This window comes from Anomaloglossus baeobatrachus, chromosome 4 (genome assembly GCF_048569485.1).
Source record: "Anomaloglossus baeobatrachus isolate aAnoBae1 chromosome 4, aAnoBae1.hap1, whole genome shotgun sequence".
Lineage (NCBI taxonomy): Eukaryota > Metazoa > Chordata > Amphibia > Anura > Aromobatidae > Anomaloglossus > Anomaloglossus baeobatrachus.
Genome location: NC_134356.1, coordinates 478579618 through 478651706, shown reverse-complemented (window position 1 = coordinate 478651706; position 72089 = coordinate 478579618). Strand labels below are relative to the sequence as shown.

The window sequence follows — 72089 nt, the reverse complement described above, 5'->3', positions numbered from 1 at the left end:
AAACGGTCCCACACGGGGACAACGGTGCTGGCTCCGGCCGGTTGCAAATCACTTTTTGACAATCAGGTAAAGTACTCGGTATCATCATTTTTCATCATTTCTGCAAACTTTTCAAACTAAAACACAACAACTCACACAGAGGTGGTCCCAACGGGGACTGGACAACGGTGCTCCGCTGCCCTACTCCAGGCCTTCAACTCCATCCGAGGGAGGGGGTGCCGGACTCACTCGGCTTTCCTGGCTGCCCCTCAGTTTCACATCCAGGGCAAACCACCCCCTCTCTCCACAGTGTCGGGTATACTGGACGATGTCTCCCGGCATTAGGTTGCGGCCGGGATGCTCCTCAGGCAGGTGGGCATTCACATCCCGCCGGGCTACAAACACTTCGGCCTCCAGGCCCGGCTCGTAGATGAACCCGTAGCCCCGGCGGACATCAAACCGCCTCACCTGCCCCTCGTACAGCGGTCCCCGGGCACGGAATGTCGCTTGCCGGAGGTTTTCTTTTTCTTTAATAGCTCGGGCCACCAGCTCGGCCTTCTTTCGTTCCCTCTCAGCGATCTCCAGGCCCAGCGGTAACGGCTCCCTATCCCAATACGGCTCTGCTGCGAGCGCCGGCGCACGGGTCGGGCCCCACGGGACATTCTGGACGTTGCCCACTGTCAGAAATCTGGGCGGCGTGTCCCACGGTGTCTTGGCCTTGGGCGCCGCCTTACAGCAACAACCCGGCGCTACCTCAGCCGAGGTGTGGGGGATGGGCATAGGGGCTTTCCGCTGCTGGGCCTTCGGATCGGAGCGGGTCATCGGCTCCGGCTCGGGGGATTGTTCAGGGGATGCCTCCGGTTCAGCCTTCGGGACCTTCCACGGCAACACCTCCGGTCGACTACGGGCTTCGGCTACAGGTCGGTCTGCCTGGGCGGGGACGCTGGGTATTGCTACCGGTTGCGGTGGTAGCAGGCCTAGTGGCGGGGTCACGGCCTCCGAGACGGGTGGCGAGGGAGGCAACGGGGGGAGAGGGTTTGGACCGGGCCCCGCAGCCACGATGACCGGCCCTTCCAGGGCATCGGGACGTGGGTCACTCACCCTCCCTTTCTCTGCTTCCTCCTCGCGTCTCCGCACGGTGGTTATAACGTCCGCCATGTCGGTCTCCCACTCCTCCATGAGGAGCTGCATCCTGACCTGCAGCCGTTGGTAGAGCTGCGCGGTCCGGATTTCCACCCACGCCGCGGTTCCAGGCGCGGGGGCTACGGTGTCGTGGGACAACATCCACATGGTGGCTTCTTCTTCCAGGAACGGTATGTCTGCAGAGTCCTGGCGTCCCTGCTTTTATAGCTGCAGCTACATGCAGCCAGCCGGCATCGCGTCCCCCTTAGCTCTTTCCGGCCCCTCCTCTCTCGGGGCAGGGTTTTGGCCTTCGCGCCTCTACTACTCGAGAAGACGCTCGAGCAGGAACTTTTCGCGCCAAAGATGGCGGCTTCTGAAATTTTCCAGCCGGATACCTCCGGCGGTAACAAGGCGCACCTCTACCAAACGGCAGAGCGGTAAGATCCTGTTCGTGATGCCAAGTTGTCGCGGGCGGGGAGGAGGGTGTCAGCACACTACGCTCACCCCTTCTGCTCGGGTCCGGCGGTTGCCGCTCAGTGGTGGCTCGAGCTGTGGGCCGGATCCCGGGGGTTTCTCGAGCGGCACTCCTCGCCCATGAGTGAAAGGGGGGTTGTTGGGTGTGGGGATAGTTTATTGTCCGTGACGCCACCCACGGTTGTGGTGATTTCACCACCGCTGCTCAATATGGGGATCCCGGGGATGGTGATGCGGAGCAGCCAGGTGTTGTGTTGCCCCTCCGTGGGTAGGGGTTGGTGATCCCGGGGCCCGGTGATGAGATGGGAGATGCAGGGCCTGGTGGGCGCAGGGACGCGGGGGCAGCGCTGTGCCTTGCGGCACTGTGGTACTCACTCAGCCTGAGACGTTGACACAGTTTTACGGTAAACCACACGGCTGGAAAGACGGTTCCCACGGACGGCTGCACTTGCTCTCCCAGTAGGTAACGGTGATGTCCCTCTGACCTACACCTGATGTTTCTAAGTGGGTATCGATGGGTCCCCACCGGTAACCCGCTCCCCAGCTTCAAGCTGGACCGGAGGAGCTCTACTTTGCCCGCAGACGCTGGCCCTGAGGAACTGGTGCCTTGGCGGTGGCGGTGTTCCTCCTTAATGGTTGGACTGTTGCCTTCAATCGGGACTTGGTTGTTGGGGGATCTACGTCCCCTTCACTGATGGATTCGGCAAATTATGACGACTCCTAGCCTTGCCGGGGTCCGAGAGGCCCCTGCCCTGGTGCTGACTGTCCTTTGCACGCTGCTCCAGACCGCCGGGTCACTACCCGTCCGCAGTCCTTCCAGGAACTCCCGAACAGTCACCCCTCTGGACAGTCACCGTCGTTGCTGACCTTGCTGACCCTGTCCTGCACACAGCTGGACTACTTCAGGCTTTCTTTCTGTCACCACTCTTGCTTTCCTCCTTTACCACTTTACTTCCTTCACTTCTACTGGTTTACTCCTCACTCAGCCCTGCCTGGGCTAAACTCCGTTGTTTACTCCTTCATGTCCCTCACTGGACTCTCTGGTTTCTCCCGCCTCCAGAGCTGTGTCCTCCTCGGTGGGCGGAGCCAACTGCCTGGCCCACCCCCTGGTGTGAGCATCAGCCTCTGGAGGAAGGCAACAAGGATTTTAGTTTAGCTTTGGTGTTCCTAGCTGGGATGTAGGGTGTGGTGGTGTAATGACCTGTGACCCCTGGCTTGCCCAGGGCGTCACATCACCGCTCGACTTATAGTGTCAGCTGATTCGGTCAGGTGACTGCATCAGCTGATCATCGCCAGGTCTGAGAGAGAGAGAGAAAAAGAAGAGAGAGAGAAAAGAGAAGAGAGAGAGAGAAGAGGAGAGAAGAGAGAGAGGGAGAGAAGAGGAGAGAATAGGAGAGAAGAGGAGAGAGAGAAGAGAGAGAGAGAAGAGAGAGGAGAGAGAGAAAAGAGAGAAGACAGAAGAGGAGAGAAGAGAAGAGAGAGAGGGAGAGAGAGAAGAGGAGAAAAGAGCAAGAAGAGAGAGATGAGAGAAGAGAGAGGGTAGAGAAGAGGAGAGAAGAGGAGAGAGAGAAGAGAAGAGAGAGAGAAGAGAGAGAAGAGAGAGAGAGAAGAGAAAGAGGAGAGAAGAGAGAGAGAAGAGGAGAGAAGAGGAAAGAGAGAGAGTAGAGAGAGAAGAGAGAGAGGAGAGAGAGAGAAGAGAGAAAAGAGAGAGTGGAGAGAAGAGGAGAGAAGAGGAGAGAGTAGAGAGAGAGAGAAGAGAGAGAGGAGAGAAGAGGAGAGAGAGGAGAGAAGAGAGAGGAGAGAGAGAGACTGACTGACTGAGACTGACTGACTGACTGAGACTGAGACTGACTGACTGACTGAGACTGACTGACTGACTGAGACTGACTGACTGACTGCCTGAGACTGACTGACTGACTGAGAGAAAGAGATAGAGCATTGCAGCCTCATTCCATGAACTGCTCCGATTTTAGAGGTGCGGCTCACAGCTGATGTCCGGTTCCTCCCCTCATAATTAAATTAAATTAGAATTATAAATAAATAATTCTAATTTAAAATTAAAAATAAATTAAAATTTTTACCAGGACGGCTGGGGGGCTAAGTCGTGAACTAATGCTTCTGAGTCGAGCGCTCTAACCATTGAGCTACTGTCTCTAATGAAAAACATGGAACAATAGAGAAGGGGTTTTATGCCGCGCTGTTCATCAGGAAGGAGGACAAAGAGATGGTCAATGTTCCTTTATTGTAGCTTGTTGTCTACGCGTTTCAGGAGCTCTGCTCCCTTCATCAGGACATACAGTACAAAAAAAACATATCTCTAGATAGATAGAGATATGTTTTTTTTGTTCTGTATGTCCTGATGAAGGGAGCAGAGCTCCTGAAACGCGTAGACAACAAGCTACAATAAAGGAACATTGACCATCTCTTTGTCTTCCTTCCTGATGAACAGCGCGGCATAAAACCCCTTCTCTATTGTTCTCTGTTAGCAACCACGGGGGCTGCAGCAGACTTCATCTCTACAAAATAAGCTTTTATAGTAGTTGTGACTGTCACAACTACTGAACGTGAGTGCATTCCCTTTAATTTTTTCCCGGATATATACCGGGTAAGACCCTATTGCGCTTTTTCTTTCCACAGTTTATTTCGCTTAATGAAAAACATGGGCAGATTTGGTAATCTTGACTTCTGCATTGCAGACTGAAGTCTCAGATTACAGCACAATTTTCTTCATGTGCTACATGGAGAGGACACAGAACGCTCCCTGTCATCTTCATGTAGCAGAGCTAGCAGAGCTGACAGTGTCGTGTGGATTACTTCAGACCTGGACTGTTGTTTTGGGATTAATAAAATAGTGAAACAGGATTTTTTTTTGTCTTTTATTCCAAATAAAGGATTTTTCGTTGTGTGTGTTTATTTACTTTCACTTACAGTTTATTCATGGAAGGTGTCTCGGGGAGACGCCTGGCATGATTAAACTCATTATTACCCCGATTACCACCGCACCAGGGCAATTCGGGATGAGCAGGGTGGAGTCCCGGGACTGTCGAATCTAATGGATGCGACAATTCCGGGTGGCTGCTGGGTGATATTGTTAGGGTGGTGGGCTCCCCATAATGTGGTGCTCTCCATCCTGACAATACCAGCCTCCAGCCATGTGGCTTTATCCTGGCTGGTATCAAATATGGGGGAACCGCATTTTTTTTATCATTATTTATTTATTTTACTGCACGATATAGACCCGCCCGCTGGCAGCTGTGATTGGTTGCAGTGACACAGCTGTCACTCATCATGGGGGCGTGTCTGACTCCAACCAATCATGGGTGCCAGTGGGCGGGGAAAGCACAGAATACCTGATTGAATAATGAAGCTGCAGCCATTTTCTAAAGAGGAAAAGACGCCGCAGATTTGTGATAGCCGTGCAGCGAGACGCCCGTGATCGGTGAGTAGGAAAAGAGAGAGGGATTGTGCTGGGGACACAGGACACATGCAGATAGCAACGTGTGCACATAGCCTTACTGTGAAAAGCAACGTTTATGGTGATCGAACCGTTCTCGTACCTAACTCGAACGGTCGAGCTTTTAGCAAAAAGCTCAAGTTTGAGCTCGAGCTCGAACACCCCCCAAAATCACTCAAACATGAAATTGGCAAACCTCGAACATCGAATATCGCTCAACTCTAATCATGACCGAATACCCAACTACATTGTCTGAAATGCAACCCGAAACTTGTAAGGATTCTCCACCATGCTTACATTCCTACACTCACTCATTATTATACTGTCCTCCAGGAAAACAAACTGCTTTCTGTTACATTCAAATATTTAATGTTTCCAAAGCACTGCTGCCATTTTTTACACCCCAGTTTCTGTTTTTTTTAGCATTGTTCAGTCACTTAGCCTTATTTTTTGTTAAGAGTTTGATTTTTGGCTGCAATTCTTCCACGAAGACCACTTCTGGACAGTTTTCATCAAACAGTAAATATAGCTGGGTCCCACTCTTTGCTACAAATTCTGAGATGAGCACACTTTGGAACATCTTTTCCATTTCAAGGGAAAGTAAGCATGATGTATCTTTTATCTGCTGCACGGTTTTCTTAGCCAACCATTATTTTTATGGTCATCAATGTTGTCTTTTTTGGTGTTCTCAATGATGGGAAATATAGGTAGATACTTTTATGCAATGCCATCAGTGAGGCGTCTGATTAACTCCAAATTTATTCTGCAACAGTACAATGACACAACACATAGCACCAATGTCATTAACCCTAGAACGCATACCTGGGGCCTCGCAGGCCTGCTAGGTTACTTGTTTTCTATGGTTGATTTCTATGGTTGCGCATTCTAACTATCTGTAGCTTAAAGAACAAGGAGTCCTGGAGGGGATTGTATAAACCTCAATAAAGCAATTAAATCAGCATTTTCAAGTCTGTCTATGATTACATGAAGAAACAAGATGTGCTTATGCCTACATCCACAGAAGATCTATGGTTAGCTCTCCAAGATGTTTGGAACAACATTCCAGTTGAGTTCCTTCAAAACTTTGTGCAAGTGTACCTAAAGGTCACGTCTCACTAAGCGACATCGCTAGCGACATCGCTGATGAGCCACGGTTTTTGTGACGCAACAGCGATCTTGCTAGCGATGTCGCGGTGTGTGACATCCAGCAATGACCTGGCCCCTGCTGTGAGGTTGCCAGTCGTTGCTGAATGTCCTGGATCATTTTTTGGTCGTTGCTCTCCCGCTGTGAAGCACACATCGCTGTGTTTGACAGCGAGAGAGCAACAATCTGAATGTGCAGGGAGCAGGGAGCCGGCTTCTGCGGGCGCTGGTAACCAAGGTACACATCGGGTAACCAAGCAAAGGCTTTGCTTGGTTACCCGATATTTACCTTGGTTACCAGCGTCCGCAGCTTCTAGAAGCTGGCTCCCTGCTCCCTGCACACGTAGCCAAGGTACATATCGGGTAACTATAAGTGTGCCGCCCCCATGCCAGCAGCCTGCCGTTGCTCGGACCCAGACCTATCGGTGGGTGGCTCGAGGGTCTCCGGACCCGGGGGTCCCGCGGACACTCCGAATGAAAAGGGTGGGGGATGGTGGATGTAGGACGTATATGTATGGGCTGAGCCGTATTAAGTTTGTGACGCCACCCATGGTGTGTGGTGATGTTGGACACCACCGCTGCAGTTACGGGGCACCCGGGGGAGATGTTATGCAGCAAGTTGTTAAACCCTCCGTGCGCAGGGATGGTGGCCCCGGGACCCGTTGGGGTTTGGTGCAGGGAGATGGGCGACCACAGGGTGCTGGTGTACTCACTATTAAGGAAACACACGAGTCTCTGGTAAACCAAGGTGATGGTGGTCAGTGCCCACAGCTGGCTGCGTTCGGGTTCCCCCACCCGGCTGGTGGTCTCTGTCTTTCTCCTGCACCTTTTTAGAATGGTGGACTGCCTGTGCTTGCAACTTCAGGAGTCCGCTCCCGGCTGGATGTGGCCTAAGGAGCCCTTGCCTGCAGACGCTGGCCCATGGGATCTCTGAGCCTTGGCGGTGGCCTTTTATCCCCCTCGGTGGGCTGTTGTCTTCTAATGGGGACTTCGGGTGGGAGAGGACCTCTAGTCCTGCCCTCAATCGGTTAATTAACTGGTTCCAGTCGCTTCTGGTCCCGGCTTCAGGGTCCGAGTACCCCCCTGTGTGCTCCGGTTTCCGAGTTGGCTCCCCAGGTCGATACCGGCGGGCTAAAACCTTGTCCCGGTCCACCTCGGTTCCACCGAGCCGTCTTGTCGGCTCCTGCAGACAGAGACCACCGTCTGCCTTCTAGCCAATGGCACCAGGGTTCCTACCCTGGCGCCATTCAATTTGGGGGTATTCGCCTCTGCTGGAGCTGGGCACAGCTCCAGCCCAAACTCCTCTCCAACTTGAACTCTAAGCTTCTCTCTTTTACTTTCCCGCCCCCGGCTGTCTAGACTCCTCGGTGGGCGTCTTCCAACTGCCTAGTTCTGCCCCCTGGTGTCTCTATTTAGCCATGAGGGGGGGGGGGTGACTAGGGTTTAAAGGTCGGCTGCTGTTACCTGTGAGAGAACAGTGTTGTGCAGGGGCCTATTTGTGACTACCTGGCCTGGCCAGGGCATCACATAAGCAAAGTGCTTTGCTTAGTAACCTGATGTGTACTATGGTTACCAAGCACAGGGTCGTTACACGGGTTGCTGGTGTCTGGTGGCTGATCTCTGATCGCTGTGGAGATCTGCCTGTTTGACAGCTCACCAGCGACCATGTAGCGATGCTCCAGCGATCCCTGCCAGGTCAGATCGCTGGTGGGATCGCTGGAGCGTCGCTTAGTGTGACGGTACCTTAAGAGAAATGAGGCTGTTTTTAAAGCAAAGATGGTCACACCAAATACTGATGTGATTTCGATTTTTCTTTTATTCTTTCACTTTGCATAAAAATTAAGCATTGGTCTCATTGGTCTAGTGGTAGGCTTCTCACTTTGGGTGCGAGAGGTCGTGGGTTCGGATTCCGGTCAGAGCCCATGGACTCTGTATGGCTGCGGCCAATGGTTTGTTCCAATTATCAAAGATGGTTACCTTTTTACTTGCCTTCATTATCTAGTGGTATGATTGTCGCTTAGGGTGCAAGAGATCATGGGTTTGAATCCTGGCCAGAGCTCATGGCCTCTGACATGCTGTTGGGCTGTGACCAATAGTTTTTGTTGGAAGAAGGTTGAACTAGAAGAACGTAGGTCTTTTTTCAACCTATGTAACTATGTAACTATGTAAGCATTAACAATTCTATTTTTGAAGGCATTCTTACATTGAAGCATTTTTTCCACAATTGCCTAAAACTTTTGCGTAGATCTAAAATATAATAGATCCCTATGCATGAAATTTTATGAAGTCAAAGAGTCTCTGATCACAGTTGTGTGTTGCTTTTATGCATCACCTTCTAGCCGCAATCAAAATTATTCTTCTATTGCTAATTAGGTTTATTCGCAAAATTTGAAAACTTTCAGCTATTTGCAGTAAACCAAAGAAGAACAATGTAATTACATACAGCTCAACACAACTAAATGTTTGTTTCTCCAAATTCAACACAAAATGCTAACTTCAATGACTACTGCAGAATAATTCAAACTCTTCATAACAAGCATCTTTAATATTAAGTAGTGCACCTTTGGGTGTTTTGCCCTGCTGCTAATGTGGTACATAGTAAAACCATCAAAAGCTGATGTCTTTCTAAGGAACATTAGCCCAGTTCTCATGGAAATTAGCCTCCTGTTCACTAATATTGTTGGATTTTCATGCTGCAACCATCTAAATCAAATCCTACCAGAGATTTTTTTTTAGTTTAGATCAGTTTACTAGGAAGGTTTAAGGTTCCAGCTTTTCCATGGATCTTGTTGTGTCTGCTTGCCTTTGATGGAGTGTGTTGCCTCGTCTTGCCCTTGAACTTCCTGTCTGCCCTGTTTATAAGTCCCGATCCTGGATCTACTCCTTGCCTGAGTATTTTGTGCTAGCTGGCTCCTCAGAAACCCTTTCCTTGCTTCTGGACTCCCTGCTGTAGCTTGTAGTTCTGTGCTCTGCTCATTTACTGCTCAGCTGCCTGCAGTCTATGGTGAATGACCCTTATCCAGACTGTGGCTCCCTCCCTGCAAAACATCTGGGAGACTTACATTGGTCTGTAAGAACTTTATTCTCTGCATAGTCATCAGTGTTCTAAATCCAGGACTCAATCTGCATGGGCTGTGTGCTGGACTTATGCTTTACTAAGTCAGCCATAAGTACACTGTGAAAATTTGTTTGCTACGCACCTCTATAAACTCTGGACATTCATGTATTTGTGCTAGTAGCACTCCTGCATTTAATCTCTGGACATTCACATTTAAGTGCAGGTCACACCTATTATAATTTCTGGACATTCAAGTTTTAGCGCTGCTCACACAACCATTATCATTTCTGTACATTCACATAGTACTGAAGTACTTGCATTTAATGTTGGTAGTTGCCTTGTTATTTCTCTACTTATACTGTGTGTTTATTATTTGCCAATACAGAGTATTTACCCATCCCTTGTGTCTGTTTTTTATATTTTACAATATCAGATTCCTGAGTGTCTACATGAGGCCAGTCGAGAGTCTACCAGGACTTCTTTTCAATCCAACCTTTCGTGGACTTGGTTTCAAAAGAAAGCTTCTTCACACAATGCATAATGCTTTTGAAAGGATTTCCTGATACTTGATTTAGTCTGTTTTGCCCTTCATATGCTAGATGAAGTAAAACAATCTCCAAGCGTTACCAAACAATCACCATGGTTCACTGTAGGCAGAGTATTTTTTTCAGCATATGCTTCATTCTTCTTCCTCCAGACATAGGCCCAGAAAGTTCTAGATTTGTTTCATTGCCCTATAGATCAGGATCAATAAAAAAAAAAAATCACATGTTAATTTATATGGTTTTGAGCATTTGAACAGACGTTTCTTGTGCTTTGAATCACCAGAGGAGTACTTTTTGTAATTCGGATATTGTGACTCGCATTGCTTAAAGGGTTAGTCCACTGCTTTGACAATCCCTTTTCATTACCCATGTTTGGTCCCATTAGAATAAAAAGCTTATACTGACATCTCATGCTGGTATAGTTTCGGCACCTGTGTTTTCAGGGCTCAAGCCCCGCACACAATTACTGCTAGTATCTCTCCCCATTTTTTAACATATAAGTAATTAGCAGGAAGTGAACAACTAGCCACAACTCTCACTTCCTTTTGATTACTTATATGTCCAAAGGCAGGGAGAGAGAAGCCAATGGTGCTTGGCCAAGAGAAGCTTGTGTGACATCATAACCTCACGTGAGCCCTAGGAATGCGAGTGCCAGCATCACTGGAACTATGCCAGCATAGGGAGGTTAACAGGTGGCTCAGGAATTGGTGTAGGAAAGAGGGTTTTGGGTTCCTGGAGAATTGGGCCGACTTTTCAGTTGGCTACAGATTCTATGCTAGGGATGGGCTGCATCTTAATGGGGAAGGTGCAGCTCTGCTGGGGCAGAAAATGGCTAGAAGGTTGGAGGAGTGTTTAAACTAGGAATGGGGGGCGAGGGTATTCACTTTATAGAAGGGGAATGTAGTGCAGATAGTGACCAGGGCACAAGTAATGAAATTGGGGGTGGTACAGGGGGAAGGGATAGGACAGTTAATACAGTAAGCAGGAATACAGGTACAGAGTCATACGTAACGTGCATGTACACTAATGCCCGAAGCCTCACAAATAAGGTGGAGGAATTAGAATTAATATTGTTGGAAGAAAATTATGATATAGTGGGGATATCAGAGACATGGCTGGATGAGAGCTATGACTGGGCTGTTAATTTACAGGGTTATAGCCTATTCAGGAATGACCGTACAAATAAGCGAGGGGGAGGTGTGTGTCTATATGTAAAATCATCCTTAAAACCCATCCTGCGTGACAACATATGTGAGGGTACTGAGAATGTAGAGTCCCTATGGGTGGAGATAAGGGGGGGCAGAATGAATAATAAAATACTGATAGGGGTGTGTTATAAGACGCCGAATATTATGGAAGAGGTAGAGAATCTCCTCATAAAGCAAATTGATAAAGCAGCGAGTCTCGGAGAGGTAATTATTATGGGGGACTTTAACTATCCTGATATAAATTGGGGAACAGAAACTTGCAGTTCCAGCAAAGGAAATAGATTTTTGATAACAATGAAAGATAATTACCTTTCACAAATGGTACAGGACCCCACAAGAGGGGGAGCACTACTAGACCTTGTACTAACCAATAGGCCAGACCGCATATCAAATATAGAAGTTGGGGGTTACTTGGGGAATAGTGATCACAAAATAATAAGTTTTCATGTATTCTTTAGTAAGATGTCTAGTAGAGGGGCTACAAGGACACAAAACTTCAGGAAAGCAAATTTTAAACGGTTGAGAGATGATCTTAGTGCAATAAACTGGAATGATGTACTAAGTAATAAAAGTACACAAAGCAAATGGGAGACTTTTATGAGCATCCTGAATAGGGCTTGTGCAGAAAATATACCCTATGGGAACAAACATGCTAGAAATAGGAGGAAACCCCTATGGCTAAATAGAGCTGTAAGGGAAGCAATAAAAGAAAAACAGAAAGCCTTAAAAGAATTAAAGAGGGTAGGTAGTGATGAGGCATTATATAATTATAGAAAATTAAATAAAATATGTAAAAAGCAAATTAAGTTAGCTAAGTTTGAGACAGAGAGACTCATTGCGAGAGAAAGTAAAAATAATCCTAAAATATTCTTTAACTACATAAACAGTAAAAAACTGAAAAGCGATAGTGTTGGCCCCCTTAAAAATAGTCTTGGTGAAATGGTGGAAGGGGATGAGGGTAAAGCCAACCTGCTGAATGACTTTTTTTCTACGGTTTTTATACAAGAAAATGCCATGGCAGATGACATGACCAGTGATACCATAAATTCACCCTTGAATATTACCTGCTTAACCCAGCAGGAAGTACGCCGCCGCCTCAAAATCACTAAGGTTGACAAATCTCCGGGCCCGGATGGCATACACCCCAGAGTACTACAGGAATTGAGTTCTGTGATAGATAGACCATTATTTTTAATCTTCTCAGATTCCTTAATAACAGGGTCGGTACCGCAGGACTGGCGCATAGCAAATGTGGTGCCAATATTCAAAAAGGGGACAAAAACTGAGCCGGGAAATTATAGGCCGGTAAGTTTAACCTCTACGGTTGGTAAAATCCTTGAGGGGTTCTTGAGAGATGCTATACTGGAGTATCTCAAGAAAAATAACCTTATGACAGAGTATCAACATGGGTTTATGAGGGATCGATCCTGTCAAACTAATTTGATCAGCTTCTATGAAGAGGTAAGTTCAAGTCTGGACCAGGGAAATGCAGTGGATGTTGTGTATATGGACTTTTCAAAAGCTTTTGATACGGTGCCACACAAAAGGTTGGTACATAAAATGAGAATAATGGGGATAGGGGAAAATATGTGTAACTGGGTTAAAAACTGGCTCAGTGATAGGAAACAAAGGGTGGTTATTAATGGTACGTACTCGGACTGGGTCTCAGTTCATAGTGGGGTACCACAGGGGTCAGTATTGGGCCCGCTTCTTTTCAACATATTTATAAATGACCTTGTTGGGGGCATGCGGAGTAGAATTTCAATATTTGCAGATGATACTAAACTCTGCAGGGTAATCAATACAGAGGAGGATAATTTTATATTACAGGGAGATTTATGTAAATTGGAGGATTGGGCTGAGAAGTGGCAATTGAAGTTTAATGTAGATAAATGTAAGGTCATGCACTTGGGTAGAGGAAATAACATTTATGATTATGTACTTAATTGTAGAACACTGGGTAAAACAGACACAGAAAAAGACTTGGGTGTATGGGTGGATGGTAAACTTCACTTTAGTGGACAGTGTCAGGCAACTGCTGCCAGGGCTAATAAAATAATGGGATGTATTAAAAGAGGTATAAGTGTTCATGAAAGAAATATAGTTCTACCTCTGTACAAGTCACTAGTGCGACCGCACTTAGAATACTGTGTACAATTCTGGTCACCGATATATAAGAAGGACATAGCTGAACTGGAGAGGGTGCAGAGAAGAGCGACCAAGATTATTAGAGGAATGGGTGGGCTGCAATACGAAGACAGGTTATTAAACTTGGGGTTATTTAGTTTGGAAAAACGAAGGCTTAGGGGGGATCTAATCACAATGTATAAATATATGAGGGGACAGTACAGAGACCTTTCCAAAGATCTTTTTACACCTAGGCCTGCGACTGGAACACGGGGGCATCCGCTACGTCTTGAGGAAAGAAGGTTTAATCATAATCACAGACGAGGATTCTTTACTGTAAGAGCAGTGAGACTATGGAACTCTCTGCCGCATGATGTTGTAATGAGTGATTCACTACTAACATTTAAGCAGAGCCTGGATGCCTTTCTTGAAAAATTTAATATTACCAGTTATGTATATTAGATTTTATGACAGGGTATTGATCCAGGGAACTAGTCTGATTGCCGGATGTGGAGTCAGGAAGGAATTTTTTTCCCCATTGTAACTTGTTTGCCACATTGGGTTTTTTTTTGCCTTCCTCTGGATCAACATGTTAGGCTACGGGTTGAACTAGATGGACTTAGAGTCTCCCTTCAACCTTAAAACTATGATACTATGATACTATGATACTATGATAGGAGGTAAGTATATGCTTTTTTATTGTAATGGGGCCAAACATGGAGAATGAGAAGGGGATTGTCCTAGTACTAGGTAACCACTCTAATATACACTTTAGCATGCAAACTAAAGCCTTTCTACAACGAAATCTTGTTGCATGTCTTTTGCAGTCACTCAATGATTTTTGACCACCTGCCACCTTAAGGATCTGGCGGGAGCTGATATTAGCTTCCTTTTTCTGCCACTGCGAGGTAGTATAACTAGTGTTAATTTATCTTTGAATTCATAAAGTATGTTTCTAGTTGTATCTCTTGAAGCAGTCAATGACTTTTCTGTTTTATTCTTTTTCTTGTTTGTACAAGGTAATAGTTCTTCATTTAACTTTTTGGACCACTCTGGAAAATCCAAGATTATTATTAAACTGGATAACATTGCTTGAAGACTGGGCTAAGATTCCTCAGCAAGACTGACAACATCTGATGTATGGCTTTGCATCTTCAAAAAAAAGAGTTTGAACTTTGATTGCAACTGTATTAACCCCTTCCCGACATTGGATGTACCCCGTATGTCCTAATGGTCAGTGCGTTCCTGACCAAGGGGTACCATGGGATACGTCCTGGTGACTGTGCGGGCACAAGAGCTGTGCACAGTGCGATCACTGCCTGGACTTGTCTTTCCCAACAGCCAAGCCCCAGCTCTCGCAGCCAGAGATAGTGCCTGCACTCTCCCTGGCTCTTTATCCCAGTATATGCCGCAATCCATATTGATCCCAGCATTTAGGGGTCTGGGACAGGGATTGCACTACCTCTCCCATCTGATCGGTGCCATGTGATGTGATCAAGAGGGCCGGATCATTGTCATGGTGGCCTCTGCATCTTGGTGGCCTCTGGGTCATCAAGGTATGGAAAACTTATGGGATAATTCCAGGAACATGATCTCAGATGCTTCTGTCAATGCTGCACTGGTGCATTGCAATACATTATAGCTGCTTTCAGGGCAATAAAAAGTAATGTCCCATATAGGGACTAAGTAAAAAGTTTTAAAAAAAATGTAAAAACAAAAAAGATCAGAAAATAAAGAACACGAAATGAAAAAAAGTATACCAATTAATATGGATACATTTATGTAAAAAAAAAGTACACATATGCGGTATTGCTGCATCTGTAACAACCCAATCTATAAAACTGTCACACCAGTTAACCCCTTCAGTGAACATGGTAAAGTGAATAAATAAAAAATGTAGCAAAAACTGTTTTTTCATCATATAGCTGACAAAATATGTGGAATAAAATGTGATCAAAAAGTCATCTAAAAATATAACTGAAAGACAGAAAGACAGATGTGGGCTGGTATTCACAGGCTGTGGAGGCCTCCCCAATCTAAAAATAGCAGCCCACAGCTGCCTCAGAATTGGTGCTGTGCCAAACCTGGCACTTACCTGGCTCATCCCTATTGCCCTGGAGCGGTGGAAAACTGGGTAATATAAGAAGTTAATGACAACTATTATTTATCAAAAAATCACAGCTGCCACAAATCCTTGGACTAGTAATGCGTAGGATTCTATGAAATGCTCAGATGCAGATTTAGTGCAGAAATTTCTGCAACCAAATACTCAATCTGCTCACATATACTAATCTGGTAATCCGGGATTGAGTTCAATAAATTCCCCTGAGGTCACATCTAGGGTACCATGGAACCAGTCAGCTGTAACCTCAGGTTAACTCAGCTCATGTGAACTCTGTAAACTCACCTCAGATGAACTCATTGAACTCAATGCTGGATTACCAGATTAGGCTATGTGTGCATGTTGAGTATTTGGTTGCAGAAATTTCTGCACCAGATCTGCATGTCCTGGCAAAAAAACCACGTAAAACATGCATCAGGTATCAAAATACATTTTTTTCAATTATTTATTTATTTTTCCACTCCACCTCGGGGACCCAGACAGCTAGTGTGAGGGCAACCAATCACAGATGTCATCACAGAGGGTGGGGATGTAGTCTGACTGCAACCAACCACATATGCTGGCAGAGCGGGTGGGTCGTAGAAGCAATGAATATTTATGAGATTTCATAAATGGACCCAGAAACAGTGTGTCAGCCACACAGAAACTCAGTACATATAACTGTCCTGATTTAATCCCCATTTTGTTTGCTTACGTTTGCAGCCCCCTAGCCCTTACTACCCCCATTTTTTAAGCACTAAAGTATGGGTACCCCTAGACTTATATGGGGTTTGGGGGTCCAGGCTCAACTTCGGGTCAAGGCTGGATTTTTTTTTATAAGTCTGGCTGCACTTGCTATACCCAAACATCTGCAGGTTCGCCCATCTCTAATTATATCATAAAGTGACATTGGTCAGAATTTTAAAAAATTGGCCCTGTCATGATAATGAAAATTTGGCTTGGGGATAAAGGGGTTTAATATATTGGTTACAGGGTAGAATATTTCTATAAATGGTATCTAAGAGGCATGACAAATTATATTTTTATTTGGAATTCATACAGAATATGACTGAAATATCAAACTCTGTAGATATCTATAAGTATATGCATCTGTATGTTTGGTCCTATAGATTTTAATGTGCCCCATATTAAAGCTCTGTAAACTTGGAGGATTCATGAAGTGTCTAAGCTATACAATTAATGATAACTAAGTGTACAATTAAAACTCTCCAATATACCGTACACAAAGAAGCAACGCCTTCCACACGTAAATAAAAGCAAAGATATAATCGCTATAATAGCAACTTCCAGCATGTGATCAAATTATACCTTTTAATCAGAACATTCTTATTTATATGACATATCATATTTTCTAAATGCCCATTATAAAAATTATATAGAAAGAATTTTAGCATAAGGTGTGCTTTTTTTAATTAACGTACTTTAATCCAGCCAATGGCAGTTCAGGAAATCAAGCTTCCTGTCAATATAAGAATCAGCCCATTCAGTGGAGTCGATGCAAGCAGTTTACACATTCCCACGTGGGTTAATAGTTAAATGGGAACCCAAAATCTGCAGAAGAGGATGTCTGAAGCTGACGCCACCAATTGCAGCAGGAGGAGCAGCAAGTACAGCACTTTAGACATGAAGGAAAACAGGGGCTGTCTAGAAAAAATTGCTCTAAGGAACAGCCTAGCAAAGGAAACCCTCTCTGAATTTTTCGGAACATGTCTGTTAGTAGTAAGTGTCAGCTGCTTTCCTGTTTCTTTATGTGTAGCTCTGCTGATGTGTGCATTTCTGTGAATTGAATCATTTTTTCTCTCTTCTATAAAAAACAGCGTAATGCCGGTACTAGTACTCCATCTGCACAGAGTAACATTATATTTATATATAACTCTTCTTACAGCAATAACTCCCCAGGGTCTTCTAAATGGGAACTTTTCTAAGTCTTCCTATTTGTGAAATCTTTTTACATTTCTGCTATGTTTAAAATGTTTTTGTACAGACAATTGGACGGGCAATATGCTTTTAACTACACTATAAATGGTGATGATGCATAAATAAACATAATACCAAATAGAACACATTTTTCCTATGCAATTGTACGCTCTAGATAATCATGTGATGTAATTTTATGTAAAAGCTCTGGTGAATACTATACAATTAACTAGTTGGATATTAATAATGCATAGCCTCACATTTGGTAAATTGGAGTAATTTACAGTGTATATATATATACAGTATGTATATAAAATAGTATATACATACATATATCTCACACACAAAGTAAGAATGCTTCCAAAAATAGTTCTCTTAATAGTTTATTTTTAACAATTCGCAAAATACAAAGTGAGTGTTGAAATATAAAATCAAATCAAATTTTTGTTGTGACCACCTTTTTTTCATCAAAACTGCATCAAACCACTAATTCTAGTTACATTTCAACACAGTTTTTGAAACTAATTGGCAGTGACAATTTTTCAAATATCTTGGAGAACTAACCACCGATCTTCTGTAAAAGAGCCCTTGCTCAAATCCTTCTGTTTCTTTATGTAGTCCCAGACAGACTTAAGGATGTTAAGATCAGGGCTCTGTGATGACCATAACATCAGTTTCAGGACTTATTGTCATTCTTTATGTTGAAGATAGTTCTTACTGATATTGTTTGTATGTTTGGGTTGTTATTCTGAGGCAGAATATATTTGGAGCCAATCAGAATCCTCCCTCATGGTATTGCATGATAGTTAAGTAACTACCTGCATTTTTATCTCTGAGAACATAGTTACTCTTGACATCCTCTACCTAAATAGTTGAAATATAGCCTCAAATTTCAAGTACCCTCCACCATGCCTCACTGGTGCCCGCAGACACTCAATATCTTACCACTCTCTAGCCCTTCAGCCTGCAATCTGCCTTCTGTTACAGACAGTATTTCACATTTTGACAATCCAGAGCTCCTACTGCCATGAAAGTAAGAATATGCCCTCTCCTTTTGTAAACATGCCAAGTGGCTCATATGAATGAGATGCTCTGACTGTGTAAACACAGGCCCTTTCATTCTGTTGATCAGCCGCTTTCCCACTCTATGGCGCCTTGATGGCCTATCTATACAAAGACCCTTTCCGTCTGCTGATCACCTGGCTTCCCAATCTCATAGTGAAAACATTGATAGTCCATTTTTCAGATAGACAAAAAAAAAATAGTCCCGAATGACCCCTTACATAGGTACGCAACATATGTAGAATCGTTAGTAAATTGATCCAGTAAACAGCTGACAGCACAGTATAGCCCTGATAAGAGCTTATGTATTAGGACTTTTATGGATAAGGACTATTATGCATAAGGACTTATGTATTGCTTAGAAAAGCAAACATATAAGGACATTTTCACTTGTGGCACATATGTAATAGATTTTTCATGTGTGTAAAATTTTCCAATAAAATACATTATACTCACAGCAAAAAAGAGGGCAACCAGTCCAGTTAGCCCAGGCCAACACATTTAATGCACCAACAAGATACGGCCGGGCATAGTGGAGTCTCTGTCCCTTGTGTGCTGCAGTGAGTAGTGTCCGGGTAACCCGCCTAACCTAATAGTAAGGGAGTGATAATAGGTTGCTGGCTGGATACCATGCGCATACGAGTGTGAACAGTGCCCTATGCGCGCCACTAGTGTGCAATTTACCTTGCACCTGTGAAGTGTCCATCATGTTGAGAGGTTTGTCTGCATCCTGTTGGTGCATTAGATGTGTTGGCCTGGGCTAACTGGACTGGTTGCCCTCTTTTTTGCTGTGAGTATATTAAATTTTTGGAGGAGTTTTTATCTCCTCTTTCTGTTGCTATTTTTTGATATTTATTAGTGTAGGGACCCACAAGCATGAGGATCCGTGATGAGGATTGTGGGCTTATGTACATTGGCCAATTTACTAACTAATACCCCATATATATTTGAAATATATTTTTTGCACCTTTTTTTAACACGGGGTGCAGCCAGGCCTCTTAATACGGCCGTGCATAGTGGAGTCTCTGTCCCTTGTGTGCTGCAGTAAGTAGTGTCCGGGTAACCCGCCTAACCTAATAGTAAGGGCGTGATAATAGGTTGCTGGCTGGATACCATGCGCATACGAGTGTGAACAGTGCCCTATGCGCAATTTACCTTGCACCTGTGAAGTGTCCATCATGTTGAGAGGTTTGTCTGCATCCTGTTGGTGCATTAGATGTGTTGGCCTGGGCTAACTGGACTGGTTGCCCTCTTTTTTGCTGTGAGTATATTAAATTTTTGGAGGAGTTTTTATCTCCTCTTTCTGTTGCTATTTTTTAATAAAATACATTATCATACACGATTTAGACAACCTTATACACATGCAATGAAACCATTATGCACTAATTCCATCAATACTTTTGTTACATGCGAAATTGGAGGCAATTCCACTTTACAATTCATTTTTTATCCGGTTTAATCACAAATTTTCAAAGTGATTTATAGTTTGTAAAATCTTCTTATCAAAGCTCTGTGGAAATATGGGGAAATATTTGGGAGTGGGAAGCCTTTAAGTTTTGAGAATTAAAGATATAAATATTTATAAATTCCTTTAGCGTAATGACAAAAGGAATGTGAATTTATTTAGTTACTATATATTAAAATAACTTTTAAAAGTGTCCCCTGTCCAAATATACCTGCATCCAAGGGGACGTTACCGTAATGATTAATAAGTATGGATTTCTGTTCTGTCCTGGCAGGACCATTATTTGCCTTGAATCCTTGTTATCAGCACTATGTATTTGTTGACTTGAACGCTGCATATTTCTGCTGCAGACATTTTTTTTCAATCATGTGAATATTCTATTTTGCAACTTCCTTTTTTACAATTTTATTTCTGCCAAATCAGTATTTACATAAGGACATAGCACAGCTCAAAGGGTGGGATGCAGCAATCTGCATGTGACAGTAACCTATATAGATGTAAACCTCATAATATAGCTTTAATATTTGCTTTATGAAGAATTATGTGTTTTCAATTATTCTAGATAAAAAATTATTTAACTGTTTTCTGGAATTTAGAATCCCCCAAAGGACTTATGCATTGCTGTACAAAAGAACATGTTGTTCAGAAAGATGTTGAAATGTTCCCGAAATAACTATCCTCATGTGGAAAATAAGATGTGTCAAATAAGTTAATTTACTTTTACTAAGTTTATATCATTACTCTAACTTTTCAGATATGTGCAGAAAAAAGCAGACCAATAACTTTTGTCCAAACAGTGGGTCCAACCCATGAACTTTTGGTACTTTTGTCCCGGGCTTGTTTGCAAATTAGTAGCCACAGTTCACCCACCTTTGAAATAGGGTGCACTGAACTCTGTATAATGCCAACAGGATTTTGCATCCCAGAGCCTTGATTTTTAGCTGTTCCTTGTGCTTGTCAAAGAGTTTCAAGGAACTGTGTTTATAAACCTGGCTATTTCCTATAAAAGATGTTTATTTACCCCAAATCTCAGCATGATAAATACTATATTTCCCTTCCAGATACTAGATGAGATGCTAGCCACTACTTACGGATAGTGTAGACGGAAGGGTATTCAGACAAGTCAGGGTCAGGAAATTGGAGGACACGATAGGACAGAGGAAGTAGGCAGAAACACAACCAAGTCACAGGCCGAGGGTCAGAATTTCAGGAGAGTAGATTCAGGGAGCAGACACAGACATGGTCAAGTAATGGTCCAAGCTCAGAAATCAGAAGGTAATGACAAGAACAGGGAGTTGGCAGAGAGGAGTCAATTAACGGTTCGGCTTCAGAAAACTTAGATCAGAACACAAGCCAAGAGCACAACTGCAGAACCAGAGAGTACAACTGGCGAGGTTCTGAGAGAGCATGCTCAGTAATGAAACAGAGCAATTACCATTAACATGGAACACCTGAGTAAAAGCACCTCCCAGAACCTGCATGGAATCCTGTGCTGTCAAACAACCTGTAAGCTGGTGCTAAAAGAAAGACAGCAGAGCATCTCCAAATGCAACATGCTCTGCACAAAGGAAACATGTCACTGCCAGCTATGTAGTTCAAGAAGGTGCAGCAAAACATCTCATGTGTGCAAGATGCCCTGCACAGAGGGATCGTGACACTACGTGTTATGAAGTGTTGTTGTATCAGTGGTACATGCCATGAGTTTATAAATACAGGGGTTCCAACCTCTGAGACTTCTACCAATCCTAAAAATATATTGGCTACCATGCCAGTGATGAACTATGTCTACATCTAAAGGCACTCAAACCTATTAGAAAGCTGTTGGTCGAACAATTGTTAGCGTTCCTCCATACATATGAATTTTCAGCATGTTTTCAAAAGGGAGTGTGCAGAAAGACATTGCCTAACCACTCTCATGAATGGGTTGAAATTTAATATTGAAATTACCCAACTTGGGTCTCCTTTGACAGTCTATTAGAGAATAGTTCGGAGGCTCCATACACATTGAACTGTTGACCAATATGACCTACATTATACTGCTGGTTTGGCCAACTTTAGTCTACAGTGTATGAGGTCTCTAAATTTTCACTCCATAGACCAAGTGTTTAGATGCCCCATATTCCCTTTTATATGGCAAGGCTGCTGCTGGGCAGGAAAAAAAATAGATATTGGAACACATCACTAAGGTGGGCTTTGCACACTACGACATCGCAGGTGCGATGTCGGTGGGGTCAAATTGAAAATGACGTACTTCCGGCATCGCATGCGACATTGTAGTGTGTAAAGGCTCGATGATATGATTAACGAGCGCAAAAGCGTCGTAATCGTATCATCGGTGCAGCGTCGGCGTAATCCATAATTACGCTGACGCGACGGTCCGATGTTGTTCCTCACTCCTGCGGCAGCACACATCGCTGTGTGTGAAGTCGCAGGAGCGAGGAACATCTCCTACCGGCGTCACCGCGGCTTCCGTAGGATTTGCAGAAGGAAGGAGGTGGGTGGGATGTTTACATCCCGCTCATCTCCACCCCTCCGCTCCTATTGGCTGCCTGCCGTGTGACGTCGCAGTGACGCCGCACAACCCGCCCCCTTAATAAGGAGGCGGGTCGCCGGCCAGAGCGACGGTCGCAGGACAGGTGAGTCCATGTGAAGCTGCCGTAGTGATAATGTTCACTACGGCAGCTATCACAAGGATATCGCTGCTGCGACGGGGGCGGGGACTATCGCGTGCGACATCGCAGCATCGGCTTGCGATGTCGCAACGTGCAAAGCCCGCCTAAGTCATTCTAAGGATTGGTGTCCATGACGTCAGAACCTCATCAATAAGCGCTGGTGTATCAACACTTAAATAGATGGCAATGCTCTTTTGGTATAGACAACCTGGCATCTGTTGCTTGGAGTTAGTTTCTATTGTTTTATTGGACAGATGTTTGCAGAGTAATGTTGTAATAATATATTTTCCCTGTCTGCACATCACTTGTATATTAAAATGTATCCTTAACTCCTATTGTTTCAGGTTTTCATTGTAGGCTGGAGTCATAAATCATCAGAATATATAGAATTATTACTGTTAATAAATGATTAACTTTTATAATAACTTAATTGGCTGGACAATCCATGTTCAGTGACCATTATACCGAAAGACGAGCAGATAACTGAGTAGTGATCAGTTGATATCTGGTGAGAAGAGGCCACTAAATATTAGATTCCTGCAGAGATAATGAGACATTACACCACAGAGTTCATTACAATGAATATATAATGCACAAATGAGCTAATTTAGAGGGAGACAGAAGTAGAGGACCCCTTAATTATTTCTTAATACTTTAACACTATCCAGGCAGCTCTCATGGCAAAAACCTTTTTTACTCAAAAGCAGACTTTACTTAACAATAGAAAACAGTCTAGATCAATGCTACAGGCTGCCACGTTATCTGGATAATGAGACCAGAAATCTCTTTTGTGAAATCATTTTAAAATAAAGGTATTTTCTTATAATGACCACTTATTATCTATCCACAATCTATGACCACAGCGAGGAAGATCTACAACGGAGTGGAGGTCGAGCATGTGCTCTGCCATTCCAGTTGATACTTAAAGGGTTTTTCCAAAGAACAAAGTTCACTTTAATCAATGGATCTTGGAATAATAATAATTTCCACAATTGGATGTGTTAAAAAAAATGTTATATATATAATATAAATATATATGAGATAATCTTCTATGTGTCCCCGATATGTAATGGCTGTGTCTGACCGTACAGGAACATGATCTGATCATACCACATCTCCGGGAAAGGAAATAAAAAAGTATATAAACATTACAGCACGGGATCAGAATCAGAAATAATTATTTCTTTGAGGTAAAACATTTTTTAAAAAAACAAGCAGAGAATTGTTTGATCTCACAAAAAGAATCAGTTGTGATCCCTCGCTGTCCTGCCTGTATACTCTTTTATTTCTTTCCCGGCCCAGGAGCTGTGGTATGATCAGACCATGTTCCTGTATGGTCAGACACGGCCATTACACAGCACATAGCAGGGACACCTATATAAGATTATCTCAGCACAGGAAGACATTTAATGTGGAACTTATTATTATTACAATATCTATTAATTAAAATTAATTTTAAAATTAATTTTGTTTGTGGGAAGACAGCTTTAAGGGACAGAAGGAACTTTGCACTGTAATTCCATTGACTTTGAATTAAGCAATATCTCGCATGCTAAACTAGACTTCTAATTCCAGTTTTCACTCCCGTTTTACAGTGAGAAATAAAGTGAAAGCTTGAGAATCATTTTCTATTAATTTATGGTATCCCAAGATATTTTTTTTCTATCCACAGGAAAAGCCTCTTAATTTGATTTTCTTCCAATCAGCTACACAGAGGCTGATTGGTGATTGCTTAATGGCCTGTGTAGACAAGCCAACCTCACTTCCCATCCACACAAAACAATCAGTAATAGATTGCTTCATGCCTCTAGACAGTCATTGTTCTCGGCAGCATATATTCTGGTTACATGGACAATGTGCTGCCAAGAACAAAGATTTTTAAGCAAGCATAAAAACCATTTCACCCAATGAATAAGCAACTTTGTTCATTCATAAGGCGAATGGCAACCAGTTTACATTGGCTTGTTAATGTAATCAAGCATTCTTAGAAACACTTGTTTCTGACAATCAGTGTAAATGCAGCCTTGGGCTATGTGCCCACTCTGCGGAAAATTTGCGGAATTTGCCACAATTTTTTCCTGGAAATTCCACGGATTTTTCAAAAATCTGCAGTACAGCGGGTCCCCAGCAATTTCTATGGCATTTTGGAACTGCTGTGCCCATGCTGCGTTTTTTTCCACAGAGGAAATAATGCGGATTTCCCTGCGGAAAAATGTGAATTATTCCAGCGGATTTGTCCGCATGATCCCATACTTACCTGCCTTGATAGAAGACACCGGAGTAGAGGAGCGTGGTGGAGCCAGGAGCAGGAAGCAGGAGGTGGACAGGGCCTGCACAAGCTCTGGTCATGTGACAGCCGGAGCTAGTTCAGGCCCGCCCACCTTCTCCGGCAATGTGCAGACAGACACAGCCGGAAAGGGAAGTGCTGCGTGATGGAGGTAAGTATTAACTCCCCAATCACTGCAACACTTGTTCTGCATTGAGGATGCAGTGCCAAAGCCATGGTACTGTATCCTCAATGCAGAATGACCGCAGCATATCTGCAGGACATTCCGCAGTAAAACCGCAGCATTAAAACAGACAAAGTTGTGCTGTGGATTTCTGGGAGCTCCTGCGGAATGTCCTGCGGATATATCCGCAGGACACTTTCCCCGTGGGCACATAGCCTTAGTATTCTGATATTTTTTTATGTAGATTTGGGATTTATATGATAGATATTGATGCAAAATATTTTAGATGTTGGCAGAATTTCTATCGGATTCAATCCCAATTGCTTTATTTTTATATCATTATTATGTTATAATAGTATAAAGATTTATTTTGATCTGTAATTCTTTGTTGTTTTTGTTTCATATAGACCTTCACGTGTTGTAGTATTGCTACATCTGTTCTCAACTATGGATCATCTGGAGGCACCTTGGGTACGGCTATTGGCTGTTCATTGGCAGTTACTATGGCAGTCTACGCGACTGGTGGAGTGTCAGGTAACTAAATGTATGATTTTCACACTTTTTAGAATCTAAAAAAAATATATATATACTATTTCATGACCTTAAATGCTTGCTGTGCTAAGAGCATGAGGGTTAGAGCTCAGATGTTGGCATCATTATTAAGTCAAGAATCTTCACTTTCAAATTATTCCAGGTACAATATTTGGGATAGGGACGAGGACAGTATAAAGAGGTTTCATTTTTTTTGTCTGTATTTATGTAAGAAAAGGGAAAAGCTGCTGGTGACATCAGAAAGAAAGATTATACTGTCAGGGTCATTTCTCACCCTTCATAATTGTGCCAGCTCCTTAGTGTTCTGACCAACCATTTAAAAGGCACACATAGAGTATTTACATTTTTCCCCAAGGTACCCCAACACACACACTATGATGCTCCCCACCCAGTATAAAACTTTCACAGTAACCCCAACACACAGCATGATGCACCCACCGTGACGCTCCCATATAGTCCACCTCAAAAATATATTGCCAAGAAATCTTCACACACAGTATGATACCTCACAGCCACCTGAAAGTATAATGGCCTCCATAGCTGCTAACCATGCATTATGATGTTAACAACAATTTAATCTCCAAACAGTATGGTCCACCTACAGCTCCTCACACAGTATGATCTCTCCACAGCTCTTAACATACTGTAGTATGATCTTGTAACAGCCCCCTTACAAAGTATAATACCACTGTATACACCACACAGTATTTTGGCTCCCACAATATGATTGCCACCAGAGCGCTATCCTCACTGTGTGATGGACCCGACAGTCCCCCTCCTCCTTAAACATGCACATTATGATAGCCTCCACAATTAATTAAAAGACTAAATTTGCCTAGCTCCATTCCCTCAATGTATTGCTCTGATCTTTTTTGATTGTGCTTGTAGAGGCGAGCACGGGGTTAGTGGATCCACTGGACCAAAGGTACCGATCATTGACCTGGAGGAGTGAACGTGATCGGCTACTGAATCTACTGAATCTTCCCCTTACCACTGGAGGGGTTTATATACACACATGCTGATAGGTAGCCAACAAAGCGTAACCCCAGGGAATCAACGGTACCTCGGCAGCTGGCGCCACGGATACAGTCTTTGGTTGTAGAAGCAGCAGCAGCTGGTGTCGTGGATTTGGCCAAGATGGATGACTGCAGTAGCAGCTGCCAATGTGGATACTTGTAGCTGCGGCAGTAGATATCATAGGAGGCGGCAGCGGATATTGTGGAAGTAGGCATGGATAGCTGCAGCAGCAGTAGCAGACTTGTCATGAACTGAAACACAGATAGGAATCAGAAGCAGCACATAGCACCATAACAGCAGTGGAAGAACACAAAAGAGACCTGAGAACTAGCAATGTATAGAACTCGTTGCCCAGGCACCGCCCTTAATGGGAAGGTGCCTTAAATAGCAAATGCCTCTCAGTCAAGCTGAGAGGCACTTCCGCATCAGGGCAAAATTGCCCTTTAAGCCTTTTATGACCAAGGACATACAGGTATGTCTTAAATCATGAAGGTGTAATCATCGCTGACTACTGCAGTGAGCTGGTGGTGACCCCTGCACATGTTTGCTGATTTCAACAGCAGACATGTACGGCTATCAAGTGACAGTGCAATTTTCTGGTACGTAGTTTAACGTAGTTCCTGTTAAAGCCAACAGAGCAGTGGCTCTAACAGGAATGCAGCATTTCTGCTGATCAGAGCTACATAGTGTAAAACACACTTACGCACAATAAAAAACTAGTTTATTTGAACTCTACATGCAAGGCTTATCTCTATCACGTTTTGCGCAGGCATATGACAACTTTTGTGGGACTCCTAAAGTTACCGTCACACTAAGCAACATCGCTAGCAACATCGCTGCTGAGGCACGACTTTTGTGACGTAACAGCGATGTTGCTAGCGATGTTGCTGTGTGTGACATCCAGCAACAATCTGGCCCCTGCTGTGAGGTCGCTGGTTGTTGCTGAATGTGTGTGTGACAGCGAGAGGGCAACAACTGAATGTGCAGTGAGCAGGGAGCCGGCTTCTGCGGACGCTGGTAGCCAATGTAAATATCGGGTAACCAAGGAGCCCTTTCCTTGGTTACCTGATATTTACCTTCGTTACCAGCGTCCACAGCTCTCACGCGGCGAATGTCGGCTCCCTGCACACATAACCAGGCTACACATCGGGTAATTAACCCGATGTGTACTCTGGCTAGGAGTGCAGGGAGCCAGCGCTAAGCGGTGTGCGCTTGTAACCAAGGTAAATATTGGGTTGGTTACCCGATATTTACCTTAGTTACCAAGCGCAGCATCGCTTCCATGCGTCGCTGCTGGCTGGGGGCTGGTCACTGGTTGCTGGTGAGATCTGCCTGTGTGACAGCTCACCAGCAACCCGTGTAGCGACGCTCCAGCTATCCCTGCCAGGTCAGGTTGCTGGTGGGATCGCTGGAGCGTCGCTTAGTGTGACAGCACCTTTAGCCTTCCATCTGATCTTCTTTAGCAGAGACTGGCACAATGGCTATCACCCTTTCAGTGATGTAGCCTAAGATAGCACACTAAACATATATATGTGATTGTCTCTCCCTACACGTCGTAGGCACTATGAGGCAATGTAACTGCTACCCACTTCAGTTACTTTCTAGGACTGACCTCCTGGTAGCAAAAATACAAATATATGCCCATTGGCATGCGAAACAGCAATGTAGTTCAATAGTTACATAACTAAAGGCACATTGACCCAACATACAGGGGATATAAAAATTTACATACTCCTATTGAAAGGCCAGGTTTTTTTCATGTGAAAAAAAATCATTATCAAGAAGAATCATTTCAGAACTTTTTTCTACCTTTAAAGTCATCCATAATCTGTACAACAGCATTGCGAAACAAACTGAAATATATTTTGAGTAGAAAAATAAAAGAACAAACCTAAAATAATTTTGCAGACGTGGGAAATCCTGAAAATTGAGGATATGATAAAGTTCATTACACAGCTGCCATCATTTACAATGATTCTGATTAACTCCATGTAACATTTAGCTGCTCTAGGAGGATTTTCCTGACATTTTCTAAGCTGGATTTTATGGTAAAAGTCATGGAGCCCAATACATGAAGACCAGCTTTATGCATGCTTGTTTTGATGAGGACTAGAGTCAGAATCTCCTTTATGTGTCTCTTTATGAATCAGGAGCCCCGGACGAGTGGCATGCTAGAGTAACATTTACGAAGGGCTGCTGATAAGTCTTTGGCTTTACCCAGAAAGAAACGAGATAGGATGATGAAACTTTACATTTATTCCATATACTCTCTACTGATGTCAACATACTTCTTACATCGGTATTCCAAGTTCTGTAAGCCTAGCAAAAAGAAGGATTTCGGAGGGCCTTAAACCAGGCATCCGTAGCAGCCATGGCTTCACAAATGGTGTGAAATTTAGTAACCTTGAGGTGTTGCTACAGGTTTTGAAACAGATGATAGTCTTAGGGAGTTAGATCTGGTGAATAAGGTGGGTGATCAACCAGCTGGAAGCCCAGCCCTGCCAGTTTTGCTGTGGTCGCTTGTGCAGTGGGAGGCGTTGTCTTGCAGGAACAAGATTCCTTTGGACAGCTTGCCGCACCTTTTTGGCCTTCAGAGCTGCCTTCAATTGGTCGAAAAGTTCAAGTTCAATGTAATACCTTGCATTGTTGGTGGAACCCTTTTGAAGGTAGTCCATTAGCAGCATGCCCTCCTTATCCCAGTACACAGACGGCATCACTTTAGTGGCTGATTTTTGCACCCTGAACTTCTTTGGATGCCTCCACTCTGTCGACTGCTCCTTGTTTTCAGGGTCATACAAATAAATCAATGTCTCATCCATAGTGACTAGTCAATCTAGAAAGTTCTTATCAGTCCGGAAACGCTGACAAATGGACCAGGAAGTTTTCATTCGCATGCTTCTCTGATCTGTTGTCAAATATTTGGGGACCCACTTTGCAGATGGCTTCCTCATGTCCAAATGTTCATGGATAATGACACAAACATGTTCACGGGAAATCCCGATGATGTCTGCTATTGCTTTATCTGAAATTCGTCGATTCTCCAGTATGAGGTTGTGCACAGCATCGATGATCTCCAGAACAACAACCACTCTCGGTCGTCCAGGACGATCCTCATCATTGGTGCTGAAGAGGCCTGTTTTAAATTTGTCAACCCAGTTTTTAACTGTGGAATATGAAGGGCATTGATCCCCCAATGTCTGCTGACATGTCACCATGAATATCCTTTGCAGACTTTCCTTGCAGAAGCAAGAATTTTATCACTCCTCTGCTTAGAGTTGCTGTGAATATCACATTAGACTTTGACATTTTGTTTTCCCACGTGCGTAGAACACTGTTGCCATAGGCAACAATCACAAAATTTTGAAAACATATATTAGACACATAAGGCTTTCATGTGATGTAACATTCATTACCATAGAAACAAAAAAAATCACAACGCCAAAGACTGATCAGCAGCCCCTTGTATTACGAATTTAACGAGCAGCAGTTGCAACATTCCCGTCTTGCCTCAGCTCTGCCCACTTTGAAGGGATTTGGCGAAAATGGTATGAGAACACCATAAATTCTTTCATTTTAGTGCATCCTCAAGTTACACCACAACTCTTTTGACTTTTCAAAGCATTTTACAGCAGTATACAAGCAATTGTGTGCATGACATTTCTGAAAAAATATAGCTTTTGCTGGTGCTCTAAAAAGAAGCTTTTAATTTGCATAAAAAAGCAGCAACGAAAGTTGCAAAAAGCAAAATGTGAATATAGTGTTACATAAGGAAATGTTAAATCCAGTGCTCGCAATGAGTCCTGTAACATATTGTTAGCATGAAATTTAATAGATGGGAATGGTTGAATTGTTGTCATCTATTTCAAAAGCGAGCTCTTCCTTGCCACTTTTTATTAGCAATTTCATTTTGTGGGTTTTTTTTGCGTCATATTTTCTTATTTACTTTAATTTCTCATCTTGCCAAAGTCCTGCACAAAAAAGCAGCAAAAAGCTGTAACAGATTTCAAAAAAAGGAATATTTTTTCTATAAAAAAAAGCTGTGTGTAAAGCATCCCAATCCTGCATTGCATGTTTCTATGGCACTGCTGGAACAGATCTTTGAAACATTGAGTCTATTGTAACGGGAAAAGACGACTGATTCATTTTGGTGACATTTATTATAGTTCAATGGCTCATCTACTAGAATGTAAATTTTCATGTGCAGATATTTCATGTATCATATAGGTGACAGAGTAATGCAAGTCAAGTATACACTAACCTCAGCAGCTGGTGTTCAATAATAAAGATCAAAGATCAATAGCGGTCACAAAATCTAATTGTATTTGTGAATGGAGATGGTCTCATTTTAAAGCCCCTGTATCACTTAGATGCATATAAATTGGATTTGCAATAATGTGAAAGCACTTGCTTATACAACAGGCAGTTAAGCAGCAGTAATTCACACTTTGAAAGACAATCTTACCATAAATCTATGGCAATAAAATGAAAAATACAACCTGAAAGGCTGGTTGTTTCAATGATTGCTTAATACTGTTGATGTGTGGATATAAACATAGACATGTCATTAACGCCTCTGCCATAGGCATATGGAAATGAATAAATGTGTGTTTTGCCCACATATATTGCTAAAACTTGGGGTATGTTTACATTGGCAACATGGCTTCATCATGGCTTCTATACATACTTAAAACAATAAATTTGTGCTCGATCCCCACTTTGAGATTATTTTTATTTATTATTATTATTGTGCTGTTTATTCCAAGGATATACATAAAAAACCCAAGTACAATAATCATAAACAATACAAGAACAGACTGGTACAGGAGGAGAGAGGACCCTGCCTATGAGGCCTCACAGTCTACAGGAAATGGGTGAGGGTACAGTATGTGAGGGCACAGCTTGTTGCACAGTGGTGTACTGGTCTGAGGGTTATGGCAGGTTGTAGGCTTGTCAGAAGAGGTGAGTCTTCAGGTTCCGTTTGAAGCTTTCCACGGTAGGGGAGAGTCTGATATGTTGGAATAGAGAGTTCCAGAGTATGAGGGAGGCATAGGAGACATCTTATATGCGCTTGTGCAAAGAGGAGATAAGAGGGGAGTAGAGAAGGCGAACTTGTGAAGATCTGAGGTTGCGTGCAGGTAGGTACCTGGAGACTAGGTCACAAATGTATAGAGTGGACAGGTAGGGGCTGACTTTGTATGTCATGGATAGTGTTTTGAACTAAAGTCTTTGGGCAATGGGAAGCCAGTGAAGGGATTGGCAGAGTGGTGAGGCCAGGGAATAGCAAGGAAAGAGGTGGATTAATCGGAATGCAGAGTTTAGGATAGATTGGATGGGTGAAAGAGTGTTAAAAGGAAGGCTACAGAACAGGAGGTTGCAGTAGTCAAGGCGGGAGATGATGAGGGCATTCACTAGTGTTTTTCCTAATTCTTGGGTAAGGAATGCACAAATCCAGGAGATATTTTTGAGTTGTAGTCGGTAGGATGTGAAGAGGGCTTGGATGTGTGGCTTGAAGAATAGAGCAGAGTCGAGGGTTATGTCAAGGCAACGAGCTTTTGAGACTGAGAAGAGTGAGTAGCCATCAACTTTGATGGATAGGCTTGTAGGGGATGTTGAGAGAGGGGTGAGGAAAGATACTGAATTCCATTTTGTCTATGTTAAGCTTTAGAAATCAAGCAGAGCAGAAGGATGAAATAACAGACAGACATTGTTGGATTTTGGTAACAAGGAAGAGAAGGTAGGTAAAAACTAAGCACTCAACTCACCAGAATTATCAAAGAATGTGAATTGTAGGATTTTGGTCAGTAGGGAGGTGATGTCAGGTCCAGAGAGGCAGACCTGCATATCATTAGCGTAGACGTGATACTGAAAGCTGTGGGACTCTATGAGCTATCCCAGGCTGAAGGTATAGATGGAAAATAGGAGGGGTCCAAGAACAGAACCTTGGGGGACAACGACAGGGGTGAGATGAAGTGGTGTGAGAGTGGGAGACGCTGAATGTCCGGAATGTTAGGTATGAAGAGATTCAAGATAGGGCCTAGTTTGTGATGCCCAGAGATGATAGAATCTGTAATAGGATGGAATATTCCACTGTGTCGAAGGCAGAGGACAGGTCCTAGAGGAGGAGGACAGAGTATTGTTGCTTGGCTTTGGCAGTTTCTAGGTTATTGGTGACTTTAGTTAGGGCAGTTTCAATAGAATGATGTGGTCAGAAGCCAGATTGTAACCAGTCAAAAAGGGAGCAGGAAGAGAGGTGGAAGGACAGTTTAAGATGGGCATGCTGTTCCAATAGTTTAGTGGCATAGGGGCGATAGCTTGAAGTTATATGGGGCAATAGCTTGACACAGATGATGGGTCAAGGGAGGGCTTTTTGAGGATGGGTGTTATTGAGGCCTTAGCGACTCATGACGTACTGGGTACGTGATGGATCGTGTGAGGTTAACCCCTTCAGCCCCGGGCACTTTCCGTTTTTGCGTTTTTGTTTTTTGCTCTCCTTCTTCCGAGAGGCGTAACTTTTTTATTTTTCCATCAATATTGCCATATGAGGGCTTGTTTTTTGAGGGACGAGTTGTACTTTTAAATGAAACCATGAGTTTTACCATATAGTGTACTGGAAAACGGCAAAAAAATTCCAAGTGCGGAAAAATTGCAAAAAAAGTGTGATCATACAATAGTTTTTGGGATATTTTATTCACTGTGTTCACTTTATGGTAAAACTGAGGTATCTATGTGATGCTTCAGGTCGGTGCTAGTTTGTAGACACCAAACATGTATAGGTTTACTTGTATATAAGGGGTTAAAAAAAATTCACAAGTTTGTCCAAAAAACGTGGCGCACGTTTTGCGCCATTTTCCAAAACCCGTAGCGTTCTCATTTTTCAGGATCTGAGGCTCAGTGATGGCTTATTTTTTGCGTCCCGACCTGACATTTTTAACGGTACAATTTTTGCGCAGATGCTACGTTTTGATCGCCTGTTATTGCATTTTGCGCAAAATTTGCAGCGACCAAAAAACGTAATTTTGGCGTTTGGAATTTTTTTGCTGCTACGCCGTTTACTGATCAGATTCATTGATTTTATATTTTGATAGATCGGGCATTTCTGAACGTGGCGATACCAAATATGTGTATATTTTTTTATTTTTTTAACCCTTTAATTTTCAATGGGGTGAAAGGGGGGTGATTTGAACTTTTAGGTTTTTTTATTTTTTTAAATTTTTTAAAACTTTTTTTTTTTACTATTTTTTTTTATTTTACTAGTCCCCTAGGGGGCTATAGCAATCAGTAATCCGATCGCTTTGCACTATCTGCAGATCTCAGCTACAGAGCTGAGAACTGCAGATTTGCTGCTTCACTTTCAATGCCGGCTGTATTCCGGCATTGAGAGGAAGTGAGTCATGTTAGCTACAGGCGTCATCACATGACCCTGTGCTACCATGGCAACTGCCGAAAGTCACGTGATCATGTCACGTGACTTCCGGTGGGGGCGGGGTAAGTCACTGTCATGGCGGCGCCCATATACATATCGCTGCCAGATTTTGGCAGCGAAATGTAAGGGGTTAATGGCCGCAGGTGGAAGCGATTCCACCCGCAGCTAGCAGGCACACATGTCAGCTGTTGATAACAGCTGATATGTGCGCGGATCGCGGCCGCCTGCCGGCGGCAGGGGGCGGGGCTTACCGGCACACGATCCATGACTTACCCAGTACGTCATGGGTCGTTAAGGGGTTAATACCCAACCCCTGCTGTGGGCAGGCCGCGGCGATCCGTACACATATCAGCTGATTTCAACAGCTGACATGTTTGCCTGCTAGTCACCTTCGCGCCGCCATTATGACTTACCCCGCCTCCATCGGAAGTCATGTGACAAGATCACGTGACTTCTGGTGGTTGCCATGGTAGCACAGGGTCATGTGATGACGCCTGTAGCTAACATGAGTCACTTTCTCTCAATGCCGGAATAGTGGCGGCACTGAAAGTAAAGAAGCATATCTGCAGATCTCAGCTCTGTAGCTATGAACTAGACATATGGAAGAGCGATCAGACTGCTGATCCATATAGCCCCCTAAGGGACCTAGTAAAATAGTAAAAAAAGTAAAAAAAAAAGTTTTAAAAAAATTAAAAAAATCTAAAAGTTCAAATCACCCCCCTTTTGCCCCATTGAAAATTAAAGGGTTAAAAAAATAAAAAATATACACGTTTAGTATTGCCGCGATCAGAATTGCCTGATCTATCAAAATATAAAATCAATTAATTTGATCGGTAAACGGCGTAGCACCAAAAAAATTATGTTTTTTTGGTCGCTGCAAATTTTGCACAAGATGCAATAACAGGCGATCAAAACATAGCATCTGCGCAAAAATGGTACAGTTAAAAACGTCAACTCGAGATGCAAAAAAATAAGTCATCACAGAGCCATAGATCCAGAAAAATGAGAACGCTACGGGTTTTGGAATATGGTGCAAAACGTGCACCACTTTTTTTGGACAAAATTGTGAATTTTTTTAACTCCTTAGGTACAAGTAAACCTATACATGTTTGGTGTCTCCAAACTCGCACCAACCTGAGACATCACAGTGACACATCAGTTTTATCATATATTGAACATGATGAATAAAATATCCCAAAAACTATTGTGCGATCATGCTTTTTTGCAGGTTTTCAACACTTGAAATTTTTTATTTTTTTGCTGTTTTCCAGTACACTATATGGTAAAACGTATTGTTTTGTTTAAAACTACAACTCGTCCCACAAAAAACAAGCCCTTATATGGCAAGATTGACAAAAAATAAAACATTCACAGCTCTCAGAAGAAAAAGAGGAAAAAAAACCCCCTAAAAATGCAAAATGTTCGGGGGCTTAAGGGGTTAAAGCATGAAGGGAATACATCACTTGTCAGTGATAGATTGAAGAGATGAGTTAGGGTTGAAAAGAAGACTGCGGTGAGGTTCGGAATGAGATGGGATGAGAGCGAGTCAACTGCACAGGTGGTGAGATGTGATCTTGAGAGCGGAGTGGAAAGATTATCTTTTGTCATGGTGGAGAAGCTGGATTTAGAGTAAAAGGGCTGAGTAGTTATGAGGAGGGGCTGTGGGGATTGTGGGCCAAAGCTTGCTCTGATGTTATCAATCTTCTGCTTGAAGAAAAAGGCAAATTCTTCAGCTGAGATGAGAGGAAAGGAAGTTGGTCCTGGAGGATGGAGGAGAGAGTTGAAAGTGTTGAATAGCTGTTTAGGGTTGTGGGATAGAGAGGATATGAGAGATGAGAAGTAGGTTTGTTTTGCAGCAGTGAGTGAGGTCTTAAAATTGGTGAGGGACTATTTGTATCCAATGAAGTGCTCGGTAGCGTGACACCTCTTCCATCTGCACTCAGCAATCTTGGAAGTCCATCTCAGTTCTTTAGTCTGGCGTGTGTGCCAAAGTTGCCTGTTGATCATGCAAGTTTTGGTATGCGTGAGGAGGCAGCCGATTCGAGAGCTGCACAGGTTGTGGTATTATATAAAGTGGCAGCAGCATATGCATTGTGTAAGGAACCTACATCTGAGAGAGGGAGGAGGAACTGAGAAAGTGAGTGTATATCAAGGTGTTTGAGATTTCTGTGAGGGTGTGAAAGTGTGTGGAGGAGGGGCTGTGTATTTGGAGAAGAGAGGGAAGAGAATATAAGTAAGTTGTGATCAGACAGCGGGAGAGGTGAGTTAGAGAGGTTACATAGGGAATAGAGGTGAGTGAAGGATGTGGTTATCTTTATGAGTAGCTGTGCAGGACCATTGAGTGAGGCCGAAGGAGAAAGTGAGTGTTAAAAGTTTAGAGACAGCTGAGTGGGAGGTGTCAATGGAGATTTTGAAATCACCCATGATGATAGTGGGGATATCGGTGGAAAGGAAATGTAGTAGTGCACCTCAAAAGAGGGGAGAGTAATGGATGGTGGTAGTGGAATAGGGGTAAAGGAGCATTTCTTATACAGGAGAAAACCAACTTCTCTACATGCTTGTTACTGGGGAGGGGTGTGTGAGAAACATGTAGACCACCATAAGAAAGTGCAGCAATAGAGGCTGAGTCATAGTAGGAGAGCCAGGTTTCAGTGATGCCGAGGAAGGAAAGTTTGTTGGTGATGAAGAGGTCATGGATGTATGCAAGTTTATTGCAAGCAGAGCGGGCATTCTATAGAGCTCCTGTTAGAGGAGCTGGAGGCGGGGGCTGGGTGAATGAATTATAAAGGTTGTGAAAGTTTGTGATCGATCATGAAAGGGGGTTAGAAATGACTGTGGGGATGTGGCAAGGGGGGCCAGGATTCGGAGAAGTGTCTCCAGCAGTAAGGAGCAGTAAAGAAAGTATTAGCAAGTGGGAGCAGGAGAGGCCATATGATGGCTATGTTTGTTTGGAGACACAGGGTGTAATGTGGAGGAAAAGATCTGAGAAAAAAGTGAGATGGGTGGGGAAGATGGAGGGAGAGATGACCAGTTAATTACGGGGTTTCTGGAGTAGAGGGGGTAGTAGGAAATGAAATTTTATTGGTGTGAAAGTGAAGAGAAACTCAAACATTGTTTACAGTGTCTATGTATCCAGTTATCTTCAAGTTCCTTCCGGTCCAATTCTGATCTAAGTCATTATAATGTGCTGCCCCAGCAGCAGATCGAACGGCTCGGATCCGGGGGTGGTGTCCATTCGTCGCTCGAGGGTCTCCGGACGCGGGGGGGGGAGGCTCAGGGTCACACTCTAAAGTGAAAAGGGGTATTTACAGGGGAGTTATAGTTCGTGACGCCACCCGTGGTGTGCGGTAACTGGGGGTACCGCCACTGCCGTTGGGAGTACCTGGGGTGATGAACTGGGGCAGCAAGGTGTTGTTGCCCTCCACGGGTAGGGGCAGGTCCCGCGACTCTGGATAATGCTACAAGGTGTTGTGAAGGAGGGGTCACTCAGGTACTCACTCAGCAAATAAGCAGACGCTGACAACGGGGTAAACCAAGTCTCTGGGTGCCGCTGCCTCTCAAAGGGGAGCTCATCCGGGTCCCGTCCCCTGCAGTGCTGCCTGGTGATCTGTGACCTGCCTCCTGGCACAAAGTTTAGATTCTCCGTAGTGGCCCGGTAGCTTGAAACTTGCCGGGCCCCGCTCCCCAGTGTGGCTAAGTGAGGGAGCTTGCTCTCAGGGCTCACGCTTGGGATTTCAGTGGGCTGCTTGTTTGGAAGGCCCTATCCCCCTCATTGCGCAAATGTCCGATTCTGGAGCTAGTGGGAACAGTCCATAAACGCTCCGTTCTCCGCAGGTTAATTGCCGGGTTGTCTGAAGCTTCTCCCCGACCTAGGGTCCGTGTACCCCCATCGTGCCTTCGGTCCCAGACCGGTGATAGGACCAGGCTGCTGACCGTCCTCTTTGACAGGTCCCAGGCACATAGCCTCAATCCCCTGCCACCGGAGGTCCGACTCCTCTAGGTCCGGACCACCATCTGCAACCTAGTCAGCTTCTCCTGGGAGCCACTACTCCCAGCTTCCTCTCAGCTCCTCTCAGCTCGAGGGCTACCACACTTCTCCTTTTCCACTTCTCTTCTACACTCCTCACTTAACCTACCTGACCCCTAGGTGGCCGACCCTATTCCGATTAAGCTATCTACTGGTGTGTCTGGTGGGTGTGGTGCAGGGTGTATCTAGGATTTGATTTGCTGTTGGAGGCAACACTGCAAGATGGGGACCCAGAACCATGAGGGATTTGAATACTGCACGGAAAGAGCAGTTTGTGCAGTACCCTGTGACGACCTGAATAGTCCAGGGGCGTCACATCCCCCTTGGTTAAACGTAGCTCGTCCTCAAGCTACAGGACATCCAGAGGTTTATTTTTGTAACTAAAAAAGAGCAAAAAGAAATAACATTTTTATTAACAGGTCCACATCCCTCATAGGGGAGGCACATCACTTAAATGTGGCATTAACTCTTAGGGGTACTTTGCACGCTGCGACATCGCAAGCCGATGCTGCCATGTCGAGTGCGATAGTCCCCACCCCCATCGTACGTGCGATATCTTGTGATAGCTGCCGTAGCGAACATTATCGCTATGGCAGCTTCACATGCACTCACCTGTCCTGCAAGGTCGCTCTGGCCGGCGACCCGCCTCCTTCCTAAGGGGGCGTGCCGTGCGGCATCACAGCGACGTCACACGGCAGGCGGCCAATAGCAACGGAGGGGCGGAGATGAGCAGGATGTAAACATCCCGCCCACCTCCTTCCTTCTCATAGCAGCCGGGACGCAGATAAGGTGATGTTCCTCGGTCCTGCAGCTTTACACACAGCGATGTGTGCTAACGCAGGAACGAGGAACAACATCATACCTGTCACTGCACCGGCATTATGGAAATGTCGGAGACTACACTGACAATACGATAACGACGCTTTTGCGCTCGTTCATTATATCAAAAAGATTTTACGCGCTACGACATCACAAGTGACGCCGGATGTGTGTCACTTTCGATTTGACCCCACCGACATCGCACCTGCGATGTCGTAGTGTGCAAATCTGGCCTTAGAGTTCATCTTTTATAAATAACGGTGGAACGCTACTGGTTGTATTGATAGCGGAGGCTCAACCTGCTCTGTTGCAGCCTCTTCCTACGACAGTCCAGTCTCAACATCTCGGATCCCATTAACCCACCACCCAAACAACCTGAACCCCACTGGTTCCTAATTGGTTCAGTGATAGGGCTAAATTCCCAGATTTAAAAAGGATGACTCTGGTAGGCACAGGAGGTGCAACTTATTTACAATGAACACAAGTCCGTGCTGGCCGCAACCAGTCCCGCAGTCATGGTCCATTTTTACTACTAATATACCCAGGACTGTGAACTCCTCGGTGGGCAGGGCCAACCGCCTGGCCCACCCCCTGGTGTGAACATCAGCCCCTGGAGGAAGGCAACAAGGGTTTGTGTCTGACTTCGGTGTGCCTGACCGGGAGTGTGGGGTGTGTGGGTGTTGTCCTCTGTGGGCCCTGGCTTGTCCAGGGCGCCACATTCCCCCTTAGTAAAATGCAGACCGTCCGCGGGCTGCCCGTCCATCACCGGTTTTATTTTCACAACTGAAAAGATGAACGGTAAAACAGGGATTACAATTAAAATAACATCTTCCCACATCGGGAGGTACTCTTACTTTAAACGTTGCAAACGGTTACGGCTTCCGCTCTCTCCCACCCAAGCAACCTGGCCCTGATGCTGCCCCTAAGTAAACAGGCAGCACCCCTTAACCCCAGTCCAGCACAAGTTGCCCGAGCGGGTTCTGTCCTTTACAGGGGACCCACGTCCATGGGGAACCCCTGAAACCCCCAGAGGATCGCCACCGGTTCCGGTGGTGGCTGGGCCCCAGCCTGCTCCACTGCGGGCCCTTCCTCCAATCTGCCTCTCCAGAGGCGGCAACGGTGAAAGCCCGCGACACATGCACATGGTGCAAACATCATATCAACTTTCTTAATCAGGTAATGTACTCTGTTGATTAAAACCGGTAATTATCATTTTGCATATAAACACCACTTATCATTGCCAAAGAAAAATAACAAACTATGAAAAATAAGAAAAGAAAACACAAATTTCTGACATTTTTAACTTTAGATAGCCTAGTACCACTACCATCAATGCTTATAAACCACGGCGGAGGCTGGCATGACCTTCTCATCGATCATGACGAGCCTCTTCACATCTAGGGCATACCAGCCCCGCTCTCCACAATGCCGGGTATAAGACACCACCTCTCCCGGTTCCAGGCTGCGGCCCAGATACCCCCTCGGGAGATGTTCCTCTACATCTCTCTGGGAGACAAAGCCTTCCTCCGTGAGGCCCGCTTCCATGATGAACCCCCACTCTTTTTCAGGGTTGAAGCACCTCACCAGACCACGGTACCGAGGCCCTCGGAACCGGAAGGTAGCCTTTCTCAGGGAATCTTTTTCTCTTTGGGTACGGGCAGCTATCTCCCATCATCGCTGATCTCTTGTTGTCACTTCCAGGTGTATTTTCTGTAGTTGCTTTTCTCTTTCCCAGTATGGAGCGTCAGCGTCCGGCCTCACCTGCCTCAATGGTAGTTCTCAGAGATGGACTCCTGCGACCCCAGCAGCCGCCGGGATGCCGCACAGTGTGTAGCTCCTCAGGTTCTGCCTCTGCCATGATGAAAGAAAGGACCAACTGCTCTGCAGCCAGGGGTGCAGAGTCTGGGTGCTCCGTTTCAAGGTACGGGCCCGGTGATGCGGCCGAGTCTGGTTGGGCTGATGCTGGGGTAGCCGCTGTCATGACCTGGTCGGGTGGTTGGGTCGGAAGCTCTGCAGCTTGCTCTTGGCAAATGGGGGCTGACGGTTCCGCTACCGGTGTTGGGATAGCCAGCTCGGCGTCCGCCGAGGACGAGGGTGATGGTGGTGGGGCACTTGCATCGAAGGGGGGCAGACCAGACACTGCAGCCATACAGGCCGGATCAACCAGGGCTGGGTAGCTGCTTACCCGCTCCTCGCATGAGACTTCAATCTCACGGGGTCGCACCGCCATTGCCAGACTCCTCATCTCTTCCCTCCAGTGGTCCAGAATAAAAAGCAACTGCGTCCGCATCCTCCTACAGAGTTGTTGCGTCTCCTGCTCGATCCAGGTCGCGGTCCCAGGAGCAGCACGCTCCGGTGACCAGTCTCGTGCAGCCGCCATCTTGTCTCTGCGGTGCCCAGGAATGATATCGCAGAATCCTGGCGTCCCTATTTCACTTCCGCTGTTACATGCCCTCATGCCCCCTCGATTTTCACCAGCCACTCACTGCTGTGCTGGGGCCCTCTGGGAACTTCTGGTTCCGGGCAAACTCTCAGGAAAAAGGGCGGGGCTTCAGCTTTGCATGCTTTTGGTCTAGAAGACGGCGTTTTGGCGCCAAACATAGTGGAAAATGGCGGAAAATGGTGGGAACGGCACCCCTGACACGCAGCCTGGATTTCAAGGCACACATCACCCAGGTTAGGGGGTCCTGTTCGGATCCTGTTTGTGACGCCAAGTTTTTAGAGGGTGTGCCGCCCCAGCAGCGGATCGAACTGCTTGGATCCAGGGGTGGTGTGGTGGTGGCCACACTCTAAAGTGAAAGGGGGTATTTACACGGGAGTTATAGTTCGTGACACCACCCGTGGTGTGCGGTAACTGGGAGTACCGCCGCTGCCGTTGGGAGTACCCGGGGTGATGAAGCGGGATAGCAAGGTGTTGTTGCCCTCCACGGGTAGGGGCAGGCCCCGGGACTCTGGATAATGCTACAGGGTGCCATGAAGGAGGGGTCACTCAGGTACTCACTCAGCAAATAAGCAGACACTGACAACTGGGTAAACCAAGTCTCTGGTTGCCGCTGCCTCTCAAAGGGAAGCTCGCCCAGGTCCCATCCCCTGCAGTGCTGCCTGGTGATCTGTGACCTACCTCCTGGCACAAATTTTAGATTCTTTGTAGTGGCCCGGTTGCTTGAAACTTGCCGGGCCCTGCTCCCCACTGTGGCTAAGTGAGGGAGCCTGGTCTCAGGGCTCACACTTGGGATTTCAGTAGGTTGCTTGTTTGGAAGGCCCTATCCACCTCATTGCACTAGTGCCCTGATTCTGGAGCTAGTGGGAACAGTCCATAAAGGCTCCGTTCTCCACAGGTTAATTGCCGGGTTGCCTGAAGCTTCTCCTTGACCTAGGGTCTGTGTACCCCATCGTGGCTTCAGTCCCAGACCGGTGATAGCACCAGGCTGCTGACCGTCCTCTTTGACAGGTCCCAGGCACCTAGCCTCAATCCCCTGTGACCGGGGGTCCGACTTCTCTAGGTCCAGACCACCGTCTGCAACCTAGTCAGCTTCTCCTGGGAGCCACTACTCCCAGCTTCCTCTGAGCACCTCTCAGCTCGAGGGCTACCATACTTCTCCTCTTCCACTTCTCTTCTACACTCCTCACTTCCCCTACCTGACCCCTAGGTGGGCGACCCTATTCTGATTAAACCGTCCACTGGTGTGCATGGTGGGTGTGGTGCAGGGTGTATCTTGGATTTTATTTGCTGTTGGAGGCAACACTGCAAGATGGGGACCCAAAACCATGAGGGATTTGAATACTGTACGGGAAGGGCAGTTTGTGCAGTACCCTGTGACGACATGAATAGTCCAGGGGCGTCACAATAACACACTTCTATAATGCACACTTTGATAATGTATGAGCCAACTAAGGATCCAAGAACATTGGAATTAGTGAGATTCTGTGGCAGTACTACATCGATTGGGTTCGATCTCTAGAACCCATTTTGAACAGGATATATAAGGCATATCCTGACCGTGTGCCATACCATTGCGGGCCCGACATCCAATTCACCACTTATATTTTATGTAAAATTTAACACAGTTTATTAAGGAATATATGCTGTATATATTATTTTTGCACTTGTTATATAAATATTATCGTAAATGTTATCTATAGATTCAAGTGTTTGTATAAAACAGGGATTGAACTGTGGGAAAATGATTTAGGTATGGTACTGTTGTGGGATAAGAATTGCACAGTTAAGAATTTGCACAATAAATTTCACAATATGATCAGTATATTTGCAAAGAATGCTACATGTCCCAATGTCTACCTCCTATTTACACTTTAGAAACACCAGGTAATTGCCAGGTTTCTTTTTCTGTTTTATCCTTACATTCTGTTACCATCTGCAACATAGATCCTTCCATGGGACCTTTTTTCATTGGAATATATAAAAAAAAATCCACTTTTTGAAATTTGACCATAAAACATTTTTTTTTAGAATAGCAAGTGCCACTGATAATATCCCCAAAATCAATGTCATTGCTAATGTAGTCGTCCAGAGAATATCCTGAATATATTTTCATCACTGCCCGCAAAATAGCTCTTAGGAAAAACTGACTCGTTAGTCTAAAGTTGCCCTATTAAATAATCGTAATTATAACTTCTGCTTCTCTAGAACTAACCATCGAAAAATATAAACATAACATTGTGTGTATTCTATATATTTATATCATTTTATATTTCTAAACTTCTACATGTGTCCAAATTTAAGAGTTAAAATTATATTTTGCCTTAGTTCATTAATCAGCGTAAATACCGTAATAATAATATAAAAACTTAAACGTTGCTAGACAGAGACCTTCAGCATAATGCGTAATATCTCCAGTATGTTATGTGTTCTAAGGAATAGTGACCTTAAGAGCAAACAGAAGCTCCAAGAATCAAGGCTGCTATAAGTAGCTCAAAGGCTACAGATGTGGCTAGAATGTAGTATCTTACTGGGGTTGAACATTGTATTGTCTGGATTGTTCTTTATCTACATTTTGTGCATGTAACTTAGGTATGCATATAACATTTCATTTTTTGCCTCATACTGTCTGTCAATACTGGAGAAGAAATTTAATTGGAATGATTGAAAGTTATCTTGCACATAATATTTTCAATTTATATGAACATATTAAAGCTAATCACATAATGAATACATACACTATACACATACTGATAAACAAGACCAAGACTGCAAACACAGATTAAAATGATTTTACCCTGAACATTACCCTTTTCAACATTGAAATAGTAACACCAAGAAAGAAAAGTCATAGAATTGTGAAAATAGCAGGATTAATAGACATGTAAATGATATGTAAAACTGGTGCAAGGAGATTTATAGACCATGCAATGCTCCTTTGGGAATTAAATATGCAAATACGCTTTTCCGAGATATTCTCCTTGTCAATATTTATCTACAAGGAGAAACATTCCCCATTAGAGCCAATGCCAGAGGAATCTCACCTAACCAAATCAAACCTCCTGCTTTTTACTGATGAAGGGAAAACACTCCGAAATATGTGTCTGCGTATGGAGTGTCTGGTCTGGATTTTTATCCGTAACCACGTGGTGGCAAAGCTTGTTAAAGAGTCTATTTTGACTGTTAGGATTGCTATCTCTATAGATGGCCTTAGCATTCTAGTCCTCTTCCCTTCTGAAAAAAATAAGTACATATTTAAATTCCCAAAAGAGCATTGCATAGCCTATAAATCTCCTTATGCCAGTTTGGCATACCCCATAGGGAGAAACGTTCCCAGTTAGATGCCATGTCAGAAGCCTCTCACCTAGCCAAACAAAACCTCCTGCTTTACACTGCTGAATGGCAAACACCCTGAAACAGGTGACTACAAATGGAAAGTCAGATGTCATGGCTTGCCAAAGGGTCGATATTGACTTTAAGAATTGCTACCCTCAATAGGTGTCACTAGAGTTCTAATCTTCTTCTTCTCTGAAGAGGATATTTGCTTAATGATTTGTAAATGATAAAAACAGTATTTTCAAAACATTTTGATTTATGTAGCACTGAATGTGAGTGCCAAATGTAGGAATGCATGTACTTATATACCTTGGCATGCTATATATGAGATTATTAATGATTGTCTGAGATATCTTCTGCCACATTGAATACACTTGGGCACACAAATCATCAAGATTCATTGCTGGCAGCTCCCTTTGCAAATGCCAATTTGTGATGTTCCAGATGTGCTAGATGGGGAACAAATGCAGAGATGCTTCCTTTCATGGTTGCACGTGAAGCTGCTAGCAGTAGATCTTAAAGGGAATCTGTCACCAGGTTTTTGCCACCTAATCTGAGCGATGCATAATGTAGGGCCAGAGATTCTGATTCCAGTGATGTGTCACTTACTGGGTTGCTTTGTATAGTTTTGATAAAATCCCTGATTAATCAATAGTAGATTATCATTAGAGGACTACTCTGCGTGCTGCCAGGTAGTCCAACATATTCATGAGCTCTGTATAACTGCTAGATCTGCAGCAGAGAAAACAGTGATGTTATCAAAATAACCGCACACAGCTCAGTAAGTGACACATCGCTGGAATCAGGGTCTCTGTCTCTACATTATGCTGCTCTCAGATGGGGGAACAATAACCTGGTGACAGATTCCCTTTAATGATTTGGATGCATAGCAAAGCAGTTCTCAGACAACCATCAATAACCTCAGTGATGGCAGCCAAGGTGTTTAAGTGCGTGTATTTATAAGTGTATCACTCACACTCAGTTCTGAATAAAGCAAGTTGGTCTGAACATTTTGTTTCAATTTTTACATCATTTCCATATCATTAATAGGTCTATCCTACCATCATTATCATAATTACAAGACTTTTCCTTCTTGGTGTTGCCATTTCAATGTTGAGTAGTGACTGTATATAAATACTGAATAACAACTACACAATATAACCAACAACAAAGTGCACAAACGTCTTGTAGTTATCATTGTAATCTTGTCTGTATTTTGCAATATCAATAATTACAAGTTTTACATATAATTGGGAGGTATAATGCCATAATTACACTGCTTTTAGCAATATATTTTATGGCTAGTCTTTACAACACTAATAATACTATAAACCATACTAAGTGCACAAAATTTCTAGAAGAGTATACCCAGTGTTGTGATACCAACGACCAACGATTTAGTTAAATCTGTCTTGTAAATCAATGGATCAATGGTAAATATTTCTCAGTTTTTTAACTGAAACATATAAGCCAAGTACATTTATTGAATGAGCATACTAAGGCAAATAGAAAGCAGCAAGAGGCCCTTTTATGTTACATTATATTATATAGTACTTTTTTATTTGTTGTCTATTGTTATAAATTCTCACTTTGTTAATAGAGATCTCATATGCATAAATAAAATGTGTTCATAGAATATAATATTAATCATTTAATAATAAGTAATATGTATTCTGCCTTATTGTTTCAGGTGGCCATATCAATCCAGCAGTTTCTTTTGCCATGTGTATGACTGGAAAACTACCATGGGTTAAACTTCCTTTCTACGTGAGTGCACAGCTCTTGGGAGCTTTCACTGGATCGGCAGCTGCTTTTGGTGTTTATTATGGTACGTTCTACACTGTATGATGTGTCTAACTCAAAAGTTATTATTATTATTTATAATTATAGCACCATTTATTCTATGGCGCTTTACATGTGAAAAGGGTATACATTATAGGGACAAGTACAATAATCACAAACAATACAAGGCACAGACAGGTACAGGAGGAGAGAGGTGCCTGCCCGCGAGGGCTCACAGTCTACAAGGGATAGGGCAGGAGGATAAAATAAGTGAGGGTAGGGCTGGTCATGCAGCGCCATATCAGACTGAGGATTACAGCAGGTTGTAGGCTTGTCGGAAGAGGTGGGTCTTCAGGTTCCTTTTGAAGCTTGACAAGGTAGGCGAGAGTCTGATATGTTGTGGCAGAGCATTCCAGAGTATGGGGGAGGCACAGGAGAAATCTTGGATGCAATGGTGGGAAGAGGAGATGAGAGGGGAGTACAGAAGGAGATCTTGGGAGGATCAAAGGTTACGTATAGGTAAGTACCGGGAGACTAGGTCACAGATGTATGGAGGAGACAGGTTGTGGATGGCTTTGTAGGTCATAGTTAAGGTTTTGAACTGGAGTTGTTGGGCAATGGGAAGCCAGTGAAGGCATTGGTAGAGAGGAGAGGTCGGGGAGTAGTTGGGGGATAGGTAGATTAGTCGGGCAGCATAGTTTAGAATAGATTGTCCCATTTTGTTGATGCAAAGGAAAGTGACAGTCCGTGAATCAGAGATCAGGTCCAATCCTTCTATACATAAGTCCATTGCAATGTTCCTTGCACAATTGAACATACTAAGGTAGATCCCATAAGGCATCACCATCACAAAGATGAAGCTTAAAGATGGCTGTGCACAGTCCAGTACAGACTGAATGACATTACTTTACAAAGTGTGTGACCATGTTTGTGAAAAAGACTATCTTTAAAAGATCCTGTCTATTTTGGGGATTTTCTTTTGTAGTGTAACATCCTGTTAGCTGATCTGCCCAACCTTTACCTTGGTTCCCACAATGTGGAGAGGAATGACATAAGTATATGACGTGCCCACGGGGTATTGGGGAATTACTCGTCACCGGGCCAGTGTTTGGGGGAGTTTAGGTTGTCAAAGTGGCCTGGCCCTGCTTCGTGATCAACCAAAATGATGGGGATGGTGGTGATGGAGGTATTAGTTGTCTTTCGTGATGACACCTCTGGTATGTGGCTATAATGGGAGCCGCTGCTGCGGAAAGTCTCTCTCTGCTGGGGCGGATGGTAACGCAGTTTGGATGTTGCAGCTCTCCAGAGGTGGAGCTAGACGCCAGGGAGGATGTTGGGTGTTGTTGTCCACCCCAGTGTGCACGGGGCATGGGAAGAATCAGACGACATAGCGGTTGCAGTTTAATGTGTTTACTCACTGAGTTGCTCCTGCCATTGGACTACCAGACTCCGCTATGATGGGCTCCAGACGATCCCGGATAGTTCGGGGGCTGGTATCGGAGGGATACTTCATGAGTCCTTCCTCCCTGCACTGTGTGAGTCCCTGCGACTTGAAGCTACACAGGGACCTCGGTCCTTTGGGGTGGTTATGTTTCCCATCCCATCTAGCAGGCAGAGCGAGTCAGTTGATGGGCCGCCCTATGGTCACAGCTCCTGGCTCTATATGCTGCTTTGCCCCAGGCGCTGTTGTGGGCCAGAAGACTTGAAATCCTCTGCCTGGTGGATTCTGCTGGCAGGCCGTGAAGTGCCCACCAGCCTAGAGCTCCGCACCCTGTGACCATCCTAAATGACCCTACCCTAACCCCGTCCCCGTGAGTGGGCAACTGGCTTATGTGTGGTGATAGATGTTGTGAATCGGCACCGACTTCCTCCTTTCATGGGATCAGTACCGCACCTTTAAGCTTAAACTGAACTAAATTAATTTCATGAGTATAGGAAGTAACACATGGTCATGATTACTGCTGTAATAGGAGCTGGCATTTTAGTATAAGGCCGCTTTCACATTGTGTTTTTACCTACGTTCACTGGTCCCGTCGGGGCATCCATTTGATACACCCTTCCTCCCGCAAAACGTGTTTCGGACGCATATGCCGATGGGGCCATTGACTATAATGGAGCAGACGGAGTCAGCATGTGCTCTGTCTTGCACCATTTTTGGGCATATAAGTTTTCTGCAGGCGGACACCTGAATGTAGTCTACTACGGCTGGGTGTCCGCCTGCAGAAAACGCATATGCCCGAAAATGGTGCAAGACAGAGCACGCGCTGACTCCATCTGCTCCATATAATCAAGGGCCCTGTCAGCACGTGCGTCCGAAATACGTTTTGCGAGGGGCGGAGGGTGGTTTGGACGGATGCCGCGACAGGGTCAGTTAACGTAGGTAAAACGCAATGTGAAAGCGGCTTAATTCTTTACCCCCAGCTTGACTATATTCTTCTCATTATCATGTGAACAGCTTTGTTAATCTTATCTTCAATATATATTTTTAGGACCCTCTGGTCAGTTAGGAACTCCACTAACATTAAGTACAGAAAGGTGATTGTAAGCATCAGTACAGTCATGCAACTGGGATGAAGAAAAAGCTAAAAGTACTTGTTATATAAATGTAGAAATGCACAGTAGACTAAAGGCCGCTTTACACGCTGCGATATCGGTACCGATATTGCTAGCGTGGGTACCCGCCCCCATCTGTTGTGCGACACGGGCAAATCGCTGCCCGTGCCGCACAACATCGCCCAGACCCGTCACAGTACTTAACTGCCCGGCGACGTCGCTGTGACCGGCGAACCGCCTCCTTTCTAAGGGGGTGGTTCGTTCAGCGTCACAGCTATGTCACTGAACCGCCGCCCAATAGAAGCGGAGGGGCGGAGATGAGCGGGACGTAACATCCCGCCCACCTCCTTCCTTCCGCATAGCGGCCGGGAGGCAGGTAAGGAGATGTTCCTCGTTCCTGCGGTGTCACACGGAGCGATGTGTGCTGTCGCAGGAACGAGGAACAACTTCCTTACTGCTGCAGTAACGATTTTTGAGAATGGACCCCCATGTCACCGATGAGCGATTTTGCACGTTTTTGCAACGATGCAAAATCGCTCATAGGTGTCACACGCAACAGCATCGCTAATGCGGCCGGATGTGTGTCACCAATTCTGTGACCCCAACAAGTTCGCATTAGCGATGTTGTAGCGTGTAAAGCCCCCTTTAGGTTCACCAAGCAGATCAATTTCGTAAGGATGGACAGTCATCTAATGTGCATTTGATACTCATTTGAACCTTATTCTGCCCATGCCAGTTAAAAAGTGCTCAGTGATAAATACTATAAATGGTAAAACACTAAATGTGTTATACCACCTATAGAATGCATATCAGCCTTCAGCTTTTGCAAGTCACTGCTAATTGGGATATACTTACAAATGAATATTTGTTTTTTATTCCATGCTATTTTCTAAATACATCTTTGTCGCAGTGTGATATTACTTTTAAGTTTGCTTATATCATCTTCACATTCCACAGCACTTTGCAGATGCAATCATCATTGTTCCATTGGGGTACACAATCTAAATTCCCTATCAAAAACATGGGGAGACCATCCATGTACTGGTGCATCTCAATAAATTAGAATATCGTCAAAAAGTTCATTTATTTCAGTGATTCAATACAAAACGGGAAATGCATATATTATATAGAGCCATTACACACAGAGTGATCTATTTCAAGTGTTTATTTCTGTTAATGGTGATGATTATGGCTTACAGCCAATGAATTGTACAATGAGCAAAATATAACAATAATTTCATTGCAGGATTTCGTAAAGTGTAACAGATTATTACTAGTACAATTCAAAGATTTCTCAATGTATTTTAATATTTGTTTATTTTACAATTTTAATGGCAAACCTCTGATTTGTTTTACAGATGCATTAATGAAATATTCAGGAGGAGTGTTGACAGTAACTGGCCCAAATGCTACAGCTCACATTTTTGCAACATATCCATCTCCATATCTTTCAACGGTGAATGGACTTGCAGATCAGGTAAGCTCAAATCAGGGCTCACTATAACCCCTTGCATTATTTAACATAAAGTTGTTCTTCAAGAATGTAATAAAATTGTGCGGATTAAATAATTCAAGTGGAAACTCATCCTAGTCATAAATCTTGAGATCCATGTCTCAACTGACAGAGGAGCTGTATAGGCTGCTCCTTGGCTGAATGTCCATGAAGGACTAAGGCCTTGCAAAAAAAAATTCCCCTGCGCAGTTAGTTGAGGAGAAAATTTATTCTTATGTCACAGCCCTTCTCCTCAGCTCATAGAGGTAAGTGTTCTTATGATACAGCTCCTCTGTCATTGAGACCCTGGTCACCCTGACACGTGAGTAGGATGGGCCGCCATTTGAATTATGTGACTGGGGCCATTTCCTTACATTTTTACAAAATTCGTTTAATCATTAATTTGGTGAAAATAGGCACTTTTGACTTCTTGGTAGTAGCTTATATAGCTAGTATTCTAGCTGTTACAACCATGGGTACATGAAAACCGATAGGCATTAATTTATAACAATGTAAGTATATTGTCATACAGCTCCCTACTTGTACAGGTGTATAAGTAGGCAAAAATTCAGTTCAGTAATCCTGGATGAAATGGGTTATCGCTTTACTTTCTCAATTGCTTTATTAAGATATTAAAAATAACCAATCATGTTACAGTTAAATTATCTATTTAAAGGGAACCTGTCACCGGATGTTTATAATATTCACCTAACGGTCGGTGCGGTGCAGACTGGTCGGATGGGTGTTTCCATTCCCCGGGTCCGTGCCTCCTCTTTCGGCCATCTTTGTCCCCCTTCTGAAGCTAGTGTGGACGGATGACGCGTTCTACGTCATCTACACGCGCCGGCATTGCAGTCCCATACAGGCGTACTACAATACTTTGATCTGCCCTACTAAGGGTAAATTAAAGTGCACCTGTGCAGGACCTCAATGTTTGGCTAGTGTGCATGACGTAGAACACGTCATCCACACTAGCTTCAGAAGGAGGACAAAGATGGCCAAAAGAGGAGGCGCTGACCCGGAGTCTGCTGTGCACTGACAGTTTGGTACCCTTTAAAGAGGTACTGCTTATTTCCCACATAGCCCAACTAGTCTCATCTATAGAAAATGACAGCAGGTGTACTATATTAGATGCAGGGGTTTCAGTTGCACCGTTAGACTGGAGCCTGGGGTATCCAAATTCTCTTTGGCCCATAGGAGAAGAAAAGACTAGTGTTGAGCGGACCCGGATCTTAAAAATCCGGATCCGCACGGTTCAAGGTTCCGGTCCGAGTCCGACCAGTACCCGGGATCCGGGGTGCACGATCCGGATCGTTTTTTTTTTCTCTCTCTCTCTCTCTTTCTCTCATTTACATAGCCGTGGATTCCGGATTGGATCCGGACTTCGGCGGCAACCCGTTCCGGATCCATCGGACCCGGATTATAGCTGATCCGCTCAACTCTAGAAAAGACCAATAACGTTAGAGACCTGTCATTGCTTTGTGGGACACTGTTGTAAATATCTGGGGGGACACTGTTGGAAGATCCCTAACATATGATAATAAAAGTCTACATAACTGTTGCTTTTAATTGTAAATTTGAGAAGGACATACACCTGTCAGGGGAGCGCGGCATTGTTTTTCAATAAAGAAAAAAAAGAAAAGTAAAACTTTATAGAAAAAGGGAAAAAAGTATGTAAATATATAATATTTTATTAAGTCCATTTTGCTTTGCAGTCTTTTATGATATTGTGGCTCTGATTCATCATTTTTTTAAATCAAATTTCTTTTTTCCTGTGGTATTTGTTGCCATTTTCAGTGCCTAACTTTTCAAAATGGCACATATGGTATATGAGTTTTGCACAAGGTAAATAAATTATCTTTATTTTTGTCTTTAATCTGGTTTGCGACTTATCTCAAAAATGTGCTCATTTCGCAAAATGTTTAAAAAATTATGCAAAAATTTCTGGTGTACAAAAAAAATCATTGTACATGGTGTACATTTGTACAAAAATTTGCCACCTTTCAAAAAGCTGCAGATGATGAACCAGGCGAAAGCATCAGTAAACCACAAATCCCACCCACATCGGCAAACTAAAAAAATAGAACATTAGAAAAAGTGATTTTAACCACTTAATGACAAATCCCATACTATGTCCAATATTCATTGTCTCCCTGCCTTTGATGCGGGCTTGCATGCTGAGCCCACACCATCCCATGCATATGTTGGCTGATTTAATCAGCTGACATATGTATCTAACAGCCGCAGGTCTAGCGGCGCCCCACCTGCCGTCTGTTCACCTGCTAAATGCTGCTGTCAATTTCTGACAGCAGAATTTAATGCCTTATTTGCACTCCCAGGACGTAATTGTGGGATGTCAATGAGCTGTCATGACAGCCAGGGGTCAGCTGATGACCTCTGTGTCTGTCATCTCAGTATCCATGTGAAAAACCAGCCCGGGGCCGACATTCATAGGAGACTTTTATTTCTTCTATATATAGCAATGTTGTGGCATTGCTGTATATACAAGTGATCAGACTATTGCAGGTTGAAGTCCCCTAAGGAGACTATTAAATACAGTGCAAAATAGAATTTTTTTTTATTAAAAAATATAAAAGTATAAATAGAAAATCATCTCTCTTTTTACCACATTAAAAAAACACATATTTGGTATTGTTGCATATGTAAAAGTCTGATCTATCAAAATATAAAATAAACTATTAGATAAAGAGAAAAAAAAACTGCAGAAGTACAGTTCTTCGGCCACCACAACAGAAAAAAATTTCAATAACAGGCGATCAAAACATCATATATACCCCAAAAAAATATTAAAAAAACCCATCAGTTGGGTGCAAGAAACAAGCCTTCACACTGCCCCAGATCCCAGAAATTGAAAATGTTACCATTCTCAGAAGGAGGTAGGAAAACACAAAAACAGAAAAACTAAATATCGCCCGGTCCTTATGGTGTTAACTCCTTCACCCCCGGCCGATTTTCCATTTTTCGTTTTTTTACGGGTTTTTTGCTCCCCTTCTTCCAAGAGCGGTAACTTTTTTATTTTTCTGTCAACCTTGCTATATGAGGGCTTGTTTTTTGTGGAATGGGTTATACTTTTAAATGAAGCCATAAGTTTTACCATATAGTGTACTGGAAAATGGCAAAAAAAATTCCAAGTGCGGAAAAATTGTAAAAAAAGTGCGATTACATGATTGTTTTTGGGATATTTTATTCACTGTATTCACTTTATGGTAAAACTGATGTGTCACGGTGATGCCTCAGGTCGGTATGAGTTCATTGACATCAAACATGTCTAGGTTTACTTTTATCTAAGGGGTTAAAAATAATACAGAAGGTTATCCAAAAAATTTGGCACACTTTATGCGCCATTTTCCGCAACCCATAGCATTTTCATTTTTCATTATCTATGGCTCATTGACAGCTTATTTTTTTTGTCTGAAGCTGGTGTTTTTAAAAGTACCATTTTTGCGCAGATGCTACTTTTTGATTGCCTGTTATTGCATTTTGCACAACGTTTAGGTTTTTTATTATTTTTTTTTCTAATTTTGTAAAACATTTTTAACTTTTTTTTTTACTTTACTAGTTCCCCTAGGGGACTATAAAGATCAGCAGTCTGATCGCTCATTCATTTTCCCTGATCATAGCTGCACAGCAGAGATCACCATAAATACTCACCTCTTGTTACAGGCAGCACTCAGCAGGGTGAAACAGGAAGTGAGTAATGTGAGCTACAGGAGTCATCATGTGACCCTGTGCTACCATAGCAACCATCGGCTCAGAGTGCTCATGTCACAGCGCCACCGATGGAGCTGGGTGAGTGAAAATTTACAGTGATCGGCATTTAAATCACTGTCACATTTTGACAGCACAATTTAAGGGGTTAACAGGCACGAGTGGATCACGGGTCCACCCATGCCTTTGAGGCACACATGTCTGATGTACAAATCAGCAGACATGTGCAGGGATCGCCGCCGGCTGCCCACAGCAGGCACAGGTGATTACACTATGGTGGGTTAGGATATAATGTTATGGCCCACAGTTGTTAAGGGGTTAAAGAGAGGGAAAATTAAAAGATTTAGATACAGATGAAAACCAAGTGTAAAATAAAAAAAGGCACAAATGCAATAATTACTCAGGAGCTATGACTAACAATTATGATTCCTCTCCTTGCACAGATGATGTCCACTGCTCTGCTGCTCCTTCTGATTTTTGCCATATTTGATAAAAAGAACATGCCAGCTCCCAGTGGACTAGAGCCAATTGCTGTTGGGCTCCTCATTCTAACATTAGCACTATCGCTAGGATCTAACTGTGGAGGAGCTATGAATCCAGCCAGAGATTTAGGCCCAAGAATCTTTACCTCTATAGCTGGCTGGGGCTCAGAAGTTTTCACGTAAGTAACCATAGTATTAAAAGGTATATTGTGCAGGTAGGACATATTTGTTCACATAGGTAAATTTGGTTTAATTACACAATTCACAATAGATAATAATTAGTCCAAGATTTTCAATTTCTTCCTGCATTTTTTTTATAGCATCTCCATTTCATTTCTTTATAGTATCTCTATTTCATTGGATTTCTTTCTATCCCATACAAGCTTCAAGAGGACCTTTCACCAGTTTTATCATGGTAAACTGGCTACATCAATGAATGTAGAGCTGGACAGGACATATGTCTCTGTTGTGGAGATATTAGCTTGCAAAGTTAATCCTAGAATTTATGATCAACTCAGCTGGGTGATAACAGAGATTATTCCCTGGGGGCAAGTAATTCTTCCACTGCATGACATTGACCAATCATAAGCAGTAGGCATCATGCCGGAGGAAAAAAAGAACACTTCTAATAAAGTTTAGAACAGGCTTTCTTCTGTGTGAGACATATAATGACAGACAGTCTGCTCTCACTGCAGAGCTGTAAGTGATTATATGTGTCGGCAGCAGAGCAGAGATGAGTGTGATTACTATCACTTCTTCAGCTATAAATGGGTTGTACGAACTATAACATTGATTTGACTCAATAGGGAGTGGGTGTGCAGTACCCAGCCTCTACCCCTGGTGAAGCTATCCTAGCGACACGCGTTGGTGGGATCAGGTGATGTGGTGTCCCATCTGTCCCTGTGTCATACATTTTGCCATGCCATTATTGTGTTTTTTGAGTAATCTTCCATTACTAGATTTATGGGATTGATCATGGGTGGTTTCCTGTATGCCACATATTATATGATGATTTTGTCTATGTAGATTCCACCATAGTTCTACTTGTATGGCTTTGGCATCTGTGTAATCCTGTTTAAATACTGTTGATATTATTCTCATAGTGAGTGCTATTCTTATATGCTAAGTATGGCTTTGGCATCTGTGTAATCCTGTTTAAATACTGTTGATATTATTCTCATAGTGAGTGCTATTCTTATATGCTAAGTGTGGTTTTCCTTGTTTTGAATAATTTACTTAGCATTTCAGCAGCCCCTGATATTAATTACATTGTTATTAAGAGCTGTGCGATTTTTCCTTGTTTTGCAACCACTATACAGTTGATGAAGCTGTACTGTGCAGCTCTGCTCCAGGCCAGTCATTTCAGGCCAGCGATGGCACCATCAACAGATGAACGGTGTAGGTGTTGGGTGTTGCACTCCTACTGATGAAACAATTTCCAACAAGTTCCTGACATCCATTTTAATTTCACCGCTGTGAGTATGTGGAGGGGCTCTGCAGTAAAGCTCACAGCACTGTGAGAGGAAAGAAAAGCAGCTAGAAGTGTTTGTAATCAGACCAAGCTCAGCTCAGCTGTACTGCCCCTCCCACCACACTAAGCGCCATGAGGTAAAAACTGAATAAAATGTAGTAAAACTCTGCTCTACTAATGGTATTGGTAATCAAACACACCTCTGCAGTGAAACCAGTAAGGATAGCAGATTGTCTGTCATTACATATATTGCACTGAGAAACCTGTTCTAAGCTATTGTTAGAGGTCGGTTCTTTTTTCTCCTGCATGACACCTTCTGTTTATTATTAGTCAACATCATGCAGGGGATGTACACCCCTCCAGAAAATAATATTTTGTAATGCCAGATTGGACTTATGAATTGTAAACTTAATTTTACAAGCTAATAGCTATGCAAGGTAGAAGAGAACTTATAAAATAAAAAAAAACTATATTTCATTTCGTTCTACAGCCACTATTCTATGACGTGCTCAGTTTAACACATTAAAATTGATGAAAGGTTCTCTTTAAAGGGGTTCCCCCATCTGAGACATATTAATGACATATTCTGATTCAGAGGACTGAATATACAGTACCTAAAGTCAAGCCTAATACCTGAGGCACCCAAAAATGTTTTTCATTTATTCTCCAGTGTTCTAAGATACCCTTATGACCATTCTACAAATGACTCCTGTCCACAAGTCACATTACAATCTAGAGAAATATTGCGTCCTGTGCTGCTATATTTGTTATCTCTTGTAAGTAATAATTTCAATTTCTTTCATATACACAGTGCTGGCAACAGCTTTTGGTGGATCCCTGTGGTTGGACCAATGTGCGGAGCTGTAATTGGGTCTTATCTATACATTCTATGTATTCAAGCTCATCACAAAAAGGAACCAGGCACCTTGGATTATAACCCCGATATTGATCACTTTGAAAAACATGAACTTGCCAACATGGCTTGAGAGACTGCAAATCTTTGCTGATGACTTCCATGGGCTGCTTGCTCTTTTGTACATAAGCCAACTTGCCTTTCTCATTTGGACATGGACATTCTGTGATTGGGTTATGGTGATGCAACTGTGAGCCATGACTTAATTAATTACCTGCAAAATCCTCAGTTAAAATTAAAACAAAATATGAGAGTTTTTAAAGGTTCTCATTAGTATTTTATTCGTAGCCTTCAATCTCCAACATAAAAATATCAGGGGATAATCATAATGTCCCTTAATTGCTCAGCCATAATTCATACTCCTTAATGAAGCACTAATGGACCATAGACTGGGTCACAAAGGTATATGCAGGTAATTGGTCTTGTCATGCATTAATGTGTAATAACAGTGATCAATCATCAATACCATTAAAATTTGCTGTGTGTTAAAATGATTTTACTGTCAGAGGCCAAGAACTTCACTTCAGTATGATGCTGTTTCCCATCTACAAGAAAATCTATGATGCGCGGCTATCAATTATGCTGCTAGTGAGGTCAATTTGTAAAGCCATAAACATTAAGTGTCTCACAGCCACTCAAAAAAACTGGCTACTAGAAACATGCACAACTTTTTATTATATTTCTTTTTATTAACTTCCTAAATATTACTTCTAGTGTGACCTCAAAAACTGTTTAGATACCCCTAAAATGTAAATTGGAAGCCAATCAATAGAAACTATCAATTACCACTCTTTTTAAAGTCCCACTACATGTTTTACTATATCTTACTTATCTATGGGTGATAACCCTACATCATATTGGATGTTATGATGGCAACAGTATAGTACCGTATATACTATAATAGTATTAGCCGAGGGGGGCGTTTTCAGCATAAAAAAATGGGCTTATACTCAAGTGAAATTCCCATGAAAAAAAAATATTCTCACCTGTCCTATGTTCCTGTGGTGCCCTCTTACCTGCTTCTTGCGGACCGCAGGCACATAGACCCCTCAGTGATCGCAGCCGGTACACACTGCACGGGATAGCCGCTGCCGTCACCTCTTTACTACAGTTGAATGCTTTGCGGTGCCGCCACAAAACATTCAACTGTAGTAAAGTGCTTACGGCTGCGGCAGCAGCCGGCACCGGCCATGATCATCAAGAAGTCTGTGCGCCAGCGTTCTGCAAGAAACAGGTAAGAGGGCAATGCAGGAACGGAGGACAGGTGAGAATATTTTTTTTATGTGTATGGGAACAACGGCATAATTGGGGACAGAATGAGAACATTACTAAAGGATGAGCAAATTACAATGGGGCACATTACTATAGGATAAGGCCCAAGGATGGGGCACATACTACAGGCACATGTATGGGCACATTACAACAGGAGACAATATGGCCATATTACTACAGGGGAGAATATGGTCACATTACTACAGGGACAAGGATCGGCACATTACATTTTATTGATATATATTTTTATTTTTGAAATTTGCCAGTAGCTGATGCATTTCCCACCCTAGGCTTATACACAAGTCAATAAGTCTTCCCAAGTTTTTGTGGTAAAATTAGGGACCTCGGCTTATACTTGAGTATATAATGTATATTTGTTTTTAACTTAAATTATATAATCACACAAGGTCAGGATTCCTCACTATACGCTAAACATCTAAAACATGATATTTCTAATGTGTGCTCATATACTGTATGTATTACACTATGACATTAAATTCCAAGCAATTGACATTGCATGGAGGTTCAAGCTTTACTAATGACATTTCTGATCCCCAGCAGCTAATGGTGAAGTTATAGTAGGGTAACCTAAACCGAATATAGTGTAAAGCTGATATTGAAATAAAATATATATGGATATTTTGAAGATCTTTATTACTTAAAGGAAATCCATAAAGACTGTCACTTTTCTGAATATGTACAGCAGTTTTTGATAACATTTCTTAAACGTGGCAGTACAGCCAAGCAAGGAGTCCCATGATATTCATGTGCATGTTTACTGCAGTCCAGCCACTGATTGACAGGTTTGGACTTATTGAAAAATGTCTCCCTATTATTATTATACATAAGTAGCTAGAGTGCATAAAAGAGTATATAACATGAATATAATTGGACCCCTTACTGGCAGCATTGGCCAAGTACTATGCTATTGAGAGGAGCGGATAGGAATGTGACTGCCACTATACAAATTGCATACTATCGGTTACATGTTATGAAAATAGATAAACTGCTGGTGGTTCCTAACCTAAAGGTCTGAATTGGAGAATACTGAACATAACATATACTGTCACAATAACAGTTGCACTCAAGCAAGAGGGAAAAAAACTGAAGGATGCAAACAGTGAACACATTAATGTGAACATGCATTACTGCTTGAAAAAACATGAAAAAAATATTTTTTTTTAAAAAATTAGATACTTCGCAGATAAAAATAGCAAATTTTATTTGAGCCGTTACCACGTCACGATGTACCTCCCAACTGGGGGTCCTAACCTAGTGAATACCTCTCTTTGTGTCTAACCTGACCTCTTATATATGGGCTGGAAAAGGGCCGGCTAACAGAGAATTAAAAACACCTAAAATAACTGGGAGGAGTGCACAGATAAAGGGCATGACCCCATAATAAAAAAAACTAGATAGACTGCCGGCACTTTCTAACCTGAAAGTCTGAACTGGTGCATACTGAACATAACATATACTGTCACAATAACAGTTGCACTCAATTTGAGGTGGAATAAAAGGGTGAAGGGTGAAAACAGTGAATTTAGGAATATGAACCTGCATTACTACTTGGAAAAAACATGAAAAAAATATTTCGGAAAAAAATGAGATACTTTGCAGATAAAAATTACCAATTTTATTTTAGCCTAGTTACCTTGTCATGGTGTACCTCTCAACTAGTATGTTATGTTTACTTCCTATAGGCTTTTTTTTCCCTCTTGCTTGAGTGCAACTGTTATTCCGGTAGTGTAGGTTACATGTTATGCACACAATTAAGATTCTCCTCAATCTGAAGTCACACAGACTAACTGCAGAAAATTAGCAAGATTAAAAAATATCTTTAACACGTGTGTCCTAACCCAATTATGATCATTCTATACTTATGGACCCATGACTTTTACTATATATGCACATTCACTATCTTGGGTATGTTACATTCTGCATTATGTAAAGGTACTCAAAGTGAGTGATGTAGCATGCACATTAAACTGAGGTAGTACTCCCTTCTATCTGCCATCCTCCAATGCAAAAAGTTAAAACTTCCTAATATAAATACAGACGTTTCAAAGAGCAATCCTTAACTTGGTGATGGCACACTATTAATTAAGCGAACATGAAGTCTTACAAGTTCAGGTTGCTACATATATACAACATCACACTAATCTTACTACATGAATAAAACACAAGAAACATAAAAAAAATTAATTCAGCATCAGATCCCCCATCAGTTCATGAAATACAGCACCAGAGTCAATATAAGTACATCAATACAGCCAACAAACCCAAAATAAATATATGAATACAGCACCAGAGCCAATATTGATAAATAAATACAGCATGAAACCATCATCAGTACATGAATACCTCAACAGAATCAAAATCAGTGCATGAAAACATCACAAGAACCACATCTTTTTGCCTGACCCATAATTCCCTGCAGCTACGACATATATCAGATTATCATATGTTGTGCAGTGGTGGTCAGTGCCTGGGACATCACACATCAGCAGCTCCCAATGAAGCACAGTTTGTTTGTTGTTTTCCATCCTCATAGTCACTGGCTAAGTCTCTTTCTCCTGTAGAATGTAAGCTCTTATGATCAATGGGTAAGCTCACTCTCTTTTTACTGTAGAGTGTAAACTCTTATGATCCATGGGGTCTTCCCTTTCTCTCTTCTGTAGTGTTCAAGCTAGCTGTTATGGTCAGCAGGCTCCTCTCGCTCTAAAAATAATGTAAGCTCTTATGGTCAGTTATGTTCTCTTTCTCCTCTCTATCTCGTGTATTTCTGAACAAGTACAAGCTTTCCAGTATTGAGATCATACAAATTTCTTGCCAAAAGCACACTTTTGGAGAAAAGTAAGCAAAGTTGGAGAATTAGAATTTTCAAAATATCTGCTTGTTTCTATTTTTGAACCTAAACCTCCCAGTATGACTTAACAATGGTAAAATATGCTGGGAGTTGTTTCTCAAATAAGGATTTTACCTCCATCATCACACTACAGACTATAGCACTGACTAGACACAAACCCAAGAGTTCAGCAATGCACTTCATGTGCTTCACTTCAAGATATATAGTAATAAAATGAAGGTACTTAGTAGTAATGGGCGAGCATGCTCCGTGCTCAAGTCAAGGATCTTGGTGCTAGAAATGCTCCGTACTCTATTGAATTTCCTGGTATTAGGGCGTCACACTCAATTCCTTGCCTCACATGTTTCAGAGCGGATTTTCAGCCACTAAACTTGCGTGGACTGCCTGCCAATCATGGTAATGCCATAACCATATTGGCTACTGGCATTACTGTGAATGGCCAGGTGCATAGCATCATTGGGGGCTATATAAGACCAGTTAATGTCATGCTCGGTGCATTGTACCTGGAAATAGTGAGGGAGAAAGGACAATGTGTTGCATTACAGTAACTGCTGTTTCTTGCAACATTAAACCAAAAGCCCTTTTTGGCAAATTTAGGGCTAATTGAAATAGATTCTATTCTTTAATAATACTACTCTTAGTTGAAATTAGGATAGGGTTATGTCTTGCACTGTCCGGATCTGCACTCGCGGATAACAGCAATGGCGTTAGACCCTCTTCACATTGCAGAGTCCGATAGGCAACCTGGTTTCTCTTAAATGTTCAGCTCTGCTGGGCATCAGCTGAGTTGTTTTCACTGCTCCCAGCCATGCAGGAGTTACTCCTTTTTGGAGCAGTGTGCAACTCTGAGAGTCATGTTGCTGATTACCATCCACAGCTGGTCTCTTCCTATTTAAGGCTGAGGAATGTGTTAGGAAATTGCCGAAGATAGTTTCAGCATAGCTACAGCGATCCTGGTCTTAGTGGTGATCCAGTTTATGGTGATCTGTAGTTCCTATGTTGCATGGTGTGGCAATTCCTCTGTTGTGAGTTTTTTTAATAACCTTTTCTTTATTTACCTGTACTGTACACATATCTCTCGTTTGTGTTTGAGTGCAGTGTGTACAAGTTTTTGTTCTCCTGGATTCAGGTTGTTTCCGTGGGGTTTTGTTTCTGGGATTCTGGTGCCCTACAAGGGTGAGGGGAGTAAGATCAGGGCTTGGACAGGAGTCAGGGTCACAGTGGGGGCTCAAACCTGGCCATCATCCAGCCTACCTCTGAGATAAGGGACTGCGCAGGGTCTCGAATCTGAGGGCCAGAACAATGAGTCCCTGTTCTGTCATTACATACCCCATGACATGTTAGCTGCTGGAGTAGGGAAAGTGTATTAGAGGCATCTAGTCAGGATTGTTGCCTTACAGTCCTTGGTGCTGCCACGTATAACCAAAAGTCCTTTCAGGGTCAACATAAATAGATTCCATTCTCTAATTTTGTTTCTATTCTTTATACACTCTTAGCTGTGTTCATATTTTATAACGAGGAAGGCATGCAATAACCGTAGGGGGGAGTGGACGCCCTGCTGATCATGATGCATGCAAAGGCCATGGCCATTGACCAGAGCAAACTGGGCCTGCTGCGGGAGCACACCAAACACTTCCATCATCTAGAGCTAGCTTACTGTCTCACTTTGCAGGGCAGGATGTGGGAAACCACTGTTGAAATCAGAAGAATGCAAGCAGGTTGTGGGTTGGATGGCAGATAATGCTTCTAGTCTGTTTAGCAGCACCACCCTGTCTTTCACCAGGTCAAGTCCCACTAGCCAAGAGCCTGGAACACATAATCCTCCTATCTCCCACTATGGCGAGTCCAAAAATATAAGTGACCCTACACGTGAACACTCTTGCTCTTTACCTTTTCATTAATGGCTTTTTCTGGCCTCTCACCATGCACAATTCAAGAGGAAAATAAGGATATCATGTGCGATGATGCTCAAATATTTGAGCAACCACAGTCAGAAGCCAAGGGTGGGGAACTGCAATTACTGTCTCAAGAGATCAGTGATGATGAGACACAGTTGCCAAAAGTCATGTTAAGTCAACACATCAGGAGGAGGAAAAAAGTGAGGAAGTGAAAGAAGATGTGGTGGATGATAAAGTCACTGACCAAACATGGCAAAGTGGCATGCAGAGTGAGACCACAGGTGGAGGAATTCATAGCACCGTAGCAGGCAACAAGAGGCAGAGGGGGTGGCCAGAGGGAGAAGATGGGCAATTGTTCCCCAGAGCACCCACATATAGCCAGATCCAAGGCTAATGCTTAGTTGTACCCCAATCTGGTGCTTTTTTACAGGAAATGCAAAAAACAAAAAAAAATGTCATTTGTAACCTGTGCCATACCAAGCTTATCAGGGATCGGACCACTACCAGCTACCAGCCCGACCACAATCAGCATGCTGATGACGACAATCAGTATGCTGAGGCACGTCATCTAAGAACCCGACTGGGTGGGCCGAACATCTGGGTCCAAATCAGTGTCTGTGGATGACACCACAGCCTCTTCCCCTATGCTATGTATTGGGCAATCCCCTGTCCAGAACACAGGCATTGATGCTTCACACTCTGCACTTATAGTTGCATATTCGCAGCCACCATCAGCAACCAAGTCCACTTCCTTATCCCAGTGCAGCGTTCAGCTGTATCTATCCCAGGCCTTGGAACACAAGCAGAAATACCAAGCTAACCACCCACAGGTCAAATACTAAATGGCCATATTTCCAGACTGTTTGCCTTGGAAATGGTGCCATTCAGGCTTGTGGACACTACAACTTTCCGCAACCTCATGGTGGTGGCCGTCCCTTAATACTCTGTTCCCAGCCACCATTTTTTCTCCTGGCGTGCCGTCCTTACCTTACACAAGCATGTTTCCCATAACATCACCCATTCCCTGACCAGCTACTGGGAAAGTTCACTTAACCTCTGACATGTGGACAAGTACTTGTGGCCAAGGATGCTAAAATTCCCTGACGGTACACTTGGAGAACCTTGTCGAGCTCAGAACTGAGACGGAACCTAGGATGGCACACAAGCTAAAGACACCTAGAATTGCGTACCCTAGTTCTATCAGGTTTTCGCCCACCTTCTACACCACTTACTGCACCTCCTCCTCATCCTCCATCTCTGAATTGTCATGCCTATCAGACACAAGCTGGAAGCACTGCAGTACTGCTTTTGGTGAAGCGGCATCAGGCTCTGCTGAAACTGTTATCTTTAGGTGACAAACAGCACTTTGCTGCATAGTTTTTGACAGGTCTAACAGACCAGACATATCTGTAGCTTAACCGTTGAACCTATAACCAGGCATGGTCATGTGTAATAATGGCCATAATCTGGTGGTGGTTTTGATACTTGGCAAGCTGCCACACATACCAAACATGGCTCATGTGCTGAGTTTTGTGGTTTAGTGCTTTCCGAAAACCTAGCCAGAATTGCCTGACCTACTTGTCAAAGTATGCCATGTGTGCACCCATTTCTGCAAGTCATCTACAGGTGCCACCTGTATGGCAGTGCTGCAGCAGCACTTGCAAGAGCTCGTGTAGCACCCAGGGATATGAGGTACTCGGTTCCGGGCAGTGTCTCTATTGGAAATGTCACGATGGTGGCCGTTACCCGGTTCCGTGCCCTGGACCCTTTTTGTAATGGGGATATTTACAGGGGATTTGTGAATAAGTTATTCAAAACGCCACTTGCGGTGTTGTGGCTAAGTATAGGGAGCCGCCGCTGCAGTGTCTCTACTGGGGCTGATGGTATTGTTGCAGCTAGTATGGTAGTCCCTCTGCAAGTAGGGTATTGCCCCAGCAGGTGTATGGTGCGGTGGATGTAGGAAGAAGGAGTCCAGACAGGTATTCAGTGCAACTGGTTTTACTCACTGTTCTTAAGATGTTAACTGGTTGCCCGAGGCTGGCTGGTTTCACCTCCAGGTCCCCATCGTCCTAGTGCCAGTCTGGTTCTCTGGTACCTTTTTCCCCTGCACCTGTCTCTGCTAAGTGGGTCTCCATGGTATGGAACACTGGGCGTCCCTGGTTTGTGGTTTGTCCACCTCTACCCGCCTGACAGTAGCGTGAACCCTGTAGGGTTGGAGTCTCTGGTCCTGTCCCCGGTTCTCTCTTTGCTACTGAGTCTTCAGATTCTTTAGGGTCAGCAAGGTCCTTGATGGTCCCCTTTGCTGTGCAGGTGTTCACAGGTTGGCTTGAAGCTCTTTCCTGTCCTAGGGTCCTGTACCCCGTCGGTGCATAGTTCCAGAAGTACTCCACCGGCAACCACCTCTACTGGGTACCAGGTCACCGTTAACCCGAGTCAGGGTCTCACTTCACTTCCACCTTCACACCTCTGCTGTCATCACTGAACTCACTACACTCAACAGTCTGCCCCTCGCATCTGGTCAACTAGTGGACTGGAGTGGCTCCACCTCTAGGTGGCCATCCATGGTTCCACCCTAGCGATGTACTATTGTATGGGGGATTGTTACCGGCACTGGGGTTTTTGGTACCTAAGGGGGTAAGTCCTGCATCCTGGTGGGGATGCAGAACTTTGTAGCACCCTGAGGTGTTCAGGGGCGCTACACTAGCTTACCGACTAGTATGCAACCTTCCACGCCATGGCACTCAACATTGCATATGTTGGAAAGGCTTGTGAACAGCAGAGGGCTGTAGTTGAATACCCGCTACAATATGCCATTGGTATTCCAGTCAGCCTTCACACATAAGAATATGGAGGAAGAAAGAACACAAAGTGATACTACCCAGCCTCATCTCATCTTATCAGCATGGATTGGGTGATAATGAGGAGGAGCATGCTAAGGAGGAGTAGGAGGAACAGGAGATGCTTGCCTGTGTTACAGAGGGTGCTACCAACACCAGCTTCTCGTTTATTCAGTGTGGCTGGCTTGAAGAAGATGAGGAGAGGAAGGAGGAGGAGATGGAGAGCCATCCTTGTGGTGGGGAAAGGGAAGTCTTGCCTGTTTGGCTGGAGTTTGGCACCTATGACAGACTTTATGTCCACCTGCCTTTCCGTGACCCTTGCATTATATGCATTTTGCCCAACACCGATTGCCAACTGTTCTCGACCCATGCTACAAAAAAATCTTTCCATCTTTCTTTCTTGCCAAGAAGAGTGCTATTAAAATGGTGCAATTCTTAAAGTCCATAGTTGAAGAATTGGTCAAAAAATTCGAGTCTGACAACACTGGCAACAAAAGTCAGAGTTCTTTGGACAACCAAGGAGCAGAGAGGAAAGAGACACAGCAGAATCAACAGAGGCAGGGGAACATTATCAACGTTCTGGGAAAGTTTTATTAAACCCTGCCTAGCACCCAGGCACTTATGCATGGGGTACTCTGACAATGAGGGAAAAGTTTCTTAAATGGTGAAGTGTGCCGCCCCCGTGTCAGCAGTAGAGATGAGCCACCCCCCTAGTGTTTGAGTTCGGTTCGTCAAACGGTGGCTTAGTTCGGCGAACATTCGACGAACACCTTCGAACCCCATTGAAAAGCAGGCAAACAAAAACACATACACACACACTATACATGTACACATACAATTAATAAACATTGCCATTACACTTACAGGTCCCCGCGATGCGTCCTGCACACTGTCTCCCGTCGCTTTTCCTTCCGATCATCACTGCGCCCTCCCGGTAATCAGCACTGATGATAGGACCTTCCGTGATGTCTTCATAGCATATGACCAGTCACGTGTTTATTATCTCATTGGCTACAGACTGGTCACATGGCTAGACGTCATGCTAGGCCCTGTCAGTGCATCTCTCCAGTACATTTGATCATCTTCGTGTATCGGCGAGATGCTTGGGCACATGCTTGGCTCCCTGTTCCTGCATGTGGGCGCTCTTTACAGAGTCAACCCACATGCAAGGACTGGATGCCACAGCCGGTGAATAACGGAGATCACCGTTGCTATAGTAACCCACCTGTCAGATTACTATTTCAACGGTGGCAGCGGTGACGTCACCGCCTACAACCCGCAGACCTGCTCACTCACTGAGTGATTAGACTGCATGGGAGCAGCAGCGCTTTCCTCCCATGCACTGCTGTCTGATGTAGCAGAGCTGCATGGATTGAAGGAGAAGTTAGACAGAAGACCAGGATCATGGAGGCGTGAGAGGGAGTAATAAACATGGAGTCTCTAAGTGTGTCTGTGTATTTATTTCTATTAAAGTATTTTTTCTCTGTGTGGTGTCTTTTTTTTAACCCTTTATTAGAGATTCTTAATGGCTGGGTTAAACTTGCCTGACATTAAGAATCTCTGGCTTAATACTAGCTAGTGAAACAAAGATAGTATTAACCTATTTCTTCCCAGCGAGCGACCCATCACCAGGGCAGCTGGAAGAGTTTGATACAGCAGCAGAAGATGGCGCTTCTATGAAAGCGCCATTTTCTTGGGTGGCTGCAGACGGCAATTAACAGCAGAGGGGCCCAGAAAGCTTGGGCTAACCTGTGCTGTGGATTCCAATCCCCAGCTGCCTAGTTGTACCTGGCTGGACACAAACATGGGGCGAAGCCCATGTCATTTTTTTTTTATTATTTCATGAAATTCATGAAATAATCAAAAAAAGTGCTTCCCTATATTTTTAGTTCACAGCCGGGTACAAATAGGCAGCTGGGGGTTGGGGGCAGCCGTACCTGCCTGCTGTACCTGGCTAGCATACAAAAACATGGCGAAACCCACGTCATTTTCTTGGAGGGCAAAAAACTCCTGCATACAGTCCTGGAGGGAGTATGCTGAGCCTTGTAGTTCTGCAGCTGCTGTCTGCCTCTATGAAGAGAGAGAAAAGAGAGCGAAAAGAGAGAGCGAAAAGAGAGAGCGAAAAGAGAGAAAAAGAGAGAGAGGAAAAAAAAAGAGAGAGAGAGAAAAAGAGAGAGAGAGAAAGAAAAAGAGAGAGAGAAAGAGAGAGGAGAGAGAGAAGGGAGAGAGAGAGAAGAGAGAGAAGAGAGAGAAGAGAGAGAGGAGAGAGCAATGCAGCCTCATTCCGTGAACTGCTCCGATTTTAGAGGTGTGTCCCGCGGCTCAGAGCTGATGTCCGGCTCCTCCCCTCAGTGCATAATTAAATTAATTATAATTATAAATAAATAATAATTATAATTTAAAGTAAATTCAATTAAATTCTTTACTGAGACAGCCGGGACTCAAACTCGTGAACTAACTCTCCTTAGGCGGCAGCTCTATCCATTGAGCCACTGCCTCTAATGAAAAGTATAGGAAGATTTGGTGATCTTGAGCTCTTTAACCCCATAGCGACGGCCTAACGTCTCAAGACGTCGGAAAAACAGGGTACTTATTCTGTTCCGACGTCTTGAGACGTCAGGCCGGAAAAACCCTGTAGCGCCCCCCAGTGACGAAAAATCTCGGGGGTTTCAGCTACCGGGGGTAGCTGAGACCCCCCAGATTATGAATCGGGGTGTTTTTTATGCACCCCGTTAATGCGATCGCCGGTATACACCGTATACCGGCGACAACATAAAAAAAAAAAAAATGGCTGGTAAAATCTATTTATTTCTCATCTGACGTGATCAAACATGTCAGATGAGAAATAAATGTGAGCCCTTAGTGCCCCCAAAGCCCCCGGTACCGGAGAAATCCATCCAACCCCCCCCCCCCCCCCCCCCGGAAAATCCAAGATGGCGCCGACGCGCGCTGAAAACTCCCGCCGCCGCCGGCTCTGCATTCATTTCCCTCCGATCTGAAATGATCAAACATTTCAGATCGGAGGGAAATGTCCCCCTCCTGACCTCTCCTCCGGTACACCGGAGCTCTTTGGTCCCTGGAGCCCCCTCCAGTTCTTCAGAGCCCCCCTCCGGAGCGTGCAAGATGGCGCCGACGCGCGCTGAAAACTGCCGCCGCCGGCTCTGCATTCATTTCCCTCCGATCTGAAATGATCAAACATTTCAGATCGGAGGGAAATGTCCTCCCCCTTACCCCTCCTCCGGTCCACCGGAGCCCTCTGGTCACCGGAGCCCCCTCCGGGTCTCCAGAGCCACCCCCCCTCCCCCGCATTCATTCTGCTCTTTCTGCCGCATGTGACACGTCACATGCGGCAGAAAGGTGTCCCCAGGTCCCCCCAGGTCCCACTAGGTCACCCCCCATCACCCCCCCCAGCCCCCGGTCATACGTTACCTGTCTGGTGATCCGTCCCGCGATCACGCCGCCTCCTTCTTGAATGCTGACGGCGCATGCGCAGACAGCGGCTGTCAGCTGGATTCCTTCCCCGGTCCACAGTGGAGCAGCCTGTGCATCAGCGACGTCAGTCTTGCAGGGACGCTGACGTCGCTGATGCACAGGCTGCTCCACTGTGGACCGGGGGAGAGTGAGTGCAGTAATCAGCAGTCTCTCCATGTGAGGAGTGTGGTCCTCACATGGAGAGACTGCTGTTCCAGAAAATGGGGGGTACGTTCTGTGAGCGTGCCCCTCATATTCTGGAATGAGGTTACTGCAGGTCACTCTGCCCTAAGTTGGACCGGGGCAGTGTGAGTGCAGTATTCTCAGATTACTGCACCCACACTGCTCATGGAGAGCTTGCTCTTCCAGAAAATGGGGGATACGTTCCCTGAACGTGCCCCCCATATTCTAGAAGATCCAGAGTCGGCGTGGGACCTCACGGATTACAGCGGATTACAGTGACCGTAATTTCTTTATTTTCAATAAATTGGGGAAAGAGGAATGTTTCGGGGAGTTTTTTTTCAAATAAATTTTTTTTTTGTCTTTTTTTTTTGTCTATTACTTGACTGGGTTAGTGATGTCGGGTATCTGTTTAGATGCCGTGACATCACTAACCCCAGGGCTTGATGCCAGGTGACATTACAGCTGGTATCAACCCCATATATTACCCCGTCTGCCACCGCACCAGGGCGCGGAATGAGCTGGGGCGAAGCGCCAGGATTGGCGCATCTAATGGATGCGCCACTTCTGGGGCGGCTGCGGCCTGCTATTTTTAGGCTGGGAAGAGTCCAATAACCATGGCTCTTCCCACCCTGAGAATACCAGACCCCAGCTGTCCGCTTCACCTTGGCTGGTGATCTAATTTGGGGGGGACCCCACGTTTTTTTTTTTTTAAAAAAAAACGCCTGGGGAGCCCTCCAAATTGATCACCAGCCAAGGTGAAGCTGTCAGCTGTGGTTTGCAGGCTACAGCTGTCTGCTTTACCCTAGCTGGCTATCAAAAATGGGGGGGACCCCACATCGTTTATTTTAATTATTATTTTTTTGGGGGGCTAAATACAAGGCTAGGCACCCTTTAGTGCCACATGAAAGGCACTAAAGGGCGCCAGCTTAGAATATGCAGGGGGTGGGACGTTATATATGTTTGACATGTATCCATTCATCCATTGTAGCATTTTAGGCTGTGCGCCCACAATCGGGATTTGCAGCGTTTTGGGCGCAGAGTGTTTTCCCTGTGTCCATAACGCTGCATTGTGCAGTAGAAGCACAGTGGAAGGATTTTTAGAAATCCCATGCCCAATGTGCTTGCCCAATGTGCTTCTTTTCTCCGCCACATAAACTGACCTGTGGCGCAGCTTCCCGAGCCTCAGCATGTCAATTTATGCTGCGGAGATGAGTGTTCTCTGCAGGTAGCATAGAGCTCCACAGCGGCCTGAACCCAAATCGTGGGCATGGGCAGCTGCGTTCTCCCGTGGACAACACTCACATCTCTGCAGGAGGCTGACACTGTGTACTAGACGCCGTGTCGCTGGCTCATGGCCACATAGCCTAAAAGTGAGACATTGGTTGCTACAGCAACATTTTTGTGAAGTACCTGTGGATTCAAAATGCTTATTATACTCCTGAATAAAATCCAGTTTCCAAAATGGGGTCACTTGTGGGGGTTTCTAATGTATAGGTACCCAAGGGGCCCTGCAAATGTGACATGGTGCCCGCAATTTATTTCAACTTTTCCAGAATTCAAATGGTGCTGCTTCCATTCCAAGCCCTCCCATTTATCCAAACAGAGGTTTTTGGCCACATGTGGGGTATCCCTGTGCTCATAAGACATTGGATAACAACCTGTTGGGTCCACGGTTTGTTGTTGTCTCTTGAAAAAGTGAGAAATTTGATGCTGAAGCAACATTTTTGTGAAAAAAATGAAAATTTTCAATATGGCAACCTAAGCTTATCAAATTCTGTGAAGTATTCGTGGATTCATACTGCTCACTATACACCTAGATAAAAGCCTTGAGGTGTCTTGTTTCCAGAATGGAGTCACTTGTGGGGGACCTCCACTGTTTAGGCACCTCAGGGGCTCTCCAAATGCAACCTGGCGTCCGCTATTGATTCCAGCCAATTTTGCAGTCAAATGGCACTCCTTCCCTTCCGAGCCCTGCCATGCGCCCAAACAGTTGATTTCCACCACATATAAGGTATCGCCAAACTCAAGAGAAATTGCACAATAAATGTTATGCTGAATTTTTTCCTTTTACTCTTGTAAAAAAAAAAGCTACCTGGTTGAAATAACAATTTTGTGGTAAAATTTTTTTTTTTTTTTTCATGGCTCAACGTTATAAAATTCTGTGAAGCACCTGGGGGTTCAGGGTACTCACCAAACATCTAGATAAATTCCTTGAGGGGCCTAGTTTCCAAAATGGGGTCACTTGTGTGGGGTTTCTGCTGTTTAGGTACCTTAGGGGTCCTCCAAATGTGACATGGTGCCCGCAATCTTTTTCAGCCAAATTTCCTTTCCAAAATTCAAATATTGCTCCTTTCGTTCCAAGCCCTCCCATTTGTCCAAACAAAGGTTTCAGACCACATGTGAGGTATCACCGCGCTCATAAAAAAGTGGTTAACAAACCTTGAGGTCAAATTTTTGGAATTACCTCTTGAAAAAGTGAGAAAATTGATGCTAAAGCAACATTTTTGAGAAAATTATTAAAATTTTCAATATGACAACGTAACGTTAACAAAATCTGTGAAGTACCTGTGGATCTAAAATGCTCACTATACCCCTAGATAGAAGCCTTGAGGGGTCTAGTTTCCAAAATTGTGTCACTTGTGAGGGGTTTCTTCTGTTTAGGTACCTTAGCGGACCTGTAAATGCAACATGGTGCCCGCAATCTATTTCAGCCAAATTTGCTTTC

At 43.9% G+C, this 72089-nt stretch overlaps 1 protein-coding gene across 1 annotated transcript; it reads left to right on the top strand.

Annotated features, from left to right (window-relative positions):
* The first annotated feature begins 16768 nt into the window (after positions 1–16768).
* On the top strand, positions 16769–57328 carry AQP9 (aquaporin 9). Its single transcript, XM_075342734.1, has 6 exons — positions 16769–16951; positions 25206–25332; positions 46103–46240; positions 50106–50224; positions 54412–54629; positions 56733–57328. The coding sequence occupies exons 1-6, from the start codon at positions 16769–16771 to the stop codon at positions 56905–56907; spliced, it is 960 nt and encodes a 319-aa protein (XP_075198849.1). The 3' UTR covers positions 56908–57328.
* The last annotated feature ends 14761 nt before the right edge of the window (positions 57329–72089 follow it).

Bases quoted from the DNA above. Each gene is read 5' to 3' on its own strand.
- AQP9 (XM_075342734.1), top strand. From the start codon at position 16,769: ATGGGAACCCAAAATCTGCAGAAGAGGATGTCTGAAGCTGACGCCACC. The intron at 46,241-50,105 runs GTACGTTCTACA...TTTGTTTTACAG, and splicing joins TGCTTTTGGTGTTTATTATG to ATGCATTAATGAAATATTCA. The intron at 50,225-54,411 runs GTAAGCTCAAAT...CTCCTTGCACAG, and splicing joins TGAATGGACTTGCAGATCAG to ATGATGTCCACTGCTCTGCT.